This window comes from Carassius carassius, chromosome 48, assembly GCF_963082965.1.
Source record: "Carassius carassius chromosome 48, fCarCar2.1, whole genome shotgun sequence".
Lineage (NCBI taxonomy): Eukaryota > Metazoa > Chordata > Actinopteri > Cypriniformes > Cyprinidae > Carassius > Carassius carassius.
Window position 1 is genome coordinate 15,198,524 of NC_081802.1, and position 72,089 is coordinate 15,270,612.

At 38.2% G+C, this 72,089-nt stretch overlaps 4 protein-coding genes across 9 annotated transcripts in view; 2 read left to right on the forward strand and 2 right to left on the reverse strand.

The window, feature by feature from the left end:
• The first annotated feature begins 15,917 nt into the window (after positions 1 to 15,917).
• On the forward strand, positions 15,918 to 45,926 carry LOC132131949 (apoptosis-stimulating of p53 protein 2-like). Of its 3 annotated transcripts, none has more exons than XM_059544140.1 (18): positions 15,918 to 16,435; positions 22,774 to 22,921; positions 23,393 to 23,506; positions 34,956 to 35,029; positions 37,268 to 37,369; positions 37,866 to 38,043; positions 38,599 to 38,783; positions 39,029 to 39,193; positions 39,302 to 39,476; positions 39,561 to 39,689; positions 40,605 to 40,684; positions 40,794 to 41,187; positions 42,373 to 43,133; positions 44,222 to 44,359; positions 44,472 to 44,605; positions 44,693 to 44,859; positions 44,969 to 45,168; positions 45,268 to 45,926. In XM_059544140.1, exons 1-18 carry the CDS (start codon positions 16,427 to 16,429, stop codon positions 45,307 to 45,309), a joined length of 3,195 nt encoding a protein of 1,064 aa, XP_059400123.1. In that variant the 5' UTR covers positions 15,918 to 16,426; the 3' UTR covers positions 45,310 to 45,926. The 3 variants fall into 3 exon arrangements, with proteins under 3 accessions (XP_059400123.1, XP_059400124.1, XP_059400122.1); XM_059544141.1 differs by having other exon boundaries at positions 15,919 to 16,435; positions 39,299 to 39,476; positions 39,618 to 39,689; XM_059544139.1 differs by having other exon boundaries at positions 15,920 to 16,435; positions 39,299 to 39,476.
• A 1,823-nt stretch (positions 45,927 to 47,749) lies between these two features.
• gtpbp2b (GTP binding protein 2b) lies at positions 47,750 to 55,027 on the reverse strand. The gene is made up of 12 exons (XM_059543698.1): positions 54,646 to 55,027; positions 53,414 to 53,440; positions 53,146 to 53,330; positions 52,933 to 53,038; positions 51,838 to 52,035; positions 51,521 to 51,695; positions 51,057 to 51,276; positions 50,637 to 50,772; positions 50,145 to 50,203; positions 49,153 to 49,324; positions 48,897 to 49,061; positions 47,750 to 48,616 (listed from the first exon to the last, which is right to left on the reverse strand). The coding sequence occupies exons 1-12, from the start codon at positions 54,829 to 54,831 to the stop codon at positions 48,428 to 48,430; spliced, it is 1,818 nt and encodes a 605-aa protein (XP_059399681.1). The 5' UTR covers positions 54,832 to 55,027; the 3' UTR covers positions 47,750 to 48,427.
• A 2,604-nt stretch (positions 55,028 to 57,631) lies between these two features.
• LOC132131235 (chromobox protein homolog 6-like) lies at positions 57,632 to 66,806 on the reverse strand. 3 transcript variants are annotated; one of them, XM_059543256.1, is made up of 6 exons: positions 66,669 to 66,806; positions 66,027 to 66,070; positions 63,954 to 64,019; positions 60,027 to 60,093; positions 58,912 to 59,916; positions 57,632 to 58,409 (listed from the first exon to the last, which is right to left on the reverse strand). In XM_059543256.1, exons 1-6 carry the CDS (start codon positions 66,735 to 66,737, stop codon positions 58,407 to 58,409), a joined length of 1,254 nt encoding a protein of 417 aa, XP_059399239.1. In that variant the 5' UTR covers positions 66,738 to 66,806; the 3' UTR covers positions 57,632 to 58,406. The 3 variants fall into 3 exon arrangements, with proteins under 3 accessions (XP_059399239.1, XP_059399238.1, XP_059399237.1); XM_059543255.1 differs by having other exon boundaries at positions 58,888 to 59,916; XM_059543254.1 differs by having other exon boundaries at positions 57,632 to 59,916.
• A 550-nt stretch (positions 66,807 to 67,356) lies between these two features.
• LOC132131587 (85/88 kDa calcium-independent phospholipase A2-like) overlaps positions 67,357 to 72,089 on the forward strand; it is a 22,256-nt gene continuing 17,523 nt past the window's right edge. For both annotated transcript variants that reach the window (XM_059543650.1, XM_059543651.1), the window contains exon 1: positions 67,357 to 67,491. The gene's annotated coding sequence lies outside the window, so the exon portion shown is untranslated. The remainder of the gene's footprint in view (positions 67,492 to 72,089) is intronic.

Consider the following 72,089-nt stretch of genomic DNA (forward strand, 5'->3'; position numbering starts at 1 on the left):
ATAGCAGTAAGATCGATTCCATGCGATATAATTAGATCTAGTGTATGATTAAAACGATGAGTGGGCCCGGTGACATTTTGCTTGACTCCAAAGGAGTTTATTAGGTCAGTAAACGCAAGTCCTAATGTATCATTTGCATTATCAACGTGAAAATCTCCCATGATTAGCGCCTTATCAACTGTAACTAGAAGGTCTGAGAGGAAATCTGCAAATTCTTTTAGGAATTCTGTTAGGCTACTAACATACATAGTAAATTATGTTTGTTTGATAATAAACCATATGGTAACGTGTACTGCAGGGTAACGTTATAGTGTTTATAATAGAAAAAGTTTATTATATTTATTTTTTTAGATTTGTTTCATTGTGGCAGAGTATTTTTGGATGGTATATCGGGGTCAGGATACAATATAATGAGATGATTTAGATTCACTTCTGTATTGTGATATTCTGTATTGCCAACATTCTGATATAAAAATGGATATCACCATTAAATCACTGGTATCTTACAACAAAGGAATTCCGGGGGGGGGGGGGGGGGGGTATGGGGTTGTCCCCACCAAAGCTGAGACCAAACCTACGCCCATGCGTTCCATTATGCCATAAAGCAGAACAAAAGTAATAATTTGAAATTTGTTGATCAGATCACATAAGTGTTGACAAAATTAATACAATCCATTTGCAGTATGATGGAAACACATAGGTGAGGACAAGACAAAACATTCTTATGATAAAAAAAAGTATGTCTAAAGAAATGTATATAGCCATCACGAAGCGGCATCTGCTATCCATTATTAATGGTACACATTAGTATTTGTTCGTGAGAAAAACGAATGACCATGTACTATCGCTGTTTGTTTGTTTACCTGGCTGCATGGCTCATCTTTTACCACTTGTTCTGATGTTGGAGAAGCATCTGGTTCGCTGAGCCTGTGTGTTGTTATTCTTTCATTTTTAGATGGAGGTGTCCTCTCTAACTGTCGCCCGGCAGGTATAATATTTATAATAATCATTGATTATCGACTTAATGCGACTTAATGAAGGTGCATCAATAAAATCCAAATTACGCACATTTTTGGTGTTTAATTCTCCTTTCCTTCGAGCTCATATGAGCTGGTGGTGTTTTTAAAACTTAAGATGTAAAGCTGAGGATGTTTGAAGGGCAAAGCTATTGACGCTCTCAAACTGCAAACAATTTTAAAAGGAACCTCAATCACAGTGAAGCGAAGTTACTCAATGTGATGATTCGATAATAAACAGCAGCACATGTAGCGCCTATAGCCGCCTACTGTTATTTTTCGGCAGTTTCCCGCGTTAATATGTAATATATTTTCTCAGTGTTATATACAACAACCAGGTTTCACTATATAAAAATTATGAATTTAAATGTTTACTCAACAGGCTCTACAGCTCAGACTATTGCAGTGAATTAAGTTAACCGGCAGAGGGTATCATTTATCAGGAAAAACTGTGACAGTCCACATAATACTGAGGCCACTTTTAATATGTCTGAATGCGGATCTCCTTGCGAATATCGAACCAAATTGCATTTAGTTATTAAAGAGTGAAAAATATATATTTATAGATATTTTATCCTCTAATCCATTTACAATTCAGACATGTGTGTCTTACTGTAGAATACTTTTTTTGGGCTATTGTGTGTATAAAAATAAGCACATTGGATGTCTTTTCAAGTATATCGGTTAAAGGTTGGTGTCATATGAAGAGCAGATAGCAATTATATTCAGAAAAAATTATGCATCGTTATAACTTTATTGAAAACAGTGTAAAAAGTTGTTATGAAAAATGTGTTGCATTATGTTTAACCAGAGTTATACAAGTTAGAAAAATAACCACAGCAATAATACAACAGTTACTATAATCTGGCCACTCAAACAAACTGATTATGTAGGCTATAATAATATAAATTATATATTATTTCTGTAACATGATACATAAATTCCAGTAACATTTCTCTTATGGTTTAATACTGTCCACTAACTTCTATGTACTAGATTGTATAAGTTAAAGAGTCACGGGTGTCTCTTTCGATGCTGAAGGAAGTGCATCAAGAACTGATGGCTCCTAGATATCATCCAATCAGTTCCTGATGCAGTATCACCAACATCAGAAAGTTCTCACAGATCAGAAGTTCTCATAGATGATGGATGGATTGTAGTGAACAAGTCTGTGAGTTAATGTTATGAATGAATAGCAAATACTTTAAACATTTGAATCTCAACCTTGCCACAGATTTCAGCGTAATTCTATAATACTTTGACTTCTTTTCCACAGGTTGCTCTCTTTTATCTGATGGAGACCAGTGTTATTTTGTCATGGTGTGCAGGTGCTGTGTGTGACAGAACCCCAGCAGCGCCTGTGAGAGGGGTAACACACTACTCACAGTTGCCAGCTGAGATTATGCCAAAAATCAGCCTCACAATACTAGAGTCCTCCAGCAGGGTGTGTGATGATGTTCGGGTTGGGTAACGCACTACTTCAGCTCCTTGATCCATTATAAGATGTACATTTGATCATCCTGGTGTAAACTGAAGCGGTTATTGCAAAACAACATATTAGCAATTTAACATTGAGATTAGCAGATTCAGATCAGATTCAGGTGCAACTGAGCTAGTTTTGTCTCAGGTTTTGGGTGTAAACAGACTACTCAACCCCTACAGGTCAATGTGAGACTGTATTCACATCACAGTTGCCTGCAGAGATTACCCAGTCAGTCCATTATATCTTTAGCTGTTTGCTGTATTGCTAGTCAATAGCAAAGAAGTTTGGTTTAAACTGAGCATCAGTGGTTCTCAAATTTATATAATATTATTTATAATATTAAAGTCACAATGAAACAGAAGTAGCAACAGATCTTCAGCATTGTGATGTACAGTACTGTAAAGTAAAGACAAAAAAGTAGGGCTTGGATTGGAGGCAGATCTGAATGTGAGCTTGCAGAATGTTGTAAGAAAAGTATTAAATATTATATTAAATATAGTTTACAGGATGGTTTGCACTGGCAATGTGTTTCATTAGCGTGAATTATTATATGTCGAGAGCGTGATTCTGTTACATTTATCACACAATTTTCTTGTTCATCCTATGTCATTTAGAACATTGTTTAGGCTTACATTAATAAATGTCAATGTTTGATTTTAAATTCAGCATGAAACGTGAGTCGCAAGCATCTTTTCTTTCCTTTTGTGATGTATATCCCAAAGAAATTAATTCACGAATGGAAAAAAAGAAGAAGAAAAAAAAAAAAAAGAATTAGGGTGGGACTTGTTTTTACCCATTGGTTACTGATTATATCATTGTCGTCTCTAATCTCATAAATTACAGGTTGCTGGGGGATGGAATTATTGTTTCAAAAGTTCTTTGCTGGCATTGATGCTTCCATGAAGAACCTTTAGCATCCATTCGTTCTTAAAAATTAAAGTTCTTTATTGGCATCTATAGTTCTATGAAGAAACTTTAACGTCCATGGAAACTATCCATTCCACAAACAGTTATTTATAGCGGCAAAAGGATCTTTGGATTTTTTAAATGTTCTTTATACGAAGTAAAAAAAAATGGTTCTTTATAGAAAATGTTGCCGTTTGCAGTTTCTTTAGGGAACAAAATAGTTATTCTATGGCATTGCTGTGAAACCCATGTTTATTAATCTGTATTAAAGAGTGCAATGGGAAGTATTTATAATGAATTAATTTAATTTCTAATAAACACTCCAATGTTCCAATAAAACAAATTGTCAGTTTTGATATGATGGTTACTTTAAGAAAATGTTTTTATTTCTGTACCTAGTACTTTGTTGCAACATAATGTCCAATGTAAAACCAATTAAGGTCTGTTTTATCGGATCTTTTTTGTGTGTGTTTGTGACTGTATGATAGCCGAAGTGTGCCATAAACAAACTACATATAACTATAATCCGTTAAAGTAAAAAACAATCGCGTGAGGGGCAGTTTAGCCTCTCCCAGCTGGTGAGCTGAAGGGCGTCTCCCCACGGCATCTGGCGTGTGTCCCCCAATAACCCCAAACCCCCTCAACTACACACACACCCTTCCTCTGCAAGACCGTGATCCCCGCTGCTGTCAGGGCCCACTGGTCGCCATGGCAAACTCACAGGAACCTGAGCTGGCATTGTCAGAGCGTCCGAAGTGTATGTCCCACTCGCCGGCTCTTCTTTAGAGTCACAGCTCGGGTCCTTTGACACCCCTGAACACTGCAACAAATTGAGAAAGACGGAAGAAAGGAGTGAGGGAAAGGGAAACAGGGAGGGAGGGAGAGAGAGAGAGAGAGTAGCCGTTATGTGTTTGCTAGACTAAGTCTTGTAGGCCAGATCAAAGGCCAGTTCTTTCCAAAACTAGCAGACCTTTTACAAAGCATGAGGGGCTTAGCTTTTTTGGGGGGGAGTTGTATACTGACCATACAACTATTGCTGAAAAGTGGTTTACTACTAAACACCTGATATCCACCAAAGAGATGTAGTGAACACGAGCACTTCAGCAGTTTACAGTTTGATTATTTAATTAAACACACTCCAAAATGAATACAAATTAGGGTTGTAAATTAAAGATCAGTAAAGCATTTTATTGTAGTTTTTCAAAAAAAAACTACAATACAAATCTGACTGTTGAAAACCCTTGATGGACATTCATTGCTTGATTTGTGCTGTTCACTAATTTAAGTTTCACAGCACAAATACTTGTTTATTACCAAAAAAAAAAAAAAAACTATAAGGAAATAGAGAAATATTAAATACATATTTTAAAATATTTGCAAAGCTCACTTAATCAAGAAATGTTTGATAGTCAAAACTAGGTCAATGTCAGAAACAGCCCATTTCAGAAGTAAAAAGGTTGAAGGGTGGAACAACATTTCCCCTTGGCTTTATAAATATGCTTGCAAAAAGAGAGATGATTTTTATTTTTTTTTATGTTTAACTGAACACCCGATGGCGAGTTACAAATGTGTTTTGCTCCGTGCTTTGTGCTCCGTAAATATTTTCCAAAAGAAAGATTTCACACAGGTGTGAACATGGCTCTTTTTTTAAATACTAAAAAAACACCAGAAAACATTAACAATTTTAGCCTAATCCATTTGCCTATATTATGTCAGATTTTAAAATTGGTAATTTCAAAACAAAAAAATGTGCCCCTCCCAATAACCCTCTAGTGGCGCATGCTTTACGGATATTGCCATTTTCCAAATGCGCAGTTGTTTTAGTTAAAATAATACAATCAAATAGTAATTTGTTTTTGTTCTGTTTTCCACTATTCCAAATCTACACATTTCCTCCTCATACACATTTCGTTTTCATTGTTACTTGTTTCTGAGTCACTTTTCTCCAGACACTTTCCTCCCCCCTCAAACTGAGATGTGTCAGTTGGTGGTCGTATTCAAAAGGCTTTTTACTGTACAATGGTGTTTCTATGTGAATTTGTTTGAGCTCTGGGTTCGAAGGCACCCCCTGTGTGGTATATAGTTAAGGCCAGCGGTGTTCCAGAATTTGGGCTGGACCAAAGGTGGTGTGTGAAGAGGATGGAGCCATTCCCTGCTTCTCCTCTCACTGTAAGGCAACATCTCAAGACCTCCGAGCACCAGTTTGCCCACAAACAATCACGGCAGACTTGAGCAGGGATGACATTTTTATTTGTCACAGACCTAAAGTCCTAAATACTTTCCCACCAGGGGCAGAGGGCGAGAAGGAAGAAAACAATGGAAAAAGTAGAACAGCTTCTTTGGCAGTGGATGTGGCCTGGGACCCCCTTCTGTTATCATATTGTCTGGTAAAAAAAAAAAAAAAAAGATAATATGACCAGTACTTGACAGAAGGATCCATGGTGTTGCACTCGTCTCATTAATGAGGACTGTTATATTGTTTTCTATGAAGTTTTGCTACTCTGTTACCCTTGACGTCTTGGACGTTTTCGTAATTAGAGTAATAGTCATCTTAAATTAGTGATAGCTTACAGACAAAAGAAGCCTTTTGTGATCGACCCCCTGCCAAAATGTAATCATACTATAATCAACTAACTGTTCCAACATTTACAACGTAACCTATGCTGTATTTTGCAAAAATTAATGCATGTTTAAACATTTACACACCATGTCTCAGGTATGTTTTTAAAACCAAATCTGCGACAATTTCCACCAGCCAAATTGTGTGGCAATAACATGTATTGCAGCCTAAAACATAGAAGTTATAAAATTAAATGTGAATTTTAATGTATTTAATTCATTTAAACCACAGTCCTACTATAATTGTGTATTTTCCAATAATAATAATAATAATAATAATAATGATTGTAATTAAACTATATATATATATCAAATTTGACCCTATAGCACAAAATACAGATCACATTTGATACACAAGTACGGAAGATGGAATCAATGAATTATTATTATATTTTATACTTTAATGTTTTAAAATAAAATATTTAGTAAAATAATATTAACAAACATTATTAGTAGTTGTAGCATTATGTCATATCAGTTAGCCTTCGTCTCGTTGTGAAATGAGCAGATGTGCTTGTACAGTAGTGGCTTCAGTGATCAATCAATGAATGCATTACTGCAATCAACTAAATTACTGGCGGTGACATATGGGCCAGGGGCCCATGGTGACAAAGCACTTTTTTTTTCTTTGCAAAAAAATGTAATTAATTAATCAAATTAACAAATCTGCAAAACGTACAATTTACACTGAAGTAATGCTGTACACAACATGCATTAAATACTTTTTGCAAAACACTTTCGAAATTCGAGATCATTCAAGCCCTGTTCAAACATAAATGTGCAACAGCTGGATAAATTCAGTATATTATCGTAAAGGCATCTTACCTTACGCTCCTCAAAAGTGACAGTCCCAAGACACCCAGGCTTTCTACTGCAAACACACACGCATCCACACACGTGCACTATACGTCTTTCAGCTCTCAGAGTGGTGAGAGCATGTGCTGCTAGCCTGTGAAATCCCACCCTATCTCTCTGACTGTAGAGCAGCACATGGCCCCCCTTCATGGATCTTTCTACAGCCTGCCTGATAGGCGTTCCACCCTGCAAGTCACTTCTTCCTGTTTTAACTATTGCTTTGTTTTCTTGAGAGAGCTGTGATTATAAGGAGTATTTATTGAGATAGAGATACAGACGGAAAAATGGGAAAAAAGCACGTCCCTTTTCCCTCTTCCCCTTGTTCTGTCCGGCAGGACAGGAGGAATGTAGTATGTGCGTGTTAAAGGGTACTGAGTGTATTTAGCCTGGTTAAAGGGGTGACACTGTATCGTAGGGTTATGTTTACATGAGTATATCCCACATACATAGCCCATATTATAATACAGTTCTTCGAAAGTTTCCCTCGATAAAAAATAAGGAGTTTTTTATAGCATGATGTACGCTAACATAACGCGTGTGCTTATATCAATATTTTACATAGAAGAACTCTTAGGTTTTATTTTGAATCCATATTTATTTATTTTGTATTTTTTTATTTGTTGAATGTTATTTGATGTACATTCATCAGCATGCTTTTAACGCTATAAGATGATCAAAGGATTCTTGTGCATCTGCTTACTAATACTGTCTGAAAGTTGTTAGTCTGTGTTTGGTTAGTTTTTGTCCTTTATGTAAAGTCTAGTGTTGTAAATTTTGTCAACCTTGTGGCTTCAACGCAACAAGATCAAAGGATACGTGTGCCTCTGCTTAACAGTATGTAAATAAACAAATTAGGAAAACTTTCTAGCCATAAAGGAATCTGAAATGGTCAATTTGGCGAGTACAAATAATTCTGACAGTATTTATGGCAATACATAAAATATCAGTTCAACACGGTCATTTACACTGTGCTCTCTCATCTCGTATATTGTCTCATTTGGTGCGTAAATCCTTAAAAAAGAAAAAAAGTAATAAAAAAAGAACAAGTTTTTCTGAATTTTGTTAGCGAATCACAATTGATTTCTCGATACGCAGAATTCAGGCAAAAATTGGTAGAACTAATTTGTGGGAAGGGTGCATTTACCGGTGTAATGTTGTCATAATATTTACATAAAAAAAAAAAAAAATTGCACGAAACCATGATTTTTCAATGAGATCTACAGTTGCATTTACGATCACTTTGCATGCACATGCCTTTCGGGTTTTCATACATAGCGAACAGTGTATTCGTAGATTATTGAAGATTGAGAATTTTATCAAAACTTAGCAAAATTTAGTAAAAATCTTTGTACATTTTGTAAAAACAAACACAAAAAAACATTCCCAGTGTTACTGTTAGCATGTGTAGGCTGGATGACCAGATGATTAGTACTGTAGTAAAATGGCTGACTCAGTGAAGATGGACGCTCTTATCGTATGCGGTGGCCCAGCCGGTGGCCTTCCCACACTACCATTTTTTTATACTTGGTTCATGTTTAAACATTTAGCTGGTCTTTATCGCAAGGTATAGTGCACAAATACCTGCTGTTTTTCTCTCAGGACTTGTGATGTAAAGTAAAAATCCATAGCAAACTGCAGTGCTTTTAAATACTTTGTATCGCCGTGTCTTTTTCAGATAAAATATTTTAACAGTGATATTGGATTTTGTGAAAGTATTATCAGTTTAAGAACGAGATGTGCAGGTGCAGAAGCGCAGAGTGAATAATTTCCAGAAGGTTCACAAATCTGTCGGGTGGGTGTTGCCCTGCGCTGGCTCCAACAATTGGCTCGCTGCACCTAAGACGACACGAACATCTTTGAATGGCTTTAAAATTAAACAAGCCGCACAACATTTAACTTAAAACAAGTGGCATGATACCAAAAATAAAACATTTACAAGGTATTTCAATTAACATTTGTAACACCTATGGTTCTGCACATGGTGATATGAGATGCTGGCTCATCACTTTTTAGGAATAAGGAAAGAGTCCTGCTCAGAATATGAGAAAAAGGATGGTGTGAGGGGAGTATTGATTATGTTTTTCATTTGGAGTCATGCTATAAGTGACCTTGGCCCTATCAGGGTTAAACTTATTACCCCCTGACTTTTTATGACCCCTCCCGACCTCTGGTGTGAAAGCAAATAACGCTGAAAGATGACCATTGGTCAGGCCTCAATGGCCTTCTATTGACCAATCACACACACACAAATACAGCGAGGGGGCCAAAAAGGGCTTATGTCCAGAGAGACACACTCCACAAATAATGCCATTAACCAATCAATACAAGGGACAGAAGAGTTGGTGGACACACTGTGCAGCCTGTAAATGTGTTCTCCATTTGAGATGCCATGCATAAGTCTGCCATGCTGCTATAAACAAAGATCTGGACATCAAAACTAAACTTTATTTTGGCATTTGAGATGGTAAAATCCCTAAAAAGCTCTTCCATTTTTTTCTGTTGAAAAATAAGTGCAGAAAATGCGTTTGTGAATAAATATCTGCATAATGCTGTTCTGCTTTTTCCATGAATGTTTCTACAGCTATCACAAAAGGCAGATACATGTTTGTTTGTTTTTTTGAATGCATAACAGGCGTGCTGCAGTCAAATGTTAAAAACTTAAATACACATTGAAATTGAAAATTAAAAGTTGTGCAATTGCATTCCATCAAGTTTACAATCAAGTGTGAAGAGAGGGAATATTTTGCACCACAGCACCTGCTGTTCATGGTGGGCTCAATACATAAACGGTTGTTTACTACTTTACAACCCAGAAAGCAATGCAGTGCATAAAATATGCAGGGCAGAACTTAACCCATGAGAGCAATATTTAGGATAATCAGGTGCATTAAAAGTGAAGTGAAGGTCTTTAATTTTTTTTTCAATTAATCACATAGTCCTTTCCAACATTAACAGAGTAGGGCCACCGACAGCACTGCATTGACCAAAAAGTTATTTTGAACAGTCTACGATAGCAACAAGCCAAATAGAATGTACGTGAGAGAGAGCCAAAGGAAGAGAGAAAGAATATCAAAAACAGAGGGAGAGAGTACCTCGTGGATGCACTGCAGTGTCTAGCCAGGGTGGAGGAGAGAGGTGTGACGCCCAGGAGATGGAGGAATAGTACTCCATGCCTAGAGTGTTAGGAAACGAGAAGGCAGAAGAGGAGAGGAGAAGAGAGGACCACTAGCTTTAGCCCTGCTACTGTTTTTGCCCCGCTGCCACTGGCTGAGAGTGAAGACAGCATCTGATTGGAGGGTGGGGGCTGAAGCCCCTCCTCGTCATCCTCCTCCTCTCTGCAGTCTGTGTTCCCGCCTGTCAGGGTGAGTTAGCCGAGGGAAAGAGAGATGCAGCGCCCCACTCTACTCCTCTTTCACCCCCTCCATCATGGACGGATGGCAGGTGGGACAAGAGCTGCTGGAATGACCACAGCCACAAAAATCTCATCTCGACGCCCTTCTTTTCTCTCTTCTTTTCCTTCCCAGACTCTTTTAACTTGTGTAGAAAGTAATAAATTGTTACTATACAATATGACATGTAAGGATGTGGAACAGAAATATGGATGTGAAACCAAGAAGGGATGACTGGGGGGGAGGCAAGAAGAATTTCAGGGAGTTGGTTGATGAGTGTCAGCAGGTTGTCAGGCAATAACAATGCAAACTGAGGAACACGTTACAGTTCACAAGAAAAGAAAAAGGGAAAAACAAGGAGAAGAGGAAGGAGAGAGTGGGGGCCCAACTCATTCCCTGTATTTTTTATTTTTGTTTTGTTCTACTCTCTATCTCTCTCTACATTGGCCAACTGATCTTGGCGTCTTCTGTTGCTGCATTTGTCGTCCGTATACACCACTGGACACGCAGGGTATTGATTTTTTTCTTTCCACCTTCTATTTGACTCATTACTCTGTTTCCTACACTGTGAGGACCAAATCATGTAAAGTAGCCCAAAACTGAAGGGAAAGGGGGCAAAGGTGTAGCCAAATTTAAAAGTTGAACTGATCATTGAAAAACCCATATTCATGAACCACTATAGTATGGAGTCATATGTGACCTACTCACTGTCGAAGGTGGTTATGGCTCTGGAGAGGGGCAATTGTAACCCGTAGCAAATCTCTGCTAAAATCTCCAGGGGTAGTAGAATGCAAAATAAGCAAAGACTCACCTACTTGGCAAGAGGACGATCATAGATTTATTAAAGAAATAAACTAGCTAAACTGAGGGGGAAACAGGATTGTGAGTTAGGCTAGTTGTTTAGGCTGGATTAAACTGATGGCGTGTGCCATCCGCTCCAAGGGTCATCACGGTTTTGATGATCATAAAGGACTTTTTTGACCGCAACTAATGCTATGGATGCAAGGCTTTTTTTTTTTAGGTGACCTCAGCCCGTGTCACTGTAACCCTCTCCCAATTCGCTTTCAGTGTCCACGGTGTCCAGCGACCTTTAACCCACACGTGTCCCTACCCCCACGCCCCAGGGGTCTTGCCCCACAGAAGGGGCACGCGTGCCAAAAGTCCCAAGAGACTTGAACCCTGTTGTCATGGAGATAACCTCAGGGAAACAGAAGTCCCTTAGCAGTTACATAATACTCATGACCAAGCAGAATCTTTGCCCATATTTGCTGTATTTATAAAGTATTTAGCTACAAAAAGGAACAAACCTTGGCATAGAAACAACAGTGGTCAAAGCCTCAATAACACTGGTCAAAACCTCATGCGAGTATAATTTTTTCAATTTCTGAACTTGCTCAGGGTTTTTACATCTCAACACTGTTGACCAAGCAGAATCTTTGCCTGATGTAGGTAGTGCAGCCTTACCCACACACAGTATGTACCATAGACTGTAAAAAAAGATGGACGACTCGCCTTCGCTCTCTTCCATTGGTCTAAACTGAAGCCGCCAGTGTCCCGATATGGCGCTGACATATTGGACTTGCGCCTGCGCAGATAGCGATCTAGGGACCAGTTCTGCGCAGTAGCTATGCGCAGTAGCAAGCAGGAAGTAAAGCCTTAAAGCCGCGAAATCAACGGCCCCGCCCCTGTGCCCCGCCCTCACTCTCCCTCGCAGAATGCACATACCGTAATCTGCACTGTTTTGGAAGTGGAGTCCTGCTCCTGTGAACTCTGTCTGCTCCGTTCCACTCCAATCTCATTAAAATAAGGTAAATACAATCTCCTCAGTCCTCCGAAGATCATGAAAAAAGCCTGTTGACGCTTCAGTGCCTACTCGGCTCAGAGAGCTGTCAATCACAGCTGTCAATCACGACCTCACACCACCGTTTTTAGAGCATTAAATAACTATCTAAAAAACAACTTATTTTAAAAACGAACACTTGAATTTACATTAGCGTGATACAAACTACAGTAAATGACAAAAAACAGCTTCGGAAAAAAGATATTTGAAGGGTAATTTAATTGTTTAGTTGGTCTCGCGTCCCATTGAATAACATGGGGAGGCGGGGTTTATGACCTATACTAGAACCACTCACCAAAGGAGCTTCAATAGAAGCACTGGCAAGTAGATTTTGGTAACTTATGAATTTGTGCAACCATTTCATAGTGTTCCTGTAGCTCAAGTGGTAGAGCATTGCGTTAGCAAGCGCAAGATTGGGGGTTTGAATCCCAGGGAACACGTTAGGAGAAAATTGTTAGCCTGAATTCAATTTTAGTCACTTTGGATAAAAGCGTCTGCTAAATGCATTAATTTAATTTAATATAATAAACAATTATGCAAACAAGTCAGTAATTACTGAAAACATTCAGTACTGCAACAAACTGAAAAAGGCCTTTAGAATGTTCTTTTGATTCTCCCTATAGTTGGGGATCAGTAAAGTACTATGAACTCCAGTGGTCCTGATGCACAACCACTGGGATTAAAACGATTTTTTGGGTGCTGACAACCCTGTTAGGGCACCTGATCACCGTGCCATGCATGAAGCCTGAACCCTGCTTACAATAGGGCCAGGGCGGGTGGAAGCAGTGGGGAGGGCCGTTGTTGTCGCAGCCCCCTAACACTGCACGTACAGGGGCACAAAAGCTGCTGAGGGTGGGGGTGGAATGGAGGTTCACAGGGAGGGTGAACTACGCCATCTGCCATAACGCTGGAGCGTGTGGGTAGGGGTCGAAAAGGAGGGGCCGTGCTGGTAGGGGTGTGTTAGCCCTAGATGTGTTTGTGCAAGATATGGACTGGGTCTTCCCTCAAATTAAACATGACCCCCCAAAGTGCAAGCCGCAGGAGACGGCCAATTCCTGCCTGCTTGCCTCTGTTTGCTTAGCAGCTTGATAATTAGAGAAATTATGGACTGTCTGGAGATTAAACAGCACAAGAAGCACGCTCCAACAGTATTATTTTTCGCTTCCCTTGCTCTGTTCATCTCCTCTGCTGCCCTATCCATGTGGCAACAGACAAAACGTGCATCAGGAAACATATATGATGTCAGGCATTCAAGTCATTCAGTCACATCATTGATTGGACATTTTTCTTGTGCACATCATAAACTATAATGAGTTTTAGGGATTTATAAAAAGACACTCCCTCCCTCAAACACACCAAGCACAATGGGCAGTGGTTGACACTATGTGGAAATTGGGGTGGCACATTTCCTTTAGAAAGGATAAATCTACTTTTTTTACCCTAATAATAAATTTCTGGTTATAGAATAAATTATTTATTTCTATGAGTTTGTTCAAATTATGACATGTAAAACACAAAAGTATTGTAGCAAATTCCACGGGCTTCACATACTCGAGAAATCACAAGCAGTCTCAAACTTAGTAAATACAAATTTGTGTGGAAGATAATGGCACATTACAGTTTGGGAGAAGCAGTGAGCTACTGCACATGGCATTCAACCATGATCACAGGTTCACTGCATCACGAAAAGTGTTGTCCCATTCCACTGTATTAAATGCTTCTTCATAGCGCCATCTAGTGAAAAAACAACACATTACAGCGTCTTGATCTAAACAACCACAAAATAACATTTACAAACTAATTAGATGTAAACAGTAACTCTAACCAATGAAGACTCACCTCATAAATGCACTTTAAATGTAGTGGACTGTGATACATTTAGTAATTTCTTAGAGTAAGAGTTCTATTCACACCTAAGAAAATATCATTTTAGTATTTAGGTTGACAGTGTAATATATCTTATAAATTAAGCTGATGCTGAAAAAAATATATACAAATATAATATATATAGAGAAAGAGTAAATCAAAACTTACCTTAAGAGTATTAAAGATGATGTTGCAGGACAATCACTGTCTGCCAGACTTATCAACTCTAATCAAATATAAATCAAATGTATTTATATATTAATATTTTTTTTTATCTATTTAGTAATTTCTTAAAATACATATTTTCATATTTACTAGCTGACCTTAGATGTAGATACAATTTGCATGTCTGAAAAACTGAAGCAGTTGATTATTAAAAGGTTTTTTTTTTTTGCTTTTTAAGATGAGGAAAAACAGTCAAGTGCAATCAATCTAATTTCCTTTTGTAATTAAAGTATAAATGCATTCTGATCCTGTGAAAACTATGTACTGGCAGTGCAATATGTGCACTGAATATAAACAAATATATACACATTATTATATTACTCCTGTAAAATTACTTCCTTCAGAGGTTGTTTGTGTGTTTTTGGGACATTCAGGGACAAGTGTAATCTGGCAGTAGTCAAAAACATCCCTCCACCTGCCTCACCCCCAGACCAGACCATCCGTCACAACATACACCGCCCTGTCTGAAGCACACACTAAATAAGGTCTGATGCCATGCCCCCTGGCGATTGTCAAACTAGAACTGCAGTTTCTGGCTCAGTTTTGTATTTTAAGCTGAAGTAACAAAGGAAAGATCCAACCTGATCCTAGATCAGCAATGTCCGTCAGAGACCACAGGACCTTACTTTGGGGAGTGGTTAGGCATCTTTCATAACTGCTCTTGTCCAGTAGAGGACAGAATGAACACACTCACACAAAATTAGCACCAAAAAAAAAAAAAAAAAAAAACCAGTGTATTGAAAGGAAACAGATTCAGCATGTCCAAGTCCCTAAATGCTTTGAAATCCACAATAATGGATCAATCCCTATTTATGGTATATTTATTACAGTTTTTCTATGGCAGCTCCTCCCTGTAGTTCTTCTCTCATGATTTCAGGGAGTTCAACAACGATTATAGCAGCTTTTGCTCAAGGTGCTTCTTGTCTTTTGGCAATGGTTAGCACGATATAACACCACTCAACAGCATTCTCAGACCATGCTTTCATGCAGACCACCACCTGGCTATCATCTCAACCGCAGTGCTGAAAGGACATTCCGCGTATAGTTAAGATAACAGATCTGTCAGAGGTATTTACATCATACTTGAGTTCTCTCCAGTTTTGACATTAAAGACTAGCCACTGATGTACAACTGCTGATTAACATATATAAGTAAAATATATATATAAATAATAATAATGAATGAAAAAATCTATTTTCTACTTTGTCTTCTGCAAAAATAAAAAAAGTTATTTTACTTTTTGATTCATATGATGCCTGAAACAAATAATTAAATTATGCCACTGCAGTAAAGTGATTACTTTACATTTTACCTCCATAGCCAGAGCGTTCACTTGACTAGAAAAACTTTGTCATTTCTAATATATTATGGGTATTTCTTAACGTATTTCGATTGCATTTTATAAGTTTTTTGTCAGTTATAGTTTGTGTATAATTGTAGTGAAACTGAAAGAAATTTAAACGAGTATTGTACCGACAGCATGGTTTTCCATTTATCGCGCGCGTTCAATATTACTTCCAGGTCCTTCATAATCCTCAATATTTACCTCAAAAGCTTCTAAAGTGTGTGGGGCACGTTAAATAAAGCAAATCCATATACAATCTCCAAACCGTTTCTTGAACGCTGAACAGCTCCTCAGAGATAATGATGGTGAAGTGGGCGGGAAGCGCGCGGGCGGCGCGAGGCGGAGTTTGTCAAGCACGCGCCGGGGAGATATTCGGAATCACGCGCAGCGTCATAATTGGGTTGGGTTGCGTCTGTTGATCCAGCGAAAAACCTCGCTCGCGCGGATATAATGTGGACCTGCAATCAGCTTAGCGGGCAGTAGATGATACAAGACGTTCGCGGACGACCGTTATCTCTATATCGCTTATTGTATGGCGGAGGTCAATCGCTGCGTACACAAATGGTTCGGGGCTGTCCGAGGTCTGCGGTTCCCTACGTCTGAGCGATTCGGATAAGAAACTTACTTGACTGTAGCCTATTTACCGGGTTCATCTCGGGTTCATTCTGCAACAGGTTTCAATAATAAACCAGCGCTACAAAGCTGACGGACAGCATCAGAGGAGACTAATCTTAAATAATGATAGGCTGCGTAAATGAAGAGGACAGTGCACAATTCAACTGCATATGAAACCACTATAAGAAATACTTATTGGGAGACCAGGGAAAAGTCTTTATATTTTTCAGTATAAGGAATATCAAATATCTGGAGGTTCTTTTCAATATGATGCCGGTAAGTTCATTGGAGATACGCTGATATACAACAATTTTCATGTCCAAATATCAACATTGCTTCTTTTTCATTGATGAATTCAGCAATGCATTGGTTATGTTATTTAATTTATACAACCGAGCTGCTTTGATTGTATCAGATGGATAATAACAGATAAACCCGGTTATATTTCTAGGAAGCAGCGTTATAATGGTAATAAAGGGTATTCTGGGGAATAAATAGAAGGGTTATCTTGTTTAGATTTCATATCCTGTTTTCTGATAAGAATCACAGAATGATCCAGAGCATTGTTTATCTTTTAATTAATTACAGGTAGGACTTGTACATCTGCAAGATGTCTGTTTAAGATCTCTTCATCTGGAAAGCATCTGCTGTGTACAAACATCTTTTAAGATGTCATTTTTGCATGCGCTCTAAATCCTAAACATCTTAAAGATATTTTCTAAACGTCTATCTGACATCTGATAGGAAACATCTTATAGACCTATTGCAGATCAGCAAACGCTCTATTGCAGATGTAAATGCAGGCGTCTCCATGATGTATTTGTGGCTATCAGGGTAAATGATTCCTTAGAGATGTCTTAACAGTCTCAGCACAGGTGTAGAAATAATTAAAAACTGATCAAATGTAGATAAATAAGGGTGCAATGCAAGAATGATTTTATCTTAATTTCAAGTGAAGTCATTCTGCAGCTCTTGGGTTAAACAAGGTGCCATACTCAGAATTGGTCGGCATAAAAGGTCAGTTTTAAGAATCAGTCAATCGATTCATAATGGTACACAATATTGTTTACCTGACAGACTATTTATGGTTAGAATATGAAGATTAGAAACAGTGTAATTTGATGGTATGGTCTACATGTATAGTCAGATAAGTGCCTGCTATCTCTTTGCAGACACTCATGGTGTTGGAGAATCACACATTCATTCACCCACCATCCACAGTAAAAACATATGACAATGTCACCTCTGTCCACATTGATGACAATGTCTTGACCTTTTCATAGTACATTTCTAATAAACATTAAGTCCTGGCTAAAGCTCATTGCTTTCTCTGGGTTCATTTCAAACAGGTCCTTAATCTCCACGGGCTTCAATCTGAATTAATCATCAGTAGTATCCATGGATTTATAGCTTTTCAGCATTCAAGTAAATTATAATCCCTGTGTATAAACTCGAATGAGACCGTCTGAGTATTAATATTTTATGGATTTTCAAATATGTATGTTGAAATGAATGGCCTGTGAGGACAAAAGCTTTAGGCATCTTGATTTCTAGGCATTGTTTCAATGGAAATGTGCTATTTTGAAACCCTTTAGTGTTTCGCTCTTTTAGTGTTCTTAAATTCAGTACAGTAACACTGATGTGTATCTGAGGCGGATACAAAAGCACTGTTTATTTAGCTTGCAAATAAATATTTGTCTTAATGGATCATCATTTTCAGTTTGAGTCATGGTCAGTTTTAGATCCTAGATAATCTTAAGTGAAGTAAAGCAGCTATTTGAGGTCATACACTGTGTTTGAGAGAACCACATTGTTTTTGAGCTTTGTGATGAAGCACGTTCTTTTAGCAATGTGAATTGTCTGAATACTGACTGTGTTCTTTGTTCCATAAATCATTCCTTACCTCAGACGCTGAGTTCATTGTTTTTGCTTTGAATTACTAGCTCCCTTAATTCTCAAAGGAACAACAATTGTGTTTGAAAAAAAAAAGTAGGAATGGGATATTCCTCTCAGTGTGACTTTTAAAGAACCAGCCTGCATTGTCCTTGTTGTGATTTGAACTAAAACTGCATTCAGAATATCAAGGCATTGTCTATAGCTCCTAGAGGAAGTTTATTATGGCTGCATAGCTTCCCTCTGTTGAAAGCTATTGTACAGTCCTCGTGTGGTCATGTACTTTGTACAATTCCCATACTGTAAGTACCAAGAGCAGCTATTTTCAAGACACTAAATTGAATTGAAGGGTGACTTGGTCCGGGAGAACTTGTGGAATAAGATTAGCTTGTAGTAATTTAATTCCATATCCCACTTCAGTTCAAAGGCTGTGCATTAGGAGTTATAAATATCATTGATTGTTGTCGGACCCTTTCAGCCACCTTAGGCCTCAGCGGAAAACTATGACCAGAATTGCGGCGGCCAGTTGCCACGGCAACCGTTGGCAAGATCACATTCCACACCACAACATTGTTGCTATGCAGAGGAATCTGTATTTGGAAAGCCCGGCTCCCAAGGACCAGCCGGTAACCAGGCACTTGAAATGTTTTAACTTTGACCTCTAAGATAGTTCTAGCTACAATAAACGCGGTCTATACTACTCAACAGAGGACATAGGATGTCGGCTCGCCTGTTCTTTAGTTTAAATTAAACCATCAAGGACCTTGAACACGTTGACACAATATTTTTGAAGCTTCAGCATTTTTATTCAATCAACTTTATTCCCCCGTTAGCCAAAGGGAGGGTCAGTGTGTGAGCAGGAGGATAGAGTATGAACTCAAGACTAATACTCACATTAGACATGCTTTGTGTCAGTCCACTGCAGGGGCCATATGGTTGATTCTGTGCCTGTATATGCACACACACACACTGCGGGGCTAACAGCCGGCTGAATCTGCGGGTTCTGTCCTGTGACTTAAAGAGCCACCAAGCAGCTACTTCTTTACAAAGCATGAACGCCTAAATAAACCCACATTATAGAGTAGCTAAACTGTAATCCCAGTGTTGTTCGATCAGAGCATGTATTGACAGGTGCTCTTGTGGTGATCAGACTTAATTATTGATGCTCTCAGCATGCGTTGGATTATCTCTTTGTTTTGGCATAGTAGATTTTCTTTCGACTTTGTGGCTAACTGCTTTTCATTCATCCAGTCGAATGTGATTTCTCCCCACCTTTGTACAAGCTCCCGTAGTCAAGACAATGAACCTTTACAGTTAATGAAAACCATGCAGTACGGCACTGAATTTGCATTATATGTTGCAGAACAGATAATGTCATTGGTTATTCATCTGAGTTGAACAATGCATCTACTGTTTTCAGCATTCAACATAAGGAAAAGTAATTAAGAATGTTTCCTATGATGGAAATATGTAGCAAATGCCAGACAATTTATGAGGTTTTGTGGCTTGGTTAGTTTTAAGACTTTCTAGGGTTAATCAGTGTAGGCGTTAACCTAAATATCATTATGTCAAAGCTGTGTACTCCGTTGCAAATTGACTTTAGACAAAGGCATGGTTTAGTCATCAAACCTTTTGTTTAATGTTTATTCTTTTGATGCATGAAATGCAAAGTTGCCCCCAGGCTACGCCTTTGACTTTGAATAGTAGAATGGTGTCCTTTTTCCTCGTCCACTCAAAATGACCCAATGAACTGGCCTACATACTGTTTGCTTTCCAGATGGAAATGTGTAGGGAACACACAAAAAGCAAAGTATAAATCAGGTCAGCTAGAGAAATTACGTCAGTATTAACTGGAAATAAGAAACTCTAGATGCTGAGAAGACCAGCATAGTTGGTTGTCAACATATGTTATGTTTGGCTTCTTAACTAGGTTAACCAACAACCAGCTTAACCTATCTTCAGAGAAGATCAAGACCAACATTAACTAGCACACAAGTTCCTTTTGAAACTTTTAAGTGTTTTATATCCACACAAAGAAAGTCAGTTGGATCCAATGTTGTTTTGGACACGTTTGCTTTCATTGTATGGACAAAAACAGTTGAAAAACACTTTTGTGTGTTAATGAATCTCTTTTTTTTCTTTAAAACCAAAGACAAATGAGGTCTCCAGGATATTCAGTGAGAATGTAATGCTTCACCTATGGTTACCTGTGGCAACATAAAGAGTGTCCTGTTGCAAATAGTGCTTTATTACTGTAATCCTAAAGCTCTTTCCCATGCCTTAGGACAACATCGTGTCATTTAAGATTTCTCAGAAATAATACTCTGGGGATCAAGTGAGGGATCACTGCCACAAGATGGTCTTTGGCACAAGGGCTTTTCAGTGTGTGATCTCTCTAGGACTTAATGCGCTATAGACACAAACGTGAATTCAAAAGGCAAACTTGAAGACACATGTCCTATTTAAAATCGTTGACAGTGGGACCAAATTACAAAGCACTGTATCTAAAATTTGAAAATAGCCACATAAGTTATTATTTATGTGTTTAATGTAAACTTTTTTAGCATTTTTGGTAATGGCTTCCAAGACACTATTATTTCATCGTAGGAAGAATTTATAACCATATGCGTTCAATAAAGAATTACACTGAAATTAACATCTCAGAAAAGGAAAATACTATGTAAGAGGTCTGCGGTTTGTAAGTAGACATGAGGCAATATGCTCCATCCATAATTCAATTGGGATCTTTTAAGAGCTCATCTTATAAACCATAACCCAGAGACAAATGAGGTTCGCGTTTAGCTTGATTTTAGACATATGCAATTTACAACATAAGGACATTAGAGGAAGACATACATTAAAAAAGATTAATGAAATTCCATTTCCAGCAAGGGTCAATCATCTAATAAAGGCTTTCATTGGCCAGCCCAAGAGATTCAGACAGAACTGTCTGAGATAAATAAAATAATCCATCTATCTTAAACACAAGGGCTTGGCTCTACACTCTTAAGAATAAAGGTTCCAAAAAGAGTTTTTTTCACAGAAATGCTATAGAACAGGGGTGTCAAACTCAGTTCCTGGAGGGCTGGAGTTTAGTTCCAACCCTGCTCTAACACACATACCATGTAGTTTTCAAATAAGCCTAAATGATTAGATTAGCTGGATGAGACGTGTTTAATTAGGGTTATATTTAAACTGTGCAGGGCTGAGGTCCTCCAGGAACTGATTTTGACACCCTTGCCATAAAATAACCATTTTAGGTTCTCCAAAGAACCTTTACTTTTAAAGTGAACTTTAAAAGTAAGTTTTTAAAAGAATCCATTTTTTTTAGAATCTGACAAACATTTTCCACTATGAAGAACCTTTTGTGGATGGAAACGTTGGTTACGTGGATGTTAAAGGTTTTTCATGGAACCATGGATTCCAATAAACACTCTTAAAAATAACGTTTTTTTTTTAATTGATTTATTTTTTAAGGTCATTGATGGTTCCATGAAGAACCTTTAACATTCTTGGAAACTTTCCTTTCCACAAAGGGTTCTTCATAGTGGAATAATTTCTCATTCATATACATTGATTTAACCCACATTGACAATAACCTTGTCTTTTTCCTCCAAAACTGCTGGTCACTTCTGAATTACAAATTACCTCCTTGCTTTCTGACTTATTACCCTGTGCTTGTGTTTTATTTCTGGATAAGAACCCTATTGATGTGACAGACATCTGTGCTGACTGCAATTAACGTGCCAAGACAGAAGTACAGCATCTTTTTTGCTGTCAACCATTCATCTAGGCATTTTCACCCACATGTACAGTTGTATTATAAGATCACGTGGGCATCTGGCATATAGTCACAAATCTAGAAACAGTATGGATGGTTGAGAGCATTCATAATTTGAATTGTCTGTGTGGATCTTGAGAGATGGAAAATCATTGTTTGTAACATATTAAGTTCAGTGTTGTTGTTGTTAACTAAAAGTAACAATACAAATATTTAATTGAAATATAGCAAAAAAATAAATAAACGAATAAATAAAACACCTAAATTACAAAAAAATATATATATAACATTGACTTGACAGCTAACTAAAATAGTATACGTTTAAGTTGATGTTCTAAAATTACTAAAAGGAAAATTAGGAAATTAAAATAAATTAAAGCTAAATTGAAAAAATAAAAAGACTTATAAAATTACAAAAGCACATAATAAGATTGCTGAAAGTTAGCAAATATAAATATTAGATGAAACCTATAAAACCCTAAAACATAAACTTTTCTCTGAAGATAACTGAAATGCACTTTGATGAATTAAAAAGTTGATGTAGTAAAATTACTAAAACTAATATGAAAATTAGAAATGTTGCATTTGCAGCTGAAATAAAATAATATTAATTTAATAAAATAAATGAAAGCAAAATATAAATATAAAAAACTACATAAAATATAAAATACAAAACAATATAAAATTACTAAAACTGAACTGAAAATATACAATTAAAAGCTATTCAAACATATTAGTAAATACTTTCATAGTACATAAATAATACTAAAATAACACTGCTTCTGATCAGAAATAAATTCTGGTCTGGGTATATAGATGGTTTTCTTAAGAACTAGAGAATCCAAAAATCATTGAGGAGCTAATCAATGTTCTTTTCTAGAGTGTTTCTTTTTCTTTTTCTGTCTTTTGTTATAACCTCCCATGTTTTTTTGGGACTCAGATGTTCTTAACAGTGTACCTCAGCAATAGTGACAAGCACTTCACTGAGCTTCCCTTCACGCCGGAGACGCTGTGTCGAGATGTGGTGGACATGTGTAAAGAGCCAGGGGAGGTGGACTGCTATCTGGCCGAGATGTGGAGAGGATCTGGTATGTGCTGACCAGCACTTTTCTGTTTCTCTTATTGAGTAAAGTTATTCCAAAATGTTATTTTGATATGGCTTCACTTTTAAAGCAACCAACAATTTAAACCTGACATTTAAACATGACTGAATTCAAGATTTTGGGTAAACTACCCAAACATTAAAGTTCTCTCGTGATTTTTCAATTTTGAAGTTTAAAGTTTAAAAGAGCAGCATGGACATTTGTGAAAGTATCTCCTTTTGTGAAAGTCATCAATCTTTGGAATGAATTGAAGGTGAATTATTAATGAGAGAATTTTCTATTTGGGGTTAACTATCCCTTTAACAAAGTTGTTACGAAAGTGAAAATCATAGAAATCATCTTTCTGCACCTGTCCATGTGACTGTGGGGTAAAGGTGCAGTGATGCATCACTCTAGAATGGATCTCTGCCACCTAATTTGCATTCCTTGTTTCCTATTGGTTGCTTCCTTTTTTAGAGCGTGTGGTTGGTGACAGCGAGCGAATTATTGAATTACTGCAGCGCTGGGGTCAGCAAAGGACAGAGGTGCGATTCTTCCTGCGCCATGACCGAGCACCTGGCCACGATACAGGTGAGCGAGAGAGAGAGCAAGAGAGAGAGAGAGCAAGAGAGAGAGAGTAGTTCTTTCAAAAGTCACTGAATCTTTCCAGAAAGCGTGTTTGGGTCATTGTACAAAACTGGTTATATATATTATTATTATTTTTTTTTTATATATATATATTTACTTTTTTAGATGGCATATCTACAGGGCCGCAGCTGGCCAAATGGGTGCCCTAAGCAGGACTGTATTGTTGTGCCCCCTTCCTCAAATATGATGATGAAAAAAACACAGGGGTGAGAAAATAACTTTAATCAAATAAAAAACTAAATGAATAAATTGTATTATTTAAAAAAAATTACAATTGTAGCTCTCGACATTTACCTATGGCTATAACTTTATTATGACTCTAATTTATTTTATAGTCTCAAGCATAAAGAAATCATGCAAAAGGAAATTAAGCTGTTTTACTGTGATAAAACCATGGTTTATTTTTGTAAGGGTTGTGATATGCACGTTTTTTGTTGAAGAAATTATAAAGGCTGTGTCATCTATAGCAAAAAGGTGGCCAAAAATGAAAGATTAAGTGACTATTTGAACTAAATATTTGGTCAGTAGCCTAAACAAGGATTTGATTGTCCTGTAAGTGTAACAGCAGCTGTTACATCTGGCTCCCTTTGCAGGCATTTGTCATAACGTACATAAATTGATTATTTTGTATTTGCCTACATTATGTATTTTAACAGTGTTATTATTAACCAATAATTATTGCCTCATTGTTTTTTATATAATGCATTTTAAGTCATTTTAAAAGCTATTGATGGCATAGGTCTGTTTTTATAGCAACGACAACATCAAAAAAATATTAAGGATGATTTGTGGTGTTATTGTAAAAACCATGGGTAATTTTCGTAAGGGAACCTGAAAAAAAAAAAAAAAAACACAGGAATGTGCCTGAAAGTGATAAACGGACCTTGTTTTTACCTAAATGATTTATAATTTATTTTAATATATATTAAAAATGTATAAGGTGTGCATTGTAGCTGACACCTAAATGAACACATTACAATTGTTTTATGACTGCAAGTCTTTCTCCTCAAATGCTATTGAGCTTCAAATTTGTATTTGTGCCCAGGTGAAAAAGTAGCATAATTTACATATGATTTACAGTTTATTTTAATATCAAATATTCAATTCAATTGTGCATTATAGCTGACACCTAGATGAACAATTACAGTTGTTTTTATGACTGTAAGAAAGTCATTCTCCTCAAATGCTAATGATGTTAGAAAAGTGTATACCAATATCCAGGGGCGATTCTAGGATTTTGATTTATGGGGGGCTCAGCCCCCAATAAGGGTATGATTTAAAAAAAATATTATTTGACTATTAGGGTAGGGTGGTATGCTACTAACCTTACTGCAATCCACTATTCCATTGTATTCCCTGTATTTCATATATGGGAGTAGGAGTACTGACTGAGCCATATACAACACTGTAATAAAAAAATAATTATTGGATGTGACCACTAGAAAATACGGAATGTCGATTTTTTTTTTTTTTACAATGAAGACCTCCTGATTCATTCACTGTACAAACACACGCACACATGTTTCCAGTACAAACACAGCATTTTACTGTTTGCATTTCTATGCTCACATACAAACCTCAGATAGGAATTTTTTCCTTTGACGATATCACTGCTTTTTCTTATAAAATGTACAGGGAAACTGGCAGACAATTAAAACAATGTCAGGGTTCAATGACTGAAATGAATCTTGGGAACACAGTGGTATTGTGTGTGTGAGAGGCTGTCTACGTTCTGTTCTCACCCGACAAGAAAAATTTTTGTATATCCATCTACAATGAAATTTAAATTATTTTAGTTTTTTAGCTTTTTAGCCTTTATAATTAACAATACGGTTGGATATTCATAAAGTCACCCCATGAAAATTGATGTCATTTTAAGTATTTTAAGTAACCAGCTAATATTCATTAAGAATATAGACAAACCATGTATTAATGTAATTGTCTACTGGTAATATGATTAATCTGTTCTATATTTATTTCTATTTATTAAAAATAACAACATGAATTCTCAATTTGCCACTTCTATAAATCAAGTACAAATCTAGTATAAATAGTATAAATCAAGAAACTCAAAAATCCCTTTACTCTACGCTTACTCTAATTTATGTATCATGACACTCCTCCTGATTCATTATTACTTAATACAAAACTATATTTAATAATACAAAACAAAATAACTCCACATTCTCTCTCTGGGCCATCTAGTGCTTTCAGACAATGATGTGTGTCTTTAATCATTTCTGTGCATGGCTGCATAATGTAATGTCAAAATACATAATAATATGTCTGTAATTTTAAAAAGTAAATGAAAATAAATCATGATCGTTTTCTGAATCTAAAGTATGTTTTCATGGGTGTTAATCACTTCATTTTTGTAGGAATAAAAAAACAACTATCACACAAGGGCTGAAGGTGAACGCAGCGAAACTTATTGGTATTGGATGAGAAACCAAGCCGTGCCGTGTGCTCCCAATGCTCCAGTAACATTACATTATGTAAACTGCAATGCATTTATGATAAAGAACTGCACCGATGAAGATGTAATATCATAGCATTAGCAATCTATCAATAAATGCACGCACACACGACACACACCTTGTGCTCTCTGATGTTGGCGCCCCTGCAGATTGAAAAATGCGCTAAATCCAAGCAGACTCAGATAAGGGGAGGAGCCGAAACTTGACGCAGCTTGCCGCCGTTTCAAATGAGTTTTTTTAAAGGGGACTGAAGCGATCAAAAATGTATTAATCAAATATTTTTTTAGGGGGGCTGGGCAGAAGTTTTTTAGTTTTCTTTCCTCTGCGCCGAATTGCTGATGACCTTTACCCGGGCATAGATATTCATCCATCAATTATGAACATTCAGCCGAAAACATAAGGTGCGAGCGGTCGCGAGCGCGGATGGGAGAATGGCGGAAGATTTTTTTATTTGAGCGACTGGGATGGTGCCCATAGACAGTAGATGGTGCCCCCTCTGGGAGTAGGTGCCCTACGCAGACTGCGTACTCTGCGTGTAGGGAGCGACGGTACTGCATATCTATGGTCTACACTGGATGCCGCGCGGCACAACATGGCAAATCCAAGACAGAAAACTGCTGCTCCATTCTATTTATTATGTTTTACACATATTTCAAATGATTTTCAACAACTGCTTTGTCACGTCTAGTCTACTAGACAGACTTTAGCTGTGGCGATGCAGACACTGTGTTACTCACCTGTGGAGAAAAAGCAAAGCTACCTCAGCATCTGATCGCAGGCCTTCCTCTCCTTCAGTTCTCTCCAGCGCTGGTCTTACTGGTTTACACAGGTCCTGCTTCTTGCCTTAAGCCTTCTTTTGTTCCGGAGTTGTGTTCCTATTTTGTTTTTTATCCGCCATCTCTATCTTTCTGTCGCTAGGCTCGGCTAATGTCCATCCTGTGCACTGAACGCTCTCTCCCCCACATCATGAGTAGACACACCCCTTACTGCTGATTGGCTGAGTTTGTTTCGCTATTCCGTCCGAATCAGTCTTCTAAAGCATTTTTGAAAATTCACTTAGCCCACCTTTAAAGAGCTTCTGGATTCATGAATATTAATCAGATAGTGTGCGTTCGCTGAAACTGATTTGCTGAAATCAAAACCGGGACGATAATAGGTGAGCACCAGCCAGTGAGATTGTCATTTGCGAATTAATTACACACACTTCCGGAAAACCAGGCAGTTCTTAAAAGCTGAAGAATTAAAAAAAACCCGCTGTTATTTTGACAGGAAAATACAACAAAGAATATTGTTTACAAGTTGTGCGTCATTTCTCTCGCTCTCTCTTTGCGTGTGTGTAAGACAAAGTAGCTGGTAGTTCGGCTTCACACTAGAGTTTACAGTTTACAGTCAAATACAGGTGTGCTGCGCATCCATTCAGATGAACTGAAAAATATCACAGATCGCCTGACGGAGATTGAAACTCTGAGCGCTTGGTCAGAGAGTGTTCGGCAAGTGAAAATATATCTGCGCTAAACTTATACTTATCCTCTAACTAACACACTGGCAAGTAAAATCTGAGAATTCATTAGACAGTGGCTAATATTAGACATCATTTAGTTGCCCAGAGAGAAGATTGAGTTGCATAGGTGAGTAATTTTACATCCTGAGTTTAATTATGGTTGTTAGTTAGGAATTGTTTTAAAATGTCAACCCTGTTACCAGAATTTTTTTATGGTAAACAACTAATAATTGAAAAGGATATATTCCTAGACATGTCAGGATTTCATTCTTTTTGTCAGAAGAAAATTGTAGATTTGCTATGTCAAATGAATCTGTATGACTGTCAACCCTGTTACTAATATATATTTTTTTCTTATTTAAAGTAATGAAACCACATAAATAAATGAATAAATAAAAATGTCATAATGACATCATCCATGCAAGAAATTAGCGTTAAAAGGCCAACTTAAAGTCTTTTTTAATTCAACTTATATTAAGTTTAATTATGTTTGTTAGTTGGGAACTGTCTAAAAATGTCAGTCCTGTTACCATGGTTTTGTATAGGATATAACTAATAGTCAAAAAGGATATATATATATATATATATATATATATATATATATATATATATATATATATATATATATATATGGATTTTAAATTAATAAACCATTAAAAAAATACTGTGAAAACCTGTTACCATGATTATTTATAGTAAACAACTATTAATTGAAAAATATATATTCTTAAACATTTCGGGATTAAATTCTCTTTGTATGAAGCATAGTCTATTTTCAAATAAAGTAATGCAATTACCCTTCCATAAATAATGGAAGTATAGTTTTACTGTCAAATTAAACTGTCAAACCTGTTACCATCAGTCCAGTTACCTTTCTGAAGCCATTATTATATTGCAAATTATAGTTAAACTTTGTTAGAATTTAAAAAAAAATGCAGTGCAAAATTGTTGGAGAATGTTTGGTGTTGTTTATTAATTACTCTCTGCTGTATGGTTGAATGGCAGTTTGAAAATAGACTGGCTCTTTTCCATGCCAAATAACAGACCCATTCGATTACATCCTCTCCCCCTCGGCGGACTGCTGTCAGTGTGGACGTGCCATTGTTGCGGATAGGCGTGAATGTCATTTCCTTTTAATGGGTGACTGTGAATAGAGGGGTTATAAATTTGACATGGTGATGGCTGTGTTGAGGCATGAATAATTTGCCGCAGAACAGCTTGTTTTGTGGGCACTGCCTAAGGGTAGGGGGCTTTGGAATAGATAAGAATGGATCTTTATCTTGTGTCCTAAAAGCATGCACACGCAATAGAAAACTTTATTGCTTGAATAGGAGATGTTTTTTAGCTATTATTTATAAGGTATTTAGTTATATTTCACCTAAAAGAAGAAATTGAAAGTGTCACAAATATGACAGTATTTGACATATAATTGCATACTTCGGTATCTCGGCAAATCTGAGCACAGTTTGAGACATTCTGACAGTCCAGAGGAAACACATGTGAGATAACTTGGTCCTTTTTCTTAAAATACATTTCTAAGAATCAAATCTGGTATCTGTTTAATCACAATGCTGTTTAGGAAAAACAATTAAGATAATACTGAAATCTATATCTCATACTGCAGAGTTCAGATGATGCAGGTCAGGAACACCTGTGTGAGAGTAATGAACAGGTGTAGTCCAAACACGGCTGCCCGTTTTGTGTGTGTGTGTGTGTGTGTGTGTGAGTCATCACTTTCCATCTGAATGCATCCAAGCATTCAGTCTCCAATACATATGCCCACACACTCTTGCACACACACATATCCAATACACACATTTTTTCTCTCATTCTTATGAATTTTTGCCACTCCCATATAATCCTAAATAGCACATAATTTATGTGACAAAAGTGGCCCCCTATTAATAAATTAACTATCAATTTGGTATTTTGTGTTAAGTTATGTTATTACAGATTTATTCTTTGTATATTATATTACATTATACATGTAAAAACTCAAACAACTTCAATTAATTTAAGTTAATTCAAGTAATTTTGGTCAGTTGTTTTGCATGCTGTTTTTTAACTCATAATCACCCCTTTTTGTTTCTGTATTTATATATTTTATTATTTGTTTATTTGTTATTGTTGTGCACCACATAAATTTTACTTATTTTTCTATTCTGTTCTATTATGTTTTTTTACCATTATAAATATGTATTAAAAATATGTATTATTTTTATTTGCGTTTATTCTGTTGGTTATCGTACCATATAATTTTCATTTGGTTATTTATTAATTTATTTGTAACTGGAAATATATATCAAAATATATAATACAAATATAATATCTCACACAGTTTAAAGTAGTTTTTCATCAGTTGTTTTGCATATTATTTTTAAGTCATTAAAACCCTTTGTCGCAATTTCTGCTAGTTTGTTTACATGGCATTTTTGAAGTGATTCACCTGAGAAGTTTAAACATCCCAGTTATGTGAAACCATGTGTGAGGTTTCAGATTTCTCAGAGTGACTTTGGCCCTCTTCACCGGACAAAGACCGGCTGTTACACAACAATGCGAGTGACATCGGCTCTGTACGCCTGGCTTTAATTCACAAAGAGTTCCTTATTTCTCTGGCGAGAATAATTGTCAATTACACGCAATTATGTTTGTGGTTTGTTTTCACACAGAATTGAGGTACATTGGGGAAAATGTTTATTTGTTCCCCTGCTGATTTTTTGTAAGTTTGGCCGCTTATAAAGGAATTAAGAGTCTGTATTTTTTTATGGTAGGTTTATTTTGACAGATAGAAACAGAAAATCAACCAAGAAATCTAGAAAAAAAACATTATATAAAGGTTAGAAATTGATTTGCATTTGAGTGAGTGAAATAAATATTTGATCCCCAACCATCCAGCAAGAATTCTGGCACGTCAAGAAGTTCCTCCTAATGTCAGCTCGTGGTGTATAAGACTCCTGTCCATACAATCTGTATCTTCCATTCCAACCTCTCCCACCACCATGGGCAAGACCAAAGAGCTGTCAAAGGATGTCAGAGACAAGATTGTAGATATGCAAAAGACTTGAATGGGCTACAAGACCATCAGCAAGAAGCTTGGTGAGAAGAAGACAACTGTTGGTGCAATTATTCGGAAATGGAAGAAATATAAAAATTAATCAGCCTTGGTCTGGAGCTCTTGCCTTATGGGGTAAGGATGATCATGAGAAAGGTGAGAGATCAGTCCCAAACTACACAGGAGGTACTTGTTAATGATCTTAAGGTAGTTGGGACCACAGTCACCAAGAAAAACATTGGTATTACACTACGCTGCAATGGACTGAAATCCTGCAGTGCCCGCAAGGTCCCACTGCTCAAGAAGCCACATGTACAGACCTGTTTAAAGTTTGCCCAAGAACATCTAAATGATGCAGAAAAGCTCTTTGGCATTACCGTGACTAGCAGTGTTTGGAGGGAGAGAAAAGCTGACTATTACCCCAAGAACACCATCGCTACAGTCAAGCACAGAGGTGGAAACATTATGTATTGGGGCTGTTTTTCTGTTAAGGGTACAGGACTACTTCACCGCATTGAGGGGCAAATGGATGGGGCCATATAGTGTAAAATTTTAGACGGGAACCTCCTTCCCTTAGCCAGAACACTGAATATGGGTCATGAATGGGTCTTCCAGCATGACAGTGAACCAAAACATACCACCAAGGCAATAAAGGAGTGGATCAAGAAGAAGCACATTAAGGTCATGGAGTGGCCTAGCCAGTCTCCAGACCTCAATCCTATAGATAATCTGTGGAGGGAGCTGAAACTTTGGGGATTTAGAGAGGACCTGTAAAGAGGAGTGGATCAAAATCCTTCCTGAGATGTGTGCAAACCTGGTGAGCAACTACAAAAAAACTCTTACCTCTGTGCTTCCCAACAAGGATTTCTGTACCAAGTACTAAGTCATGTTTTACTTTGGGATCAAATACTTATTTCACTCACTGAAATGCAAATTAATTTCTAACCTTTATATGATGTGTTTTTTCAGGATTTTTTTTGGTTGGTATTCTGTCTCTATACATTCAAATAAATCTAGCATAAATATTGCAGACCCTTAATTTCTTTGTAAGTTCAAGCCTGCTTTATTGTCAATTTCCACATGTACAGTACATACATGCAGAGAATCGAAGTTGCGTTACTCTCAGACCCCGGTGCATTCAGATAACATTAACATTAAAGCCTAAAAAAATCTAGATCAAATATAAAATGTAGATACAACTATACAATAAGGGAATGTAAAAAAAAGGCATATAATAAAATTAAAAATAAAGTTAAATAAATGACAGATATAGTGCAAATCAATGAAGTGAACAACAGTGCAGATAAAAGAGTTTTAGTGCAAAAAAAATCCCTTATTAAAAATATCTTATTAAGTCTAATTAAAGTGACAAAGGGCTCAAGAGCAGTTATTTTATTTAACTGACTGATGAGGTAGTGGAATGTTGTTAGTTCCATGCTGAATGAGGTAGTGAGCAGACCAATGCTGCACAAAGTGACTATTGCATGCCATCAAATATAATTAGTGTGTGGGGGGGGGGGGGGGGGGGGGTCATAGTTCAGTGGTGCCTGGGGCAGAGGAGGGGAGGGGGGGCAAGTTCGGGAGTGAGTTCAGCTTCCTGACAGCCTGGTGGATGAAGCTGTCCTTCAGTCTGCTGGTCCTGGCCTGGAGACTCTGCTGATTGTAGCAGGCTGAAGAAGCTGTGTGACGGGTGAGTGGGATCACCAGTGATGCAGAGGGCTTTGCGGGTGGGACGTGTTCCATAAATGTCCTGGAGGGAGGGGAGAGAGACACCAATGATCTTCTCAGCTGCTCTCCCTATGCGTCTTTCGGCAGGACGCGTTGCAGGCGCCGTACCACACAGTGATGCAGCTCGACAGGATGCTCTCAATGGTGCCTCTGTAGAAGGTGTACATGATGGGGGGTGGGGCTCTGGCTCTCCTCAGTTTGCGGAGGAAGTAGAGACGCTGTTGTGATTTCTTGGCCAGTGCTGCAGTGTTTTCAGTCCAGGAGAGATCCTCTGTGATGTGCACACCCAGGAACTTGGTGCTGCTCACTCTCTCCACAGTCGCACCGTTGATGGTCAGAGGAACGTGCTGAGTGTGTGCTCTCCTGAAATCTACAACAATCTCGTTTGTCTTCTCCACGTTCAGAGAGAGATTGTTGTCACTGCACCACTTGGCCAGGCGGCTCACCTCACTCCTGTAGTTTGTCTCATCTTTGTTGCTAATGAGACCCACCACAGTCGTGTCATCTGCAAACTTAATAAAGAGGTTGGAGTTGTGTGATGGTGTGCAGTCATGGGTCAGCAGAGTGAAGAGGAGGGGGCTCAGCACACATCCTTGGGGGGCCCCAGTGTTCAGTGTGATGGTGCTGGATGTGTTGCTGCCGACCTGTACTGCCTGAGGTCTTCCAGTCAGAAAGTCCAACAGCCAGTTGCACAGCGAAGTGTTGAGCCCCAGCTGAATCAGTTTGTAAATGAGCTGTTGAGGGATGATTGTGTTAAATGCTGAACTGAAGTCTATGAACAGCATTCTGACATATGAGTCCTTTTTGTCCAGATGTGTGAGTGCTGAGTGGAGGGTAGTGGCGATGGCATCATCGGTCGACCGGTTGGACCGATATGCAAACTGGAAGGGGTCCAGGGAGGGGGGGGGCAGAATTGATGTGGTGCATGACTAGCCGTTCAAAGCACTTCATGAGGATGGGGGTAAGTGCAACAGGACGGTAGTCATTGAAGCAGGATGGAGATGGCTTCTTCGGAACTGGAATGATGGTGGTAGTTTTGAAACATGTTTGAACAACAGCCTGAGATGTTGAAAATGTCTGTGAAGACATCAGTGAGTTCTACTGCACAGTCTTTCAGTACACGCCCAGGGATGTTGTCAGGACCCGGAGCTTTGCGTGCATTGATCCTGCTGAAGGATCTCCTCGCGCTGTCTGAGGTCAGCATCATCACCTGGTCGCCGGAAGGAGGTGGAGTCTTCTGTGCAGTGGTGCTGTTTTGTTGCTCAAAACGAGCGAAGGTGAAGGGGGGGACTTTGTAAGCTCCTCTCTGTGTGGTGTAAACAAAGTCCAAAATGTTATTACCTTGTGTTGGAAAGTTAATGTGTTGGTGTATTTTTGGAAACACACTCTTTAGGTCAGCATGGTTGAAATCCCCAGCTATGATGAGAAAAGCATCGGGGTGTGCTGTCTGCTGCTCACTGATGTGCTGGTACAGTTCATTTAGTGCGTCGTTCCTGTTGCTGATGACGTTGTACGGGGGAATGTACACCTCAATGAGCCCTCAGCAGATAGAACGGCCGGCACTTAATAATCATAAACTCCACCAGGGGTGAGCAGTGTTTGCAGATCACAACAGTATTGCGGCACCACGCGTCATTGATGTAAACACAAAGCCCGCCGCCGCAGGTTTTTACTCCCGCAACGAGGGCTCTGTCCGCTCGATAGCACGTCAGCTGGTCGAGCTGAATAACGCAGTCTGGAACGCTGTTGCTGAGCCATGTTTCCATGAACACAAAAACAAAACAGTCTCTTACAGTCTGTAAGTCCAGTAGTAGAATGTAGTTAGTAGTCCGAATGTAGTAGTCCGAATTAGTAGTCCGAATGTAGTCCAGTTTATTGTCCAACGAGCGTACGTTAACCAGTACGATGGTTGGGATAGATGGCTTGTATGGGTTAGCCGTTAGCCTAGCCCGGATACCTCCGCGCTTACCCCTCTTCTGCTTCCTCTCACACCGCTTGTACTCGCTGTGGGCGAGATGCAGTAGTGGGGGTCGGTGATGGTGAAGGTGTAAGTGGGCAAACTTACAAAATCAGCAGGGGATCAAATAAATATTTCCCCCACTGTAAAACCCATATGCTTGTGTAATCAGTAAGCCCTTATTATGACCTTTTTTATTTACCCCTATGGAGTGTGAGCAAGAACATTATTTGGGCTTTGTTTTGCTCTTAGACTCGTTCATCCGGCAACCCACATAAGCGGCGCTAGCGGCGCCAGTGTTTATGTTATGTAAGTGGGACCCTGGCAGTCATATGCTGGATAACTGTGCGCTAGTTGTTTTTCCAGCCAAATAGTCATTATATAATGAGGTTCACCCCAGCACAGCTACTCTTTTCAAGCTAAAGGTTCCTGACCTTCATTGTTAGTGTGTTCAAATACTAGTTTGCTAAATGCTAACTGTTGAGCTTTGAGTCAAAGTCTAAATATACAATTCTCCACAAAAAGCGACATGATTTTAGGTATCATTTGTGGTTTTAATTCAAATGGTGCTTGACTAATTACCCGTCAAAGTTTAATACAAATCACTAAACCACTCAAGTGTGAGTGAAAATGTGCTTAGCTTAGCCAACACTGCTAATTCTGTCTCCTAACTACAGGTCACAGAGCTCCAGAGTCTCTTGCCAGGAGAAACGTGGTGAAGGGGACCCTGGAGAAACACATGGAAAATGGAGTGAGTATGAATTCCCTCAGAGAGTTGTTAACCCCCTGGTTACTGTTGCTAACTTAGGTTTGAGTTGGAAATTTTCAGTAAACTGTGCACATGAAGTGGCTAGATTGAGTTCTTACATGGACAGGAATGAATTTTGACATTGCAAAACATTTTTATATGATTTAAATAAATTGTTAAATTATGTCTTAACATGAAAATCAAACTTTGGAAAGAGGATTGACTCAGCTTCAGAATAACTGCATATAAATTAATCAGCATCATTTATATTATTTTTTATAATTAGAAATAAGTATTGTATGTAATTAAGCAGTGGTGGCCCATGCATTTCACACCTCCCTGCTGAAAAATAAAACAGCATATGCTGGTTAGGTATGTTTTGATGCTGGGATGCTGGTTTATGCTGGTCCTTTGCTGGTATAAAACAAATAAGACAAATGTATGTGTTTTAAAGTTGACCTAACAATTTAACATACCGTACAGCTTTTCTTCTTCACGAGTCTCACCGCAAGTCTGCCAGCGCCGCTGTGGGAGGAAAATACTAGTTAACACAGATTTACTGGGAAAGTGAGCAAGTAACATTTAAAATAATTCATACAAGATGATGAAGAAAAGTGTATACGTGTGTTTTATACATGGCAATTTAACATACTCTTAAGACTTGCATCTTCCCAACGAATCTACCCGACGGTCTGCATCTGCCAGTGCTGCCGCGGGAGGAAAAAGCAAGCTAGCCCAACTTGACTCAGAAACTGAGCGCTCCTTAGATATTCTTACGGGATCTTAAACCTATCTCTATATCTTGCAGATAACATCATAATAAAACAATATAAAAAAATACAATATAAAGCAATTAAAAAGTCGAAAATGCCCTCTAGTGGGCTTTCAGAGCCATTGCCGAGGAGGTGTGCGGTTGTTTTTCGCGGCCATTTAGTACTACTGTAAATATTAGATTTACAGTAGGCTAATATTTTCCCAGAATGCATTGAAAATCTACAATAACAAACTGTATACAGCGTATACAGTAAGAAACAGGAGTATACAGTAGTTGAAAACAGTATTATGTTTGCTAGCTCTGACTACTACTACACTCCAATGTGTTGACTATCCAATCAAAGGACGTGAAAATGCCGGCGTTAAAAGTCGAAATCTAATCCGTTAAAGCAACGGTTTCATTGCCATTTATTTGAAGCTACAGGTGCCCGCACTGTTGACTCTGAAGACCTCAAGGCATATTTCTTTGACCCTGGCAACACATGATTGCTGAAATATGATTGGACAGAAGCTCAAATATAAACATACACCACTGGAAGCAGAGCAACCAAGAGAAAAGCTATTAAATGAAAAGAATAGACTATTTGGAATAATTTAATACACATCCATGGAAGAAATATATTAAAACCAAGTCAGTGATTCTGATAGTGTATAGGCCAGCAGAGAAGGCCTGGCTGACCACTGGCCACCACTGTAACTAATGTCGCTTTTCCACTGCATGGTATGGCAACCGTACCATTACCAAACCGTGATGTGTAAACTCTGCTGATCACTGATTGGCCAGAGAGAATCGTTACTAACTGGGTCACTGAACTTGCGACACAAACTCAACAGAACTGCTAGATTTAAATCAACACAGTCAGCGAAGGATCGGATGCAACTGTTTTGAATGAGCGCACCTTTTTTAACAACCCAAAAATGGCTGTTTCGTTGTCTGTTGAGGAAATACAAACGTTCCTCTCGTTGATAGCAGAAGAGTGGATCCAGCGAGAGCTTGATGGGGCGTAGAATTAAAACGTTTTTCACGAGTCGCGGGGGTAGAGGCAGCGCAACTATCCCGTCCACTCTGAAGCGGTATTAAAATGCAGTGGAAACGCAAACTGAGCTGAGTCAAGTCGAGCCGTGCCATATCATACTGAGCCGTAACTAACAGATTCGTATCACACAATGGAAAAGCGCCATAAGTGTATATATAAAACCTCACAAAACTTGAATTAAGATGGGCTGGTAATAATTGTGACATTGCAAAGCACTATTCATCTTAGAATGAATAAAAAAAAACAACAACTGTTAAATAATGCCTTAACGTGATTTAAAACTGAGGAGACTGGAACAGAATGAGGGTCAACACATAATTTGATCCACAGCAAACAGAGTAACGTATATCTGCATATAAGTGAATAAAAAAAAAAAGCCTTTTTAAATGTTCCCCATAGCCATTCATTATAATTATATATATATTTTTAGATGCCAACTCCTCATATGGACATCACCCTCAGTGAGTTGCAAGAGATGGCATCACGGCAACAACAACAGATCGACACACAACAACAACTCTTGGCAACAAAGGTAGCTGCGCCAATGACGAAAAGGACCATTTCATGTTTATTTACAACTTAAAAGGACATTTCACACAAAAATTTAAGTAATTTACTCATTCGAAATGTGTATTTTAACTTTCTTTCTTCCGTTAAACACAAAAGGAGATATTCAGCAGATTGTCCAAGCTGCTCTTTTTCCATACATTGAAAATGAAAGGTGACCAAGGCTGTCCTTGGTCCCCATCCACTTTCATTAAAGACCAGCATTTCATGTTTGCTAGTTTAAAACAACATTTCCTTTAAATATGAGGTCTGAAGTCATCCATTAAATTGTATTATTGCTTTCACACTAGGGTTTGCGTTAAGGTCATTTGAATAAAACTACTGCACCGTCTCCATATCAAAAGCATTACCATTTTGTCCATTATCAGTGGGATTGAAAAAAATAGGTATATATTGTTCTGAGACTCAATGATGTCTGAAAATGAGTACTGGGGAGATTGTAACGTGACGCCTCCTCACAGGAACAGAGACTGCGATTCCTGAAGCTGCAGGACCAGCGGCGGCAGCAGCAGCAGCTATCTGACCAGGAGAAACTGCGACTGCTGCGGGACAACGCAGAGAACCAGGAGGCCAAACTGCACAGGGTTCGAGCTCTCAAAGGACAAGTGGAACAGAAACGGATCAGCAATAGCAAACTAGGTCAGGACCTGTGAACTCATGAGAGGAAGTAGGTTAGAAAACTGAAAATGCCTTAAAGTTGACCTTATATTATTATAATTTTATATTACTATTGTCTACATTATTAATATCATTAATATATTGGTATTATTGTATTACAGACTAGTTTTATTTTATTATTATAAATTAGTCTTGTTAGACTAATTTATAATAATAAAGAAAAAAGTTATTTCATTTGTAAAAAAAAAAAAAAAAAAGTTCTAAAAGTTCTTAGGTTTTCTACTGAATAATTTAGATTTACTTTAATTATGATGTATATTGAGGTGTAAGTTAGACATTTATCCATATTTTATTATAAAAGATGTTTTAGAACATTTTCCAGATGAATTTACGAAGATGTCATTTGTTGTGGATCATTTGCCCACTAATGGAAAAGTTCACTCTACTGTTTCTCTTGTATAAAAATGCCATTAGCGATTAAATTAATCAACATAGACAACAACAAACTATCATGATTATGGGAACGAGAAGTTAATTAACAAGTGAATGACATGCCTAATTTGTCTCTGTCTTTAGTGGAAGAGATCGAGCAGATGAATGGTCTGTTTCAGCAGAAGCAGCGGGAGCTGGTGGTAGCCGTCAGCAGGGTGGAGGAGTTGAGTCGACAACTGGACATGTTACGTGGCGGCAAAATGGACGTCCCACATGAGGCTGGACCGAGTTCAAGCGGAGAACTAGAGCGACTGTACAAAGAGCTTCAGGTAGCTTTTTTCCTGTTGGTCTACAGCTTTCTGGAACACAATCCTGTTATTCACACATACAGTGATATTTGGACACACATAAAAATATATGAAAGTCTTGCATTAAAACAAGGAAAATGTAAACCAAGTGGCTTTTATTTGAGAAAAAAATATAGCAGGAATACACTCTATTTTTAAAACTGAGAAAAAAAAACTAAAGAATTCAGCAGTCGCTCTTTTGTTTTGACATTTTCTCTTTTCTGCAGCTGAGGAATAAATTGAACCAGGAGCAGAGTGCCAAACTCCAGCAGCAGAGAGAGAATCTAAACAAGAGGAACTCAGAAATGGCCACCATGGACAAAAGAGTGGCTGAACTGAGAGAGAGGCTCTGGAAGAAAAAAGCTGCTCTCCAACAGAAGGAGAACTTGCCTGTGAGCAACTTTATAATGTTCACAGTTTTTGTTCTTTTTGGACAAAAATATTGTTTGTGATGCACAGAAATGATTTCTCTTATTCTTTCCTTCTTCCACTTGCAGCAGCCATCTGAAGGGCAGAGCTCTCAGCCCACCGGCCCTTCTAGGGTTGCCGCTGTTGGGCCGTACATCCAGACCACCCTGCCTCCTCCGGTTCCTCCCAGACAGGAGATTTTGGTGAAACCTGCATATCCCGACGGCACGGCCACCCTTCCCAAACCTCTCCCTAAACCGACCACAGGTGTGTGTATATATTTAAAATATTTACCACCAATCGCACCAGTAACCCCTAATATCATATCCTAATTCTTTTTCCATGTGCCAGGTATTGGATTCTTGACAAGTAAGATCTCCAAAGTGTCAGATTTCTTTTCCAACACAGAAACTACCAGCAACACCCATGGCCACTCCTCCACCCTTCCCCGCATGACCAGCCACGGATCCCAGGAGAAAGGTACGGTACACCCTCTCCAACCTTTAAAGAACCACATTCAAACTCATGCAATTATTTGGGCCAAAGGTTGACATGTCAGACCGCTTAAACAAACAAAGCAATGTTTTGATGGAGACACAGTGTTTACACTCTTCTGGAAAGTTAGCCACAGAAGGCTTACTTAAAGTTGTGTCTCCATTAAACTGGGATAAGCAAAAGGCCTGTTTCCTGAGATCTACCTGTCTGCAAAGTTCAGTTCCAGCTCTACTCCAACACCTGTCTGTAATTATCAAATGTTCCTGAGGATCTTAATTAGCTGGTTCAGGTGTGAACCAGGCATGAGACCCTTTCCAGGAAGGTAGATCTTCAAGAACAGGATTGGGCACCTCTGCCATGTCTTGATCCAGTCAGAAGATGCTTTCACTAGAGCTACGTGCACACGAAGCCAGAGCTTTCCCTATCCAATCTTTTTTTTTTCCTCATCTCAAGAAATATCTGCGTCCACACAAAACCACAAAACGATGTAGTATACATGCCAGACCAACATGTGGCGCTGTAATTCTGCCACAGAGATACACTGAAAAATGGAGAAGACTTGGATTATGCGCATAAACCTTACGCGCAATATACAAATGAACATGAACAATACATTTATTAATCTGTGTCAATGTTAATTATTTAAAAGACAATCGTTCAGTGTTTTGTTCATGTTTTTGTTGCATTTTCAAATTTATCCATTCTGGGACACAGTTTCAAAAAATATCGGTTTCACTCTCCCAAAACGTCAGATCCGTGTGGACGAAAGGCCTGTAAAATGTATGCTTATACAGTGAAACGCGTCTTCGTGTGGATGAGATCTAAGACATCGTAGTGTTAAAACTTCAAGAGCGTTGATTAATCTTTGATAAACTGATTTTTTTAAAATATCTGTTTCAGATTCTGGGGCAGATTTTAAACCTCCGCCATTGCCCTTCCGCAAGAACCAGAGTAGTGAGGATCTCTTGAGGGACACCCAGGTACTGCACTGAGTGCCTGATGTTAACAGTTTTCAGGAATTAGCAATAAATCAGTGCTAATGTATAGATATTTTGTAGTAAATAAACACTAATGACTCTTTTATCATAGTCTGCAGGTAGACTCTTCGGGAAGGTTCCACCTCCTGTTCCCAGCAAGCCCAAACCTGCTCTAACAGGGCAGTCCACCAGCAGTAAACCTCCTTACAGCACGGGCACCTTTACTGGCAAAGCTAAACCAGCCAATCAGAAACCATCAATGCCCCTTCCATCCCACAACAATACCTTACCCCTACCTCTGTCTCCAAAACCAGACACCTTACCTGCCGCAACAGTACGTCCTTTCACATCAGATACTATGGCAGGGAAAGAGACCTCCACCCCCACTACCCTTCACAAACCCCAGACGGTGGCAGCCAGCTCCATCTACTCCATGTACACCCAACACAGCACTCTTGGGAAGGGTTATCAAGGGCAAAGTACGCTGACCCGTTCACAGCCTCGATGTGAGTACCGCTACCTCAATAGACACCCAAACAAATTTAGAGGTACCTTGTGATGGAATTTGATAAGTATCTATTTCACAAGATGCAATGTTACACTAGACATACTGCCAAATCAACTTTAAAGAAGATATTGACTAATATAATCTAATATTAAAGGAATGGTTCACCCCAAAACAACAATTTCTTCTTCAGTTCCCCTCGTTTTGTTGTAAAATAGTCTGAGATTTGATAACTGTTGCAGCAGTTAAAACATTTTTAATGTTTAAAAATGAGTGGAAAACATTTGCACCATTTGGAAAACATTTCTTTGTAAATGTTTATGTGTTACATATAATGTAGTTATGTAAATGACTGAAAGTCTAATAACAAGATTTTTTTAACTTAAAATAAGCATGTTTTAATCCGAACTTTGCGTCTGAACAATCTAAAGTTCAAAAGCGTGCTTTAGTTCATTTAAAAGTTCTTAAGGGCAGAAACAAATTAAGAGCAAAGGATTTATTACAGCCTTTAGGTTGGATGCAGTATTTAAATCAAGCTGCTTAATTATTACAACAGAAAGTCTGTCTGGCTTGTTTTTGAAAAGATTTCATTTAGATATTGGGAAAATTCCAAATGGCTTTTTTGTGCCCTTAAACGATGCTGTAGCAAGTCGACAATACATTGCTCTGCTAGTATTGATGTTTATTCACCCTTTTATAAAGACATAAAGGAAACCATATTTGGGATGAAAGTTTTATTTGACATAAAAATCAGCTGTACACATTTATTTATTTATTATAAGTAAAATTTCAAGATAAAATGTCTGTGCCATATTTGAGTTCATAGTGTTTACCAAAATTGTATATACGGCAATATAAGTAGTGCTCTACCCTCCAGAGTGAGTAGGGTTCATAGTGAAGCTCACTTATCACAAAGAGATAAGAAAAGGCTCATTCCTTTGTTACATAACTTTAAAGTAATTTGGTCATAGCTTTGATTTGCATATATCATATCTTTAAAATTTAAACACATAGGCAAGTTGCTCTTCTTGCAAAAGTACACTTTGTGGCTTAGACATGAAAAAATAAAGTCAAATGAAGATGTAATGTTCTTTTTTTTGTGGTTGCATAATATAAATGGAAATTAACACCCGACTTATTTTATCGATTTTATGGATGTTTTATCCTCACTCCTTTCCTCTCACAGTATATGGGAAACCTGTCATTCCATCCAATGGAGGCCAGCAGTTTCTTATGCAGGACAGCAGTTATCTTGAGAAAACTGGAGTTCTAGATGGTGACCAAGTGGACCAGAGCAACAATATGGCCCCTGCTTCCTCCTCTGTTGATGGCCAGGAGGTAGAACGTGTTCCCCGGCCCCTCAGCCCAACCAAACTTCTCCCATTCCTCTCAACTTCCCATCGGCTCCAGAGCGATGCTGATTTGGAGGCCCTGAGGAAGAGACTGCACCATGCGCCCAGGCCTCTTAAAAAGCGTGGCTCTATAACTGAATCTGAAGGGCCTGGTGGACCCAACATCCAGAAGCTCCTCTACCAAAAGACCACGTTGGCAGCCATGGAGACCACTATAACCCAAGCTACCTTCTTTCAGACAGAAGGCGAAGATGGATGCAGGTCGGTAGCTGATGAGAGCACTAGACCCCCAGAGGGACACTGTGATACTACAATACCTGAATCTGAGAAAGAGGAGGAGGAGCTGACGCCTCCACCACTTCCACCTAGATCACCTATCCTGGATGACAGCACCATTTCTAGAACTGTGCCAAAGGATTCACCACTGAAGGAGGAACAGGAAGTCTATGGTCCAGCAGCTCCAGAGCCTTATGTTGAGGAGTACCCACCTTATCCTCCACCTCCATATCCCAGCATGAAAGAGCAGGAGGGACATGAGGAGGACAGTATCAATATGAAGGCTCCAGAGGTCACAGGACAGGTCATGCTACCACCGGTAGGTACTACTACATTCCCAAAAGGAAAAACCATATCTATAGAGGGACCTAAGGGACATTCATACTGACAGCAAATTGTAGTGACCCAAAGTCATTTACTTTCAGAACAAGTTGCCTGAAACTGGATTTAAGTTGGTGAAGTTGTCCTTCTATTAACCAGCCTTACAGCACATTTGCGATCTTTAGCTTTCTTTCTAAACACACTTGATTCAACTCTTCTATTCAATCGTTGAGACTCCAAGACACCTGAAATGAGTGAGTCATATAAGGTAGACATCTAAAATGTGTACCGATGGGAGTACCCCAGCAGCAGGGTTCTTGATGGATTGGTTGAAATTAAAAAATTATTTTTGCTGTGCCAAGGTGTGCAAACATTTAAGCATAGTCAGATATTGACTCATCACTGAGCAGTACATTACAGTCAAACTCCCTCCACAAAAAAAAAACTGACAATATTATGTATGGAGTCATGGATGGCATTCGAAATGGTGTACCTGGATAACAGGATGCATAGAGGGTGTATCATGGCCACAAAAGGGGATGCCTGTTGAGTCATAAATTGACAATTAGGACACTCTAAGGTCTCTTGGCCTTAAAGTCCAAGAGACCATAAAGTGTCCCATTTGTCATTTTATGAATCAGCATGCTATGCAGCATTACGTATCCGTAGTGTAGACTTAGAAGAAGACTCCAAAGGATGAGGCAACATTTGGGACAGGTTCCTTGTCTTTATAGAATACTGAAGGACTCTTGCCATTTAGCCTACATAAGTATGGCCACAGACAGAGAAGAGAGAGAGACCAAGAAAGAGGGTGAAGTCAAGTCAGGTCAGTAGAGATTACGATCAGACCATCCATTCTAGGCAGTTGCTTAGCAACTAGCCACACTAAGATTCTGAGCACTCCACGCAGATCTCATTAAACATTTAAATGGAGCAGAAGTAGCAACCAGTGGCCCTCAATGGGCAAGATGAACAAGTCATGTCAGGCTAACACCTAGTATTAGTACTTCACATCCAAGAACTTAAGCAAATAAGCAGCATTACGTTCTTGTATATAACCAAATATATATTCATCCATCCTTTCAGGGCAAAAGAACAAACCTGCGTAAGATGGGCTCGGATCGAATGAACCATGGCATGCGTGTGCACTTTAACCCTCTGGCTCTTCTGTTGGACTCCTCTTTAGAGGGTGAATATGACCTCGTCCAGAGGATCATATATGAGGTAAGGAACAGGTTAAGATCAGTTACATACTTGGTCCACTAATAATATAACAACTTGACATATAGTTATAGCTAGTTAGCATTTCAAGTATATGTCTCTATGTCATTTCCAGGTGGACGACCCCAGTTTACCCAATGATGAGGGCATCACTGCTCTACACAATGCTGTGTGTGCTGGACACACGGAAATCGTAAAGTTCCTGGTGCAGTTTGGAGTGAATTCGAATGCTGCAGACAGCGATGGATGGTGAGCAAAAAACATGTATATAAAGCACGTAAAATTCTGTCCATAATCTGAATACAACAAAATGAAATGTCTCTTTCTCTCTGTTAGGACTCCCCTGCACTGCGCTGCTTCTTGTAATAACGTGCAAGTATGCAAGTTCCTGGTGGAATCGGGAGCTGCTGTATACGCCACAACCTACAGCGATATGCAGACGGCAGCAGACAAGTGCGAGGAGATGGAAGAAGGTTACGCCCAATGCTCACAGTTTCTCTATGGTGAGAAACCTGTTCTCCCATTATGAAACTTTACGAAAGAGGACTTCTTGTAGCTCAACTGGTAATTTATCACAATAAATCTGTAGCATTGAGGTGTTTTTTTTCACAGGTGTGCAGGAGAAGATGGGCATCATGAACAGGGGCATTGTTTATGCCCTGTGGGATTATGATGCTGAGAGCCCAGATGAGTTGTCCTTTAAGGAAGGAGACTGCTTGACCATCTTACGAAGAGAGGACAGTGAAGAAACAGAATGGTGGTGGGCAAGATGTGCCGACAATGAGGGCTATATACCTCGCAACCTCCTTGGGGTGAGGAAATATGTTTTTTTTTTAAAGCTTTCTCCATGTAATTTATTCTTGGGCATCCTTTTTTGTTAAAGATTGCTGATATTTGTTTTTCTTCTGTAGTTATATCCCAGAATCAAGCCCAGACAGAGGAGCCTTGCTTAAACTCTCCAAATCAGCGCTTATGTGCCTGGAGTTTTGTCTACCATTTCAACAGTTGCTTAGTACTGCAGAGCTAAAGGAAGTTTTGAAGATGAACGCGTCACATTTACATGGTGAAAAAATAAGAATAGTTTCATGTTGGTATGTTATACATGTTTTTAAGGTTAAAAGCTATGGAATACAACATAATCTTGCACCATTGCAACATAGATGCACCATTCAGAAGCAGGTTCAAGCATGTATTGTTAAGTAAAAGAGAAATTAATAATGTGTGAATGGTACAGATGCATTAATAGTTATCTGAGTATTATCTCTCATATAAAGGGTGTCAGATTTAGTGATGTAATTTTTTTTATCTTTTTGAACAAAGTTTATGTATTCACAAATGCTGATTTGTTTCACAATGTGCAAAACAAAAAGCATTCATCTTTTGAAGGAAAATAAAGAGTTTTATATAATATTTGTTTTTCCTTTTTATTTTATTCATAATGCCATGTTATGTAAACCTATTCTTATGGCGCTTGCTGCTATGCTACAACAGTGTGTTCTGTGAACAATTAACAATTTATTGCGCAAAGACAGTTTTCATTTATCATAATAAAACTTGTCAAAACTCTTGACTCACTGTTTTTGTCTTTTTCCCATTTGGTTTCTGTGAGACTGTTTCTGGTTAAAAAAAAAAACATTTATGGTAATACATTTGCAATGGAAGTCTACGCAGCAAGGCATTGCACTGGAATAAGCTTAACTTTTAAAATATACCGTTTCAAAAGTATAGAACCAAGACCAAACCAGGTAACCTACAGGCAAAATGCATAAACACTTTATACAATAAAAAATACTTTACATTTCTGCTGATACTTGCCCTATAGACTTCCATCACAAGTGCAATGTAAACCCATATTGTGTTCTTTTTTAACTCCAAATATGGGACAATTCAAAATAATCTATATATATACTGTGCCTATAAGAGCCTTCCTTGTTTTAACCTGTAATTTCCATGACAAAGAATTGTATTTCTTGTCTTTAATTAATTACAAAGGGTTTCCACAATAGAACATTAATTCTTTATTACATAGGAACTAATAGCAAAGTAATAGATCCTAGGTTCCTAGGCTTTTGAGGACTTTTTTCAGAAGTACATGAAATGAAGATAGATCTCAAATGTAATAAAGCCGACCAGATGCACTGCAGACAATATTAATTATTATTTGTGTAAGCACAACATGCACTGTTGACCAACAGCTGAAGTTTTGAAAGCGATTGGGCCTCATTTCTAAAACAAAAGCAGAACAAATTTCTTCGTAAAAAATTCTGTAAAAACAAGGTTTTACAAGTTATTTACACTTGTAAATGCGTTCTGCTCATGTTTAAAGACTTGACGCCCATTGTTCAATACTGTTAATCGAAATAAGCTTTTATGCATTAGTGGTCAGATTATTCATTTAGTAACTTCAAATGGTACAATTATATCTATGATCAGTACATTCAATGTTTATATAATTGCACAATATCTAAAATAGGAGTGCATGGGTGAACAAGGCACACGACACAATGGTTAGCTGGGTTCCTGTGCATGCTCGAGTCAAATGCCCATCACACAAAGCTGCCAAAATATTAACCCAGTTAAACCTGTAAGCCATTGGAAATGACCTAAACTTTGCTTATATTTGCTTACAAACAATTGTGCAATATGCACAACATTTTTTGGAGTCATCTGTGAATGCATTTATAACTAGGCACAATGTAATCAAGCTACTGGAAAACCAATCATGCAACCCTAGAGCTCCAAAAATTCCCTTTCTGTTCCTTTCCTGTCCTGAAGATAGGGGGCGATGTTCCAACACGCCAACTAACGCATCAAAATGATACCACGTTACGTGAACAAAAACAAGGCTGTGGTTGTTTATTCATGAAATTGGAACATAATAAAAGTGTTTGTAAAATGATTTGTGAATTGTCCGATTAATTAAAATTAAAATCTGTGCGTTTTAGGTTCCATTAACATTTTTGTTTCTTGTTCACTAAAAATTTGTGTAAGGACATTTTCAACATTTTTTTCGATCATAATGGAACAACTATAAAATGACAACATCGAATGCAATAACTTTTGTCTGTTACAACTTTGTTTTCATTTGTGTCTGCAGTCAGCTTTGCACTGTACGGTTTTGCCTACAATAATTCCATTTAAGACAATATCGCTTAATGTATCATGTTCACATACGCCTTTGTGACAAATATTAACCACCTACGAAGTTCTGGTAGTATCCAGTACAGCTGACCTGGCAACAGGACCAAACTCTTCGCAACAATATGTATATTTTACAGACTGGCAAACAACCATCATAGAGAGCAGTAAAATCGCAAAATGGGAGCTCAACTTAAGCCCAGAGTATACTTTATGTGTAAACCAGAATGTGCAGACAGTGGATGTACATTTTCAACCTGTCTCCAGGATAACACTGCAACCAGAGTTTTTGAAAATCTTCACTCTGCCAGGAGTTTTCAAAAATGTTGGTTTCAGTGACCTGCTGCGGCGTTTGCGTGTGGACGAATGGCCAAACTGCATAGAACAAGCTGCAGTTTTTAAATACCCACATTTGTGTGGACAGGGCCTTAGATTCTTGCTTCTGACCTGCCTGTGTAAATCACTGTCATCAGATTTACTGGGGTAACATCACATATTTAAAACTACCTAGGATCTGAAGTTGAATGCTACTATTATGTTCTCATATCTAAAATGCAGGCTGCAGTCAAGGAGTTGTTCCTGCAGAAATCTGCTCCAGATACCCAACTTAGTGACTTGAAATCCCACATACTTCACTAAAGGTCAGCCAGCTTTAACTTAAGATGTGAAACACGCACTTGTGCAAAAATAGGAGAGGTATTCATGCTCCATTACACCTGGAAAACATACATTGTAATCAGTAAATCACTACCAAAACCGTCCAAATGTCACAGGAGTCGAGAGCATTTACACACAGACAAATCTGCAATTATTGGCAAATCTATAGAGTGGAAATGAAAGGTGCACAATAGAACTAGGGGATGCAAACTCTAGGCAAGTGACTGCAGCTGCAGTCAAATGTCCTCTTGATTCATGGTGTCACTCCCAATGTGTCTAACTGTGGTTCTGGTTGCGGTTCTGATCAGGCACGTAGTTTTGGGTGGAGGGTAGGAGGTGCGTCACGTGTCCGATGCCTTTGGTCACCCCCTCTCTGAAGAGCAGCTTGGCTCCCACACGCAAATACTCAGGGTGCTTTAAGAATCTGAAACACACTACAGCTCTCTCTCCTGTCCGCAGCTCCTCCTAGAGGACAAATACACACAGTTTTCGAAAAGAAAGGTTACAAAAGAGAATTTTTTATGGCTCCCCAAAGAACATTTCATTGAATATTTTGTAAAAGAAACATAATCTGAAGAACCTTTTTTCCACAATAAAGAACCATTAGTGCATTAGACAGATTTCATTGATATTTAAGGTTCTTCATGGAACCAAAGATGACAAGAAAGAACTTTATTTTAAAAAATGTATACTAACAGAGCAACACTCATCAGAACATTGTAAAAAAAATTTTTTTTAAATGCACCTTTCCAAGGAGACACTCCACAGTGGCGGTCTGCCTCACATTCCCCACATGCACCGTGACCTGGAAACCACGGCGGAAAGTCTTGGCATGGAACAGGAGGACTATTGCGGCCTCAAACTGCCAGCAAATAGTAGGGTTCATTTTGGGGCTCACCATGACCATGCCCTAAAACACAAACACTCAAGATCAAAAAGACGTCATGAAGATATGGCTATACAAAGACCTAATTTAGTCTTTCTCCAGTTTGAAATCAGACCTTTCGTAGTAACGAGCGATCAAAGTTCCCAAGTGCAAGAGTGGCGGCCTGTCCGGCTCTGAGCACGCGGCAGCCGGAGCGATTCCTGTGAATACTGCACACCTTCAACCTCAGGAACCGCCCATCATCAGTGGGACCCACAACCAGCCGGTCTCCTTCACGACACACACCACTGCGTGTGAATGGAAAGTCAATTATGAACTAAAACACTGCTAGGCAGTAGGTAAGTTGTTCTGATTGGTTGCTGGAGCTTTGCTACAAAGGTGATCTAAGTGGTTGTTAGGGCATTGAGATGTGGGTGTAAATCAGATGCTACAATGTCAATACATTGCTAGGCAGTAAACAGGTTTCTCTGAGTTGCTATGGTTTGTAAAGACGCTCTAAGTGGTTACTAAGGCATTCCTAAGCAGTCACTAGAGCGTTTTGGGTGGTTATGAGACAATTATCCACCTTTTTCCTGAACACGGATGTCTCATCCGTCTCATAACGGAAAGACGCTTAACATTTCCAGTCTCTGCTGTTTCTAGCCAAATGAACTCCGAGATTAACCCTGCACATATTTTTATATTTAGTTATATTTAGAAAGTTTCGGTTTAATTAACTCAATCATACTTTTTACCCCATTAAAACACTGAGACCAGAACACGAGCATCCAAATGGAAGTTAGAATCCATCATGGCGGCGCTCATCGGTTTCTCAGGAAAAAGCTGGATAAGACAGTTGGAAGAGTTTTCTGGGTGGTTTCTAAGGTGTTGCTAGGGCATTGTGTTATAAGTAGTGTTATAAGTAGTTGTAAGTATGTTACTTTGTTGTTGCTAGAGTGTTCTGGGTGTTGCTAGGATGCTAAGGCATTACTAAGGTGTCCTGAGTTGTTTTTCAGGGGTTTTGCTATATGATTTGATAAAGTGTTTAGAGTGGTTGCTAATACATCGCTAGGTGGACGACAGGCAGTTATTAGACAGACAAGATTGACACAACAGATGTGGACTGACCTGTACAGTGTACCTCCGACTACCGTCCCTACATCAGGAACACTGTAAATCTCATCCACCTGCAGGAACACATCAATCTGACATTAAAAGTACAATTTGTAAGATTTTTGCAGTAAAATATCCAAAAACCATTAGGCTAGTGTTATATATTTTGTTTCTAGACCCGCGCGAGGATGCATCTGATCCATAGTCTGTATTTGCGTCTTTGCATTGACTTTGTATGTAATCTACTCACGCAAATTGTTGAACTCGCGTTAAATCCATGATTTATCTTTCTGTCTGATTGATGGCTGTCAGCAGTTGGGTAAAAGACAACAAATCCCATCATTCCACGTTCCTTCTTAGCATCATCAAACCACGCGATTGTTATTGTTTTGACAGTGCGCCCTCTAGTGGCAGGTCCTACAACCTGTATCTTTAAATATCTTGGAATATCTCTGAATATCTTAGAATTAAGACATGATATGTGCTTTGGTAAGAGTGTGTTTGTACCTGGAACTCCGTGAGCTGCTGCATGAGCTCCTCTTGCTCCTTGCTGTTGCTCAGGGGAGGAAGAATGTTGAAAAAGACCTTCAGAAGGTCCAGATTCTCCCCAGACACACTGGAGAGGGTGAAGATGGGCGTTACACTGTGGGGAGAAAAGAACATCATTACACACATATGTACTGCACAAACTAGAGAGTTGAACAGCTATCAGCTGTAAGGTACTTTGTAGGGTATTCAAGTAATTTACATATTGAAGTTTTAAAGGCACAGTACCAAAAACAGGCTGTTTACCTGTTATGCTCAAAGAGAGCATGGAATCTGGTCAGGAAACAATCAAGTATGGCTGTTTATGTAGCAAGAAATATTGACTTAAGGTGGAAAATAATGCAATAAATGTCTATAATCTATTCTCATACACACATGTACCTGGAGGATTGTGCGAACTGCTGAGCAGCCGTGACGGCATCATCAGGGTTGGACACCACCATGGGGACCTTGTTGCAGCCGGGCAGTTTGAGCACTCTCTCCAACTGACGGACCGTTTTCTCCACCGTGCTTTTACCGCAGAGGTCCACCTTACTCACCACAATGAATATGGGCACCTTCAGCGCCATCGCCAAACCCAGGTGCTCCCTTGTTGTGCCAGCTGGGAGAGTTTTACAATGCCAGATTAAGGTATAATATGTTATAATATTGGTTGGTTAATGATTTATAATGTGATTTAATCATATTGAAATACACACTATAGTTTAAAGGTTTGGGGCTAAATAAGCTCATTATGATTTCTTTAAGAAAAAAAATGAGAAAATTACTTGTATTAAGCAAGGATGCATTAATTGCCCTTAAATTAACTTTTAAAGCGATATAAATATATATGCATAAATACTAACCAATGCCAGTATTGGCTGCCACCACCAACATGGCAAAGTCTGGGCAGTAGCTTGTCAGGCCAAATATTGTGGTCTTCAAGTACTTATAATGACCAGCCAGGTCAATAAAAGTGATCATCTTAGAAGAGCTCTCACAGATCTCCTCTGCTGTGCGAGAGTCACTGTAGTTTACAACCTAAAACGATAAGAGAAAGAAAAAAAATCTAAGCAACATGCTTATATGCGAGTAAGTAGAAGGTTTAAATCCCAGTTAATGCACTACTGAAAAAAGTAGCAGAAATAAAAGTGTACTAAAGGGTTTTAAATATCTGTCTCACTTCTCCCTTGCTGTTAAAGCCCAGGATCTCAAAACTGATGCTGGATGTCCGTCCTGTTTGAATCTCATGCAGGTGTCTGAAGAGGTTGAGTCTGGCCCTGCCCCGTCCGTTATCCAGCTCGCCCTGAGTCAGCACACCCAGCAGAGTTGACTTGCCTGAATCCACGTTACCCAGAACAGCCACACGGAGATCCAGGAACTACTCACACAAACACAGAAATCACAATGACCTGACAATACATAATACATCATTAGTTTGTTGGGTCAATGACAAATGAGAATGACTATAATAATGAAAACAAATAACCTTTAAAAAAAAAAATTATATATATTTCTTCATTACTGTAGAAACAATTATGAATAAGTGACAAATACTATATTTAGCCTTAAAAAGGGCCAAATTATTGGATTTATCTTAAGAAATGTACTGACCTACACAGTCAAGAGAGTCTATTGGGGTCAATCTTGTGATATAATTTATAATTTTTTTTTATGATTTTCTTCTCACATGGCAACTAAACAGCTTCATGTGTGTTATTTATACCCACTGGATTTTAGTTGGTAGACAAAAGTGTTTTCCATAAAAAAATAAAAATATAAATTGTTCAAAAGTAGGCAAACTCCTTAAAGCTTTTTCTTTTATTATTTTTTAAAAATGTAATATTTTTTTAATGTTGTACATTTTTATTTTGTATTTCTTAAGAAACAGTAACAAAAAAATGGTTCCCAGTGATTCCAAGTTTATATATTCCAATAATTTTATTCCAAGAAGAATAAAATATAACTTTGTAATTTTCAAGGATATATCCTTTTTACAAAACCTTTTTATTATTCTGAAAATGTTTTAAGAAATAATAATAAAAGATTATTTTAAATTCCAATAAAAAAGTTATTTTCAAAAATTAAAAAAATGTAAAAAGTTTAATTCTAACATTTTAAATATTATCATCAAAAAAGTTGGCAAATTACAAAATAATTGGAAAACTTTTGTACTGTTATATGCAATATTCTAAAAATGTAACTAAAACTAAAACCACATCAACCAAAATTTACAACAGAAATTAAATGGAAACTGATTAAAGCATCACAAGCTCACCTGCTGGTCATCTGGAACTTTCCGCACAAGAACTTCAGCGATTTTCCGTCGAGCTCTATCGCAGTCCACTTCTCTATCTCTCAGGAGCGTGATATCAGCTCCAACCCTGCGCAGAGTCACAGAGTCTTACCAAGACAACACAACACGCCTGTAAGCCACTTCCTACACATTGACATCAAAGAAAACTAATTGGTTGATGAATTCAATACATACTTCTCAGCCATTCTGCGAAGTGTCTTTAGTGAGGCTTTCATATCTTCTTCTGTAAGTCCAACCAGCAGACCGTTATCCTCCACCCCAATCTGATACACTGCCTCCCCACGGCCCTCCTGCAGTCGCCACTTCAACTGCGTGGCCAAGTGTTCGAACCGATACTGCGTGGGGTTCACCAGCTTTAACTGAGTGTACAGAGGATGAATATGCTATTAAATAAATATAAAATCCAATCAAATGTATTACTATCAATTTGGTGATTATATACCTTGTATTCAATGTTTCCCTCTTCAGCCTAAAAAATAAGGATATGTGGGCAAAAAAACAATCAATTAAATAAAAATCTAAATGCAGTCTTGCAAAAATCAGTCCTTGCACATAATTCATTTACTGGACAAAATGCTACCTTGGAAAGAACTAGAAAATGAATAATAACCACACTTTGGCATTATGGATCTAACTTTTGTTGTTGGTTATTTATTAACTTATTGTTATTTACATTTTATTTCCCTACTGAAAAAAAACAGCATATGCTGGCAAGGTATGATTGACGCTGGGATGCTGGTTTATGCTGGTCCTTTGCCAGCACATGACCAGCATATGCCAGGAAAGGACCATCTTAAACCAGCAAAGGACCAGCATAAACCAACAAAGGACCAGCATAAACCATCAAAGGACCATCTTAAACCAGCAAAGGGCCAGCATAAACCAACAAAGGACCATCTTAAACACGCAAAGGACAATCTTAAACCAGCAAAGGACCAGCATAAACCAACAAAGGACCATCTTAAACCAGCAAATGACAATCTTAAACCAGCAAAGGACCAGCATAAACCAACAAAGGGCCAGCATAAACCAACAAAGGACCATCTTAAACCAACAAAGGACCATCTTAAACCAGCAAAGGACCAGCATAAACCAACAAAGGACCAGCATAAACCAACAAAGGACCATCTTAAACCAGCAAATGACAATCTTAAACCAGCAAAGGACCATCGTAAACCAGAAAAGGATCCAGCATAAACCAGCATCCCAGCGTCAAAACTTTTGTTGTTTTTTAAAAGATTTAGGTTTAGATTATTTTTTATTTTTTTCTGTATTCACGGCACATTCTGGTCTTACAAATAATACAATCATTAGTAGCCTACTGCATTACTGTATTAAATTAATATTAACTACCTGTCATCCAAATGAAAACAAAAGACGCACCAACTAGTATTAGCTAATGTATTATAATTTTTACAGTAGTAAATAACTGTACAGTATTTTGGCTGCAGCTCTTACCAGTTTTTGTGTATTTAAATATAAGTCGCCAGCAGCTTGTAACACTGTTACTGTGTTAATATTCTAACTTACTATAAGATATAATATATAATGTATATTGTTAATAGCCTGTTTAATCGTTAGGCTATATCTTAATATCGAATGGTAGTATTGATATGCAGTACACATAATCTCCGCTGGCTAATGGTTAGCATCCACCAACACATCTATAATTACCTCCGGTGGCAGAAACGGCGGAGGCTCGTTGGCCTTCTTGCCCCTCCGTCGCTTCCCTCTTCTGCCTCTTCTCGTGCGGGATTTCTTCTTTGGTGCGTTTTCGATGCGGCTTTCAGCTGCATTCTGCGGGCTGCTCGCTTTCGCAGCAGACTTGATGCTGCAATGGTTTGCAACCTGCGCATCCATAGCTCGCTCGCGTTTAAGGGAGAGAAAAAGAAAGCTACGGTTTTAATCTGAAACTGTAAATATGGATCATAAAATCGCACTTCTCTGTTTTAAACATGAACAATGCATTTCTTTTCAAGTTTATTTTTAGTATTGCACTGGGATGCGCGGTCTGGGAGCCATGACTGCAGCTACACCCTCCGCTGTAAAGACCGCCTCCAATCGTCAACCATTCGTCATCCCTCTGTGCAATATGTCAAACACTACCTATCTATCTACGATTCTGTCCATCCATCCATCCATCTATCTGGGATTCTATCTATCTGTTTATCTATCTATCTGACTGTCTGCCTATCTGGGATGATTCTGTCCATCCATCCATCTGGGATTCTATCTATCTATCCGACTGTCTATGTGTCTGGGATTCTATCTATCTTGGATTCTGTCCGTCCGTCCATCCATTCGTCCGTTTATTTATTTATAAAACAAATCGTTATATATCCATCTACTGCAGGAGGCACGAGAATATCATTTGACATCTTGTGGTCATTCAAAATGAATTTGGCTACCATTAACAATTATAATGGTTATGATTATGGCTGCAGCACGATTATTTGTGCATCCAGGAATAAAGAATAAAAATAATTAGTCTAAAAACTTCTCAGCTATTAATAGAACACTATGTCAGGAGCACACAAGATGGAAAATCTGGCGTGAGAAATGTAGTCTAGTGCAGGGGTTCCCAACCACATTCCCAGAGCCCTCCAACACTGCACGTTTCCATCAGATCATCATCTTATGAATAATCATTAGATCACCATCATGTTGTTCCAAACCTGTGACTTTCTGTTTTCCATTCAAAGCACAAAAGGAGATATGAAGCAAAATGTTCATGCTGCTCTTTTCCATACAAGGTTAGTAAATTGGGATAAATGCTGTAAAGACGGAATCTCTCACTAATCAGACTAGTCTCTATTATAACAGTAAAATCAAATGGGTACCAAAGAGACAGTGTCTTTAAAGTGATTTTATTAAAAGCTCTTTCAAGGAAAACACAAAGCAACAACATTATGACACTTAAATGTACAATTAGGATTCTCAAATCATGCACCCACTACATTACAATGTCAAAGCAACAAGTCCATTATCATAATCAGCTTCATCAATGGCATTAACCATACACATTACCAAACAGATAACTTATAAATCACACTTAGTTCTGTTTTTTTTTTGGGGGGGGGGGGGGGGGGGGGGGGGGTTCTACATTCTTTCAAACCCAAAGTAGACTAGTAAAATTGAACAACAATGGCTATGAAATAAAGACAGGACGTATCATTCATTTCTACGGCATGGAAAAATTCATAATAATGAATCTGAACACAAACAAAAAAACGTATCAGACACTCATGTTTGAGGATGATACCTTCATCCTAACCATTTTAAATGATCTCTTCTTGTGCAGTGAGGGTCCCTGGTGGCTACAACCTACTGCATGAAAAGCCCTACTGCATGAAATGTAGGCCACATGTTATCATAGTGCTAAGCTACTGGTTTAGGAGAAAACATCTTGAACTGTTTCACACCATAGTGACATTTTCTAACATTAAAGATGTAAAGGTAAACAAGGACTTGACTGTTTTAAACAGTGGGATTAAACAGAGCAGCTAAAGGCAACACATGCTTCGATATAACTGTAGATATTATTGTACAGATGCACCACACGTGGCACCCTATGCATGGCAGCACCAGGGATATGATCAGAACATTAATTATTTCAGACCTGGGATAAACATACGACTATGATTTAATAATAATAACAATAATTGATATAAACATTTAAAGAACGTTGAAAAAGAAAAGAAAATTTAAAGTAGGTAAGTTCACATTAATGTCTGGAAGCCAGTAAACTAAAACCATTTTAACGTTAATGAAAGTTAGTTATTATATACACATACTAAAAATATGAAAAATGGTCAATATTTGTAAATAATTTGGAGAACATTTTTACAAAAAAGTCAGCACAGTGATAAGAGTAATAGTGCTCCATTAGAGGACGACGGTATGACTACAAGTGGAACTTAATTGTGTTCTATAATTAAATCTTATGAGGTTTGCCTTTGTCCTCCGGTGGAGTCTTGACATTTCATCATCCTTCGGTACAACCAAGTTAGCTGCCATAAATTGTGTTAACCTGTTTCTTCAAGTCTAATGTGGCAGGTTATATATAATATTGCTTGGTGGACTGCCCAAAAAAGCCTAAGCGAAAAGCATCCCACAACCTTCATAAAGTCTAAAATAATAAAATGCGCCATGCTGCAACTAAACCATTTAGCTTTCAGTAAAATGCTAAATATTAAATGAAGTTCACACAAACATTGTCATTGTGTACTCACCTTCCTGCATTTTGAGACTTTCTTCAGTAAAACATAAAAGGAGTTCTTCAGCAGAATGTCCAACCCACTCTTTTCACTACAATGAAAGTGAATGGTGGCCAAGGCTGTCAAGACGATGTTTTTCAGTCCATTCCTCACACATAGCAATAGAATGGATTTATACATCTTGGAATACAGCGCACAAGTCATTTGTCTTTTTTGGAGATTTACAGCCCCTGGTCCCCATTCACTTAACCAATACCAATACTAGATAGACAGAATACAAATACTAGATAGATTCCAATTCCAAATTCCAAAATATAAGTACTGACACATCCCTAGCACCAACTAAGCCAGCTAGCTTTATCCCAGGTCTGTATTGTCAATGCTAGCGCCCAGTTGGACCTGCAGACAACATGGGACGAGCTCAAGGGCCAACAAGATGGTCCCATACTGTATCGTCTGAGAGCGTGAAAGAGAGTTTCATCAACCAAGTCAATCTGTTATATTTGGTATTTTTGAGACCCACTTAGTGTAAATGTCTCTAAATGGTATTTGAACTCCTTCAATCAAGTTCTGAGAGAAATTACCTATGGTTACCGGCCCCAAAAATACAGTAACTATTACATGAAACACAAACTATTGTAGTCAGAAGGCAAATATGAGAAGGTACTTCTCCAATAGGTAAAGTGGGTAGTTGATTATGTGGAAGGTTTGACGTACAGTACCACACTACAAATGCAGTCCTCAGCATTCACACTTGAATCAGTAATGAGTCTCAGCAGACATCTGGATCGGAGCGGAGTTCAAGCGGAAGGAAATAACTTAACTGTCCTCAGGATTTTGCAGCTTTGTGCATATAAATACAGTCACGTCTATGCCTGTATACTATAGCAAGTTCCACAATGACTTGGGTTCTTCATCACAGGAAAAAGTTGGTGAGATCAATAAATCAATGTGCAGATACACAATCTTCACTCACACTGGCTAACTTCCAAAGCAGGAGTGAAGCATCCTGTGCTCATAATCCTAATGAAAATGGACTTCAAATGAAAAGAAATGTCTTGGTGCAACATCTCAAGTCCAAGAAAGCTGTTGAGATCAACATTTCTTGGGTGGATTCTGAACTTAAGGTCTGGAGATATGGGAATGGCGGTCTCTACAGGACTGGAGGTGACAAAACAAGGCGCATTTACTTGGGAAAAAGGCTGTGGAAAGGCAGGATCACTGGGGAAAAAAAAGAGGAAGAAAAGCATGAAGTACTTCAAAATCATCATAACATGTTTAAAATGCAGATGTCAAGGGAAGCACCCCTGCCTTTAAATATTACTTCAATATTTATTAATTTCACCAAAAATGCTTTTTAATGTAATTAACGCCAACTATTTTAGGATGCATGAATATCATTATGGTAAGTTCTCATGGAATTTAGTGGGCATATATTCTTGTTGGAGATGTTTAGAGAGAACTTTCAAGAGGCAGCTGTTGTGGGTCAGGGTGGGTTGTCAGCTTGGCAAGGGGAAGAGGGTTTAAAACCTGCTCCTGATTGGCAGAATTCCTTGATGGTGACTGTGAGAAGGTTTGTGGTTACGTCAGTCACGACTACATTGGTACAGCTGGGTGTCATTTCAGGGTGCCAATTGGGATTTCCCTCTTTTGGCTCCCTAGTTTCCTCAGGAAGTGGGGTGGTAGTGCAGTCACTAACCTGGCAGACCGAAGCTCGACCCACCTGGGTTCGATGTTGAAGTTTCCTTTTTCTGCCTCGAGAAGTAGTGAGATTCTGAGAGCCCTGGTCTTCATCTTCAAGAGAGAATGATGGAGAGGAAGAATAGGAGTGTGAGGAAGCGAGGAATGGCGCAGAGCTGGACTTCGGGTGAGGTTGGGAGGCATCTTGGGAACGTGATGAGGCTGATAAGTCCAATTTAGTTGGAGACATGGGAGCTTCAGGTGGAGTCTGTGGTTTCTGAAGTGAAGGGGAGCTGTTGTTAGACCCACTGGAGCTGGATGGAGAAGGTGGATGCTGATATTGAAACTTCTGCGTACTAGCAGAGGAATGGCTATCACAGCAGTTTCCAGCTCTCCGATTTGCTCCAGTGTTGGATTCTTCATTGGCCATGGAGGACACTGACCCACAGGGGTGGAGCCCAAATGGCTGGCCATACATCGGGAAACCCAACATCTTCATAGGATGCTGAAAAGGCCTGTAAGGCATGTCCCCCTGCTTTTTCCCAATGATGCGATTTCGGGATGGGATTTTCGCCCGTGCCCCGAATGACTGTGGTGACCTTCTACTTGTTACTCCACTGTTTTCGGATTTGTCAATGACATTCAGGTTCAAGATTATGCGTCCTCGCTTAACCTCCCGCGGTTTGACTCTGCGGTTGAGGATGCGGACAGTTTCAGAGAATGGAGAGATGGGAGGACGGGATGAGGTTGTGGATCCAGTGGGCTCGCCTAGGGGGTCGGGTCGAGGCAAAGGTCGTCGGGACATCCTATGACAACGATGGATGTCTTTCTTCAGTTTATGAGCAGCGGCGAGAGAGTGCACTCTGGGGGTTGGAGCGGTGGAGAAGGAAGAGGATGATGAAGGCTGAGGAGGAGCTGAACTTGCAGAAGAGGAAGAGGCGGGAAGCTTGGCAGTTATTCGAGGTGGAGTGCGTTGGGTATTTGAGATTCGAGGTGGAGTGCGTTGGGTATCTGAGCTTCGAGGTCTATCACCCGCCTGTGCCCGTGCCTAGATAAGCAGAGAGCAAATGTGACCGGGAGGTACTAAAACATCAGACAGAAAGTTTATCAATATTTTTTTAAATTAGAATATGGAAAAATTTCAAAGAAAACTCAAACCTTTATTACAAAGTTTTTTGGTTTAGGTCCCCGTTTCTTTGGGCCATAAAGTTCCTGCTGGCGCTCCCTATGAATTGTGGGAGAGCACCAATTAATCCAAGGAAAATATGATATCACTTTAGTGTCAAGCCTAAACCATAATCAAAATGATAGCCTTTGAAGCATAATGCAAGTCGTCTTTGTATAAAAATCCATCGAGAGGCTAGTTTTTAGTCAAACTGGCAGCATAAAGCTGAAAAAATAAAGCAAGAGAAGAAAAAAATTAAATGTAAACAATCTTTTCATGGCTCTTACATTGAATATGTGAACTGTTGAGCACATATACATATACATATATATATACACACATACATATACATATATATACACATACACAATATATATATACATACACTAATATATATACATATATATACATACATACATACATACACACACACACACACATATATACATATATATATATATATATATACACACACACAACCCGAATTCCGGAAAAGTTGGGACGTTTTTTAAATTTTAATAAAATGAAAACTAAAGGAATTTCAAATCACATGAGCCAATATTTTATTCACAATAGAACATAGATAACGTAGCAAATGTTTAAACTGAGAAATTTTACACTTTTATCTACTTAATTAGCTCATTTAAAATTTAATGCCTGCTACAGGTCTCAAAAAAGTTGGCACGGGGGCAACAAATGGCTAAAAAAGCAAGCAGTTTTGAAAAGATTCAGCTGGGAGAACATCTAGTGATTAATTAAGTTAATTGATATCAGGTCTGTAACATGATTAGCTATAAAAGCTTTGTCTTGGAGAAGCAGTCTCTCAGAAGTAAAGATGGGCAGAGGCTCTCCAATCTGTGAAAGACTGCGTAAAAAAATAGTGGAAAACTTTAAAAACAATGTTCCTCAACGTCAAATTGCAAAGGCTTTGCAAATCTCATAATCTACAGTGCATAACATCATCAAAAGATTCAGAGAAACTGGAGAAATCTCTGTGCGTAAGGGACAAGGCCGGAGACCTTTATTGGATGCCCGTGGTCTTCGGGCTCTCAGACGACACTGCATCACTCATCGGCATGATTGTGTCAATGACATTACTAAATGGGCCCAGGAATACTTTCAGAAACCACTGTCGGTAAACACAATCCGCCGTGCCATCAGCAGATGCCAACTAAAGCTCTATCATGCAAAAAGGAAGCCATATGTGAACATGGTCCAGAAGCGCCGTCGTGTCCTGTGGGCCAAGGCTTATTTAAAATGGACTATTTCAAAGTGGAATAGTGTTTTATGGTCAGACGAGTCCAAATTTGACATTCTTGTTGGAAATCACCGACGCTGTGTCCTCCGGGCTAAAGAGGAGGGAGACCTTCCAGCATGTTATCAGCGTTCAGTTCAAAAGCCAGCATCTCTGATGGTATGGGGGTGCATAAGTGCATACGGTATGGGCAGCTTGCATGTTTTGGAAGGCTCTGTGAATGCTGAAAGGTATATAAAGGTTTTAGAGCAACATATGCTTCCCTCCAAACAACGTCTATTTCAGGGAAGGCCTTGTTTATTTCAGCAGGACAATGCAAAACCACATACTGCAGCTATAACAACAGCATGGCTTCGTCGTAGAAGAGTCCGGGTGCTAACCTGGCCTGCCTGCAGTCCAGATCTTTCACCTATAGAGAACATTTGGCGCATCATTAAACGAAAAATACGTCAAAGACGACCACAAACTCTTCAGCAGCTGGAAATCTATATAAGGCAAGAATGGGACCAAATTCCAACAGCAAAACTCCAGCAACTCATAGCCTCAATGCCCAGACGTCTTCAAACTGTTTTGAAAAGAAAAGGAGATGCTACACCATGGTAAACATGCTCCGTCCCAACTATTTTGAGACCTGTAGCAGAAATCAAAATTGAAATGAGCTCATTTTGTGCATAAAATTGTAAACTTTCTCAGTTTAAACATTTGCTATGTTATCTATGTTCTATTGTGAATAAAATATTGGCTCATGTGATTTGAAAGTCTTTTAGTTTTCATTTTATTCAAATTTAAAAAACATCCCAACTTTTCCGGAATTCGGGTTGTATATATATATATAGGTCCATAAATATTGGGACATGGACACAATTCTAATCTTTTTGGCTCTATACACCACCACAATGGACTTGAAATTAAACATTAAACGAACAAGATGTGTTTTAACTGCAGACTTTCAGCTTTAATTTGAGGGTATTTACATCCAAATCAGGTGAACAGTGTAGGAATTACCACAGTTTGTATATGTGCCTCCCACTTTTTAAGGGACCAAAAGTAATGGGACAGATTAACAATCATAAATCAAAGTTTCACTTTTTAATACTTGGTTGCAAATCCTTTGCAGTCAATTACACCCTGAAGTCTGGAACGCATAGACATCACCAGACGCTGGGTTTCATCCCTGGTGATGCTCTGCCAGGCCTCTACTGCAACTGCCTTCAGTTCCTACTTGTTCTTGGGGCATTTTCCTCTTCAGTTTTGTCTTCAGCAAGTGAAATGCATGCTCAATCGGATTCAGGTGAGGTGATTGACTTGGCCATTGCATAACATTCCACTTCTTTCCCTTAAAAAACTCTTTGGTTGCTTTCGCAGTATGCTTCGGGTCATTGTCCATCTGCACTGTGAAGCGGCGTCCAATGAGTTCGGAAGCATTTGGCTGAATATGAGCAGATAATATTTTCCGAAACACTTCAGAATTCATCCTGCTGCTTTTGTCAGCAGACACATCATCAATAAATACAAGAGAACCAGTTCCATTGGCAGCCATACATGCCCACGCCATGACACTACCACCACCATGCTTCACTGATGAGGTAGTATGCGTTGGATCATGAGCAGTTCCTTTCCTTCTCCATACTCTTCTCTTCCCATCACTGTGGTACAAGTTGATCTTGGTCTCATCTGTCCATAGGATGTTGTTCCAGAACTGTGAAGGCTTTTTTAGATGTTGTTTGGCAAACTCTAATCTGGCCTTCCTGTTTTTGAGGCTCACCAATGGTTTACATCTTGTGGTGAACCCTCTGTATTGACTCTGGTGAAGTCTTCTCCTGATTGTTGACTTTGACACACATACATCTACCTCCTGGAGAGTGTTCTTGATCTGGCCAACTGTTGTGAAGGGGGTTTTCTTCACCAGGGAAAGAATTCTTCGTTCATCCACCACAGTTGTTTTCCATGGTCTTCCGGGTCTTTTGATGTTGCCGAGCTCACGTTCTTTCTTTTTAAGAATGTTCCAAACAGTTGATTTGGCCACACCTAATATTATTTCTCTCTCTCTGATGGGTTTGTTTTGTTTCTTCAGCCTAATAATGGCTTGCTTCACTGATAGTGACAGCTCTTTGGATCTCATATTGAGAGTTGACAGCAACAGATTCCAAATGCAAATATCACATTTGAAATGAACTCTGGACCTTTTATCTGCTCCTTGTAAATGGGATAATGAGGGAATAACACACACCTGGCCAAGGAACAGCTGAGCAGCCAATTGTCCCATTACTTTTGGTCCCTTAAAAAGTGGGAGGCACATATACAAACTGTTGTAATTCCTACACTGTTCACCTGATTTGAATGTAAATACCCTCAAATTAAAGCTGCAGGTCTGCAGTTAACGCACATCTTGTTCGTTTCATTTCAAATCCATTGTGGTGGTGTATAGAGCCAAAAAGATTAGAATTGTGACCATGTCCCAATATTTATGGACCTGACTGTATATATATATATATATATATATATACACACACACACACACACACACACACACACACACACACATATATATATATATATATATATATATATATATATATATATATATATATATACATACATGCATAATGTGTATGTAATAAATATTTTTGCGCTTTAACAGTTAAAATCTTAAAGTGACACTCACTTTTGCTCAAAGACTGTGAGGAGTCGATCATCCAAGATGTTCTCCTCTGGTTCCCATGTGCTGTGTCTATATTGCAAAACATTTGAAATATTTTAAATAGTAATGGGTATTTAAGAAATATCAATGATATCAACTTTTCTCTTTTTCCCATCAAGATTTTAGTAGTAAAACTTATATATTTATATATGTTGTATTTTGACAGCACTGTATTTTTATTTTTTTCAGTTTATTCAATCAGTCCCATAATGTGACATTTTTAACTGTGCCAGTTTTTTGGATATGGCCTCTTCTGAATATCATTAATTCATCATTGCCATTAAGATTTCAAAAAACTTTAAACTGGATGTTATTAAGCCTCTTGTTTAAAAAAAAAAAAAAAAGGAAAGAAAAGAAAACACACACACACACACATAACTTGATGCTGGAGAATTAGTTAATTACAGACCAACTTAAATCTCCCTTTTCTGTCACTAGATTAGGTAGTCTCCCCACAACTATGTTCTTTCTTACAGAAAAATGGTATCTGTAAGGTTTTACAGTCAGGATTTAGACCGTATAATAGTACAGAGACTGCTCTCATTAGAGTTACAAATTACCTGGTCTTATCATCCTATCGTGGTTGTATCTATCTATTATTGCTATTGGACCTTAGCACTGCATTCAACACGATCGACCACAACATTCTTTTGAATAGACTAGCAGTATGGAGTTCCACAAGGCTCAGTACTAGGACTGTTGCTTTTCACACTTTTCAGCTACCCTTGAGAGATATCATCAGGAAACATGATGTTAGCTTGCACTGCTAAGCTGATGATACTCTGCTCTATATTTGTTCGCGGCCCGTTGAAACATACCAATTCACAAATCTAATGGAATGCATAGTTGATAGTTGATACCATATTTTAACATCTTAAAAATACATCTAAATTATGACCTATACTCTTAATATCAAATGCAGAAACTTTATTCATGCATTCATGACCTCAAGGTTAGACTAATGTAATGCTTTATTAGGTGGTTGTTCTGCATGCTTAGTAAACAAACTCCAGCTTGTCCAAAATGCAGCAGCTAGAGTTCTTACTAGAACCAGGAAGTGCGACCATATTACCCCGGTTCTGTCAAAACTGAACTGGCTCCCTATTAAACAGTGTATACATTTTAAAATCTTGGAAATATAAAGCTTTGAATGGTTTAGCTCCTAAGTACTTGAGCGAGCTCATATCTTATTATAATCCTTCACTATTTAATGTCCAAACTCTAGAATAATCTACCCAGCGATGTTCAGGAGGCAGACACACTCTGTCAGTTTAAATCTAGATTAAAGACTCATCTCTTTAACCTAGCATACACACAACACAATAACTTTTCCATATTTCAAATACGTTAAAAGATTGTTACGCTGCATTAATTAGGTCAACCGCAACTGAGAACACTTCCCATAACCCCGATATACTTAAAATCGCAAGAGAACTGGCCCCCCAAATGAGCCTGGTTTCACCCAAGGTTTTTCTCTCCATTTCTGTCACCGATGGGAGTTTTGGTTCCTTGTCACCTTGCGCTTGCTTATGAACTGACATTAACTGATAAACCATTTTCTATTGTCCTCTTGCATTTTCAGCACACATTTTTCTTACACTGCAAAGCTGCTTTGACAATCTGTACTGTATAAAGCGCTATATTAATAACGGTGACTTGACTATTCACAGTAAATAAGAATTAATTCACAGAGTAAACAGTTTAAAGTTAAAGTTTGGGTCCATTTGTTGTCCTTTACTTACCATTTGGACGCAAATGTTATCCAAATTAGATTAGTTATGAAAGGAATCACTCAAAGCAGTAACACAAATCACTTAATTTTCCTTATAGAGCTGCAGCTGCGCTTCTCTTCGCTTACACACTAGTCGTGCACTGTGCAACCAACCTAAAGAGATAAATAATATAATATATATATATATATATATATATATATATATATATCCCCCTTTCCACTCAAACTACAGAAGTTAGAAAACAGTGTACAACTCTGAAACAGCAAAATATACCCATTGCATTGTTTATATTTTAAAAACTTACTTCAGCGCCCAACCTTTCCATTTAACCAGGTACTCAATTCGACCCTACAAAGAGGAAAAACAGAGGAAAAAGTTATTTATTTAACACTAATTAAACAATGCATGAGCAACTCATGCTCGACTTCAAGACTCACGCCCATTTATTTAATTTTTGTGGCTCAGTAAGGTGTGTTTACCAACATATACACTACTAGAGCACATCTAACACCTTAAACTATGTGGCCCGACACTACTGTGCATTATGTAAACTACTCGACCCTGGTGCATTGTTAAGATCTGTGAATCTTGGGTCTGCCAGCATGCATTGATTTTGTTATGGACTCATGCCAAGCACTTTGTTCCTTTTCAGCCTCCTCCTCCTCCTGCTGCTGCTCTTTTAGCGGTCTGATGTCAGTTCCCAGCACAGCACAACCCAATTTTACAACATGAATCTCAAGTTGCATATCCAAAGGTCCCACATTCGACTTGTTATTTCTAATCTGACAATGCATGTAAATGGATTGGGTCGCAGAATCGGGAAACATCTGCAAGTAGGCCTCCCACTCATGTCATTACAGGCGCCTTGAAGCTCCGCTTCGCGAGACAAGCGAATGAACGTGAAAAACATTTCCAAACCCCCCAAAACCCATTCTACCTTACTCACTTTCCTAACGCGGCTTTTCAGAATGGCTTCCGCTGGGAAAACCCGCTCTCCGACCGCGGAAACCTCCATGTTTTCTGCGCGCTCGCTCCACACGGCTCTGTCTAGCGGCTCTACACTTTACAAATATCTCACCGCAACAAACCTCGCGCTGTCACGTGGTCCGGGGTCAAATAGCCCTTGTCGTCATGGAAACGGCGAGATCTTGATACATACGACAGATTATTAAAGTTAAAATAAAATAAATATGAAAATAATTTTCGTTTTTCTGTATCTCAATAAGAGAGAGGTAATTTTGTTTTATTATTTTGCTGGTTTGAGCACGTTTAGAAGATGTCTTTAAGGTGTTTATGATTTTTAAAATACATGTAAGCGATCTCTAACAGACAATAAACATCTTTCTAAACATCTATTTGACATCTGATAGGAAACGCCTAGACATACTGCGTATGAACGTTACCTACTGTTTATTTTGAGGGTTTTATTTTTGTTTTATTAAAAAAAATAGTTTACAGCAATTTTTAATAAAGAATTTGGTTTGGTTTTCAAACTTAAAACAAAAAAAAGCCCTTATTAAATATGTTACATGCGTGAGTCCTAAAGAAGCTGCTTTTTGTAGACCATAAACGCCCCCTCAGCCTCATTGGCTGGAATCGCGGTTGCGCACTGGAAACTCGGTTACTGATTGGCTACTACGTCTGTCAGTCTAGCTTGCACAAGGCTGGTTGTGACGCAGTGATTGTTGATGTGCCCCGTCAAAAGTCAGCGGTCTGCTGAGTCTGCTGAGTTTATCCGCTACCGAACGGGTTAATGAAATAGCGAAAAGGTAAGGCGTTTAGCGAAGTATACAATGTAATATTTCAGTGAGAATTAAAGCTTAATTGTGGTATTTGGTTTAAAACGAGTGCTAGCTGTTGCCGACTTATCAAGTGGTCGTGCCCGGATGTGTTTTTTATCAGTTTAATAGTGATAGTCTAAACCCAACGAATAAACGGCGTGCTGTGAAATACTAACAGCTTAGGTGATAATTTCGGTTGCAGGCTACACTAGTGCAAACGACTAAAATACACCTCATTATCAGACCAGCTAATCATTGAGCGCTAACAGTAGAGACGTCCCTTCCCTGCCGAGGACTGTGGTCAGCTCTCATTTCATCATTTACATTCGCCACTCTAAAAGCTAAAACTCTGCTGGACATTGGAATACAGTTTATTACTACGTCAGTTCATGCTTCTTAAAGTATGAATTAGCCGCATTTTCATCATCGTGCTCCTCTTTTATCACAGTACAGTAACAATCTTTCATAGATACTAGTTTAAATAAATATAAACATCCTATTATTCATGCATTTGACCTCTAGGTTTGTATAAACTGTTGTTCAAGCAAGTTGCCACACATTTAAACAAATTATATAACCTACATTACATGTTAAAAGTAGGCTATCACAAACATTTTAAATTAAAACTCCCCACTGACAGAAACAAGTCGACTCTCGTGCCTTTTCTTTTGCATTTAAATCTTTATTACAAGTAGTCCAGTCCATTTATGATGTTGCCTTGTTTATCTAAAAGTGCACTTTATCTTGTTTTAAACCTAGCCAAATATTGACTGTGAAACACAGTATACTTCTTTTATTATATCAATTTATTGTAAAATTACTACATTTCTGTGTTATAGCCCCATCAGAAACTTACTTAGCCCAGACACAGCTCCCCTGACCAAGGATTTTCTAATGATGTTCCTGTTTTTTGGTGTCACTTTCATTAACACTGAAAAATAAACGTTAAAAATAAAAAAGGGCCTAATATGTGGCCTATAAACATTTAATATTATGGGGGAGGGGTCAAGCAACACAAGCAAGCAACTCTCAAACTGTGCAAGAGTTATGCCACATCAGTCAGTTCACTGCAGAGAAAGTGAAAGTAAAAAAAACTGACAAAGCTTTCAAAGGCTGCATTAACGGCGCATGTTCTCCGAGACAATGAGAGACTAAACTACTTCAACATATGTTGTTAATGTTATAAATAACTGTCTTAAATTATCCCTTTAATATTTGTCTTGTGGCCCGTATAGTGAAAAACATGAGAAGAAACGTATTTCAGGTTGTTTTTGAAAATCGGTGCACGAAATAAAGCTGCTCACAATTTCCATTCTTGACTGCTCTATGAAAAATTTGGGGGTAATATTTTAATGCAATTAAATAATAAAAGTAACCTACGACTACTAATAATAACAGGCCTAATAATAAGAAGAATGTAACATGACTACAATAATTGAAAATGCTAAATCCTCTTAATATTGCAGATTTTTGATGCTTTTGACGATATTTCTGGCTATTGTTGACGCGTGATCTCAGTACGGGGAGGTTATCGCGGGGCACCACCACAGGGCGTACCTGTACATTATGCCACTGTGTGGAAATAGTTGTATGAATTGTTTGCACTTAGAATTAGAATTTATTTACCATGTTTTCCTGCCAGTTGGCTTTGAGAGTGACTGACACTTGATGGTCAGAAAAAAAAAAACTGACTAAATAGTGTGAAAAATTTAGTAAAACAATGAAAAAAGAAAAGCCCTATAGGGCTGTAGCTATCGAGTATTTTAGTAATCGAGTATTCTACCAAAAATTCCTTCGATTAAACGAGTAATCGGATAAAATGTGTTTTTGCTTAATTAAAGTGCAATATTAATTATGCAAGAGAAAATAAGACTCCTGGGTCTCTTAAAATGAACAACTAAGTTTCCTTTTTTAGAAAAAAAAAATTTTTGTTTTTTAAATGCATAGAATGCAATGCATACATCAAAATTAAACATTTAATTATTACCCATTGTTTCTCTGTCTGTACTTGTACTGTGAACAATGACCATAAAGTTGACAGATGAATTAAGTGCATTTAAGTGCCACTCAGTTGGGGTTTTAAATAAAGCATTTTCTAAGATGCACATTAAACACATAAAACATTAATTTAAATATTTATTAAAAGTGATCTTTTAAATATTGAAAATTTACTTAACTTTTTGGTAAACAAATGGGATTTACTATAAAAAAATAAAACATGGAAGAAATGTTGTGTGATTAAAACGTAAAAAAAAAAAATGTTTGATTTTTTTTATTTTTTTTATTAAGGCTATATATACATTCTGCTGAACAACAGTCTTTAACCGGACTTATATTTTGACGGGTTGACATACCTTTACAGTTCTGTGTATGTGATGTGATGCTAGTTTTACTCAAATCAAACGGTCAAATGGGCATGAAGTGACTGTCAGAGCAGTTCTGGAGATGTTGTTCATGTGTTCACGTCCTTATTTAGTGAGACGACAGACGCCGAATTCACCGCGAGCTTCATGCGCGCTTCCGTGTGTTTAATGAATGAAGACGTGCTTCTGCTCCATTCATTAACAAAGACATGCAGAACATGCAGGATTCATATTTAAACAGACTATTCCGGCTTAATATTTACAGATATTACTCCATATCGTGATTTGACGTAAGTGCAATGACCTATTTTTGATGAATTCATTCAAAATTTGGCAAATTCCGTGCCATTCCGCGTTAAACTGTAAATTCTGTTTTTATGACTGGAATCCGCGATTCCCTCCGCGTTTTCTGCATCGCGGAAATCATATGGCCCTAGTTGTGGTATGCTAGCTCTATCTTTCAATGGACACACGCCACAACGTTCTCTTTACGTTTGCCCGCACACTCAAATCAAAACACTGCTGACTCCTTGCAGTATGCGATTTCAGCCGCAGCGTTTGTGTCTCTTTCTGCTTTGTGGGTGATGTAAACGCGTTGTGTCACATTAAAAAAATCATTGCCAAAGAACCTGACGTGAGATTTAAAATAAAATAAAAGAGGCTTCGAGGCAGAGGAATTTGCCTTGATTATTTTTTGTAATCGAGTTACTCAAGGAATGGTTTCGGCCCTAGTTTCCTATGTGCGTTCCTAAATTGTATTAATTTGTAAGTGTCATATTTGGTAGTTGGCATAAGAAGTTATATTGCTAATAACAGTGTCATATGAGAAGCTGTTGTAGGCTGTTTAAAAAAACACACAAGATGGCTGGATTTGCATGCTATTTAGATACATGTAGCTGAAGCTTATAGACGGTCAATACTTTCACTCAATTTAATTTTTAATTTTTTTTTTGCCGAGCAAAACTTTTCTCTATTGGACGGACATTTCGGTCACCTGAGCAAAAACAATCTTTATACCACACCTGTACAGCGGACACACAAAAATAGTGTGTAACTTTTAAATTTGATGTCTATTTATTTTATATATGTGCTATTTCTATTTATTTGACCCTTGATTTAACTATATGATTTTCTAAAAATAAGAATTTCTTTTTTACAGTATACACTGCCATTCAAAAGTTTGGAATCAGTTAATTAAAAAAAAAAAAAAAATTTAAAGAAGTTTCTTAAGCTCATCAAGGCTTTATCTATTTGATAAAAAATACTCAAATATTATTGGAATTTAAAATGTTTTCTATTTTTATATACTTTAAAATATAATGTATTCCTATAAATCAAAGCTGAATTTTCAGTGTCACATGATTAAAAAATATTAGAATATTTATAAATATAAATGTTATAAATATTAAAATATTAGAAATTGCAGTAGCCTAATAGTTTACAATATTAACGTTTTTTTCTGTAATTTTAATTACTAATTAATACTACTTAATACTTACTACTTACGTACTACATACAGCCTTGATGATCATAAGTGACTCCATTAAAACAAGGTCAATTATTTATTAGCTTCATAATGTAGGCCTAACATAATCTAATATAATATCAAAACAAACTGAAGCATTTGAACTGTGATTTGCAATTTAAATATTTTGAAAGAAAAAACAGCTTGAACATGAATTCTTCTATAGCTATCTAAACATCCCTATGAAGTGTAGTTTGCACAATACACCTGTGTCTGACCGTAAATGTATCTGAGTTTTGTTACCCTTCTGTTCCCATCATCCGCATTTTCCAGCACTTAATCAAGCCACTCTTCTTTAAAACATGAGGACGTTTTATTTCATGTGTCATTACGTTTGCGTTGACTCTCGATTAGAGCTATTTCGTCCACACGGCCCACTGAACTACCCTATTCGGTTTCTACAGCAAATCATTCTCTTTCTATGAAACCTGTAAACCGCATTCACCAGTTTCTTACTCTATAGTGACATCAACTTTATAGCAGTTAACCCGATCATTGCAATTCTTTTGTTTTTACTAAAATACTATGAAATAGCTTTCCCAACTCATTTTTGCGTGTGCGCGGCACATATTTATTCTGCGGCTTAGAGGGAACATTGGTTATGTCATGATCCTGTCATGATCTTGTTTCTTTCTCTGTCTCCCTCTGCTGGTAACTCTTCTCCTTTTCCCATCACTCTCCGTTTCTTTACTAAAAGC

Bases quoted from the DNA above. Each gene is read 5' to 3' on its own strand.
- LOC132131949 (XM_059544139.1), top strand. The intron at 38,784-39,028 runs GTAGCTTTTTTC...TCTTTTCTGCAG, and splicing joins GACTGTACAAAGAGCTTCAG to CTGAGGAATAAATTGAACCA. The intron at 39,690-40,604 runs GTACGGTACACC...TATCTGTTTCAG, and splicing joins CCACGGATCCCAGGAGAAAG to ATTCTGGGGCAGATTTTAAA.
- gtpbp2b (XM_059543698.1), bottom strand. From the start codon at position 54,831: ATGGATGCGCAGGTTGCAAACCATTGCAGCATCAAGTCTGCTGCGAAA. The intron at 52,036-52,932 runs GTGAGCTTGTGA...TTGTGTGAGTAG, and splicing joins AAGTTCCAGATGACCAGCAG to TTCCTGGATCTCCGTGTGGC. The intron at 50,204-50,636 runs GTACAAACACAC...GTGTTCCTGCAG, and splicing joins AGCAGCTCACGGAGTTCCAG to GTGGATGAGATTTACAGTGT.
- LOC132131235 (XM_059543254.1), bottom strand. From the start codon at position 66,737: ATGGAGGTTTCCGCGGTCGGAGAGCGGGTTTTCCCAGCGGAAGCCATT. The intron at 64,020-66,026 runs GTAAGTTTTTAA...TTTGCAATATAG, and splicing joins TGGAAAGGTTGGGCGCTGAA to ACACAGCACATGGGAACCAG. The intron at 60,094-63,953 runs GTGAGTGTCACT...CACAATTCATAG, and splicing joins CTCACAGTCTTTGAGCAAAA to GGAGCGCCAGCAGGAACTTT.